The 72,089-nt window shown below is 36.9% G+C and overlaps 1 long non-coding RNA gene and 1 other non-coding gene across 2 annotated transcripts; one reads left to right on the forward strand and one right to left on the reverse strand.

Annotated features, from left to right (window-relative positions):
- Positions 1-25,260: 25,260 nt before the first annotated feature.
- LOC110916954 lies at positions 25,261-27,496 on the forward strand. Its single transcript, XR_004883850.1, has 4 exons — positions 25,261-25,608; positions 26,035-26,242; positions 26,356-26,452; positions 26,857-27,496. It is a non-coding gene; the product is annotated as an uncharacterized LOC110916954 (long non-coding RNA).
- A 1,920-nt stretch (positions 27,497-29,416) lies between these two features.
- On the reverse strand, positions 29,417-29,522 carry LOC118488707. Its single transcript, XR_004885251.1, has one exon. It is a non-coding gene; the product is annotated as a small nucleolar RNA R71 (small nucleolar RNA).
- Between the last annotated feature and the right edge of the window lie 42,567 nt (positions 29,523-72,089).

Genomic DNA, 72,089 nt, shown 5'->3' on the forward strand with positions numbered 1-72,089 from the left:
CTTTTCGGCATTATCTTTCTCACAAATCTTCTTCCAGTTCTTGCGCTCCTCGAAAAGAAGGGCAGCTTCGGCTTCCGCCTTTCTCTTCCAGCCCGCAACGGACCATTCTTCAGTTTTTCGATCAGCCTCAAATTTGGCCTGATCAGCTTCCAGTTTAGCCCTCAGCTGGGCAACACGGTTCTCGTCATCAGCAACTTTCTTCTTGGATACCTTGAAGGCAGCCCACTCCTTATGCATGCTATGCCACTCACGCACTATGCGATGCGCAGTGGATGTATAAGAAGCAATCTCCTCAAGGTAGGCATGGTAAGTTTGATCATGAAGACGACCCTCTTGGAACCTAATCTCTCCAGGCGGAAAAATTCCCTGCAACCAGTCCCGGCATACGCGCCAATCTGAGAAAGTGTCGCCTTTCTTCAGATTCCAAACAGGGACATGAATTTCGGAAGCATCCTTTTCCGAATAAGTTCTATAACAGTAATCCCCCATAGTTTCATCTGGGCGGATTGGAGAATTCTTGCCAGCATCAGAAAATGAGCCTTGGTCTTCAATAGTGACCTTCTCAATATTCTCAGGCATAGAACCAGAAGCTTTGAAAGGAGAAGTTGTAATAGGGATCTCTTCAGCAGTCTTCCCTTTCTCTAAATCATGAGCAGCAAGTTCAGGAGTTTGTGAGTTACCAACACCATCCATAATGTAGGATCGTTAGACGACCTGACGAGTCGATCAGAAGAGTGCTTAGACAGAATCAGAGGCGGAATTCATTGATTCGGTCTTCGTGTAGCTTGATTTCACTATTTAACGTCTCGTTTATTGATTTGCTGACAAATTACAAGTTCTGGAGACAAACTGGCAGGGCTTCGCCTTTACATGCACACACTACTACTAGAACCGCTCATAAGACACCCCTATATATAGGCACATGGGTTCGCTTATATGGCTTGACAGATGAGCGAACCTATATGGTTGACAGATGAGCGAACCTATATGGTGTCACATAAGCGTACCTCCTTATGTGTCACATAAGCGAACCTATCTAGTACATATATTCTTGATTTCCGTTCACTATACAATCAGCCCTAGCCTAAGACACGAACTAAGATGTAGTCGACAGACAACTGCACCAACAGACTCCCCCTTGAATGTTGACGGAATCTTCAGTGAGAGTCTTCAAACATTGAGAGCTCTTCAATCTTGATCGGTCTTCTTCAGGAACTCTTCCTGGAATCTTGTACCCGGATCTTTCTCTGGCTCTAACTTTCATCAGACTCCCCCTATCATCATGCTGGGATCGCCGTCTGGAATTTGTTATCACCATTGAAATCAACTCATGGCTTTATCAGTTAAAACTTCTTCTCAAGTTCAGATGTATCTCCTGGCTTTTCATAGCAACAGGATCAGAAACCTGCACAACTCAAACAATCTATCACAAACAAACACAATTGTGATTCAACTTAATGAATCAACTAAGCATTTAAGAATATTCAAGAATGTTTCACATTTAACAATTTATTAAACTTTCCAAAATCTGATTAACCACTTCAAACCAATTTAACCAAACCTCTGATCATCATGATTAGCCTTTGAGATTTTGAATATCAGCTCTCCAACATCGGTTGTCGAAAATCTTTTTTTAATTTTTCAAATATAAAACACAAATGCAATAACATCAATTAAAATGCAGAAATGAAATATATAAAAACATATTTTTGTGAGTTCGTGCAAGAGGATCATATCAGCTGCTGACTAGACACTAGCACCGTTAAGCTGTTAATTCATTTTAAGCTTTTAAACAGTTCGCGTTGATTGTCGATATATTGATCCACTTAAATTCTCACAAAATGTTCAACCTGTTCGGGATACAGATTTAGTGTTTTAGAACTTAAACATCTACATGTGTCCCACCTCAGTATATACTCCCGTATCCAGACCCCAGCATTCAGTCTTACAGGTGAGTATACCACAGCTGATATCTGTTAAGGGGTTATGTGCGAGGGCCGTGAGAGCTCAGGTCGATACTTCCGTATACGCAGAGAGATGACGGCTTCGACTTTAGGTGGGTCCCCTTTAGAGGATCTTTTATTACAACAGCAAAGATTATCAATTTTATTGTTTAATCAGATTGCTGAGGGCGAGCTTGTATTTCAAAGCTTTTTGCAAAAAGTATTATCCGGGGACTAGGTCAGTACTTCCATACAGCAGAAGTCCCGAAATAATACCCCAGATATCACTGAGCATAAAGACCTAGTATCTCAGAATACGGGACCCTTCAAACAGGATTTCAGGGGTTACCTATATATCCTCGAGGTGCTCCCCACGTAGACGCAAGTGAAATTTATGTTTATATCCCAAGCTTATCTACTAATTCTGTGAAAACCTACCAGCACATCTTTAGCGAGACTGCTTAATTGCATTTATACATTACAAATCTTTAGCGTAATGTGCCAGTCTAGCTGATGTACTATCATTTCCTCTTATTCGCACCAAAAACTCATTTTTAATTTTTCAATGTTTTTTACATTTTCAAATTTTCTAATTTTTTTTAAAATTTTACTCCCCCTAAAATCAAAATATGTTTCAATTTTGATTTTCTGGGAAAATTTGAAACAAACTGTACAAATTTGACAACTTGATGAGAATCGCATTAATTCTCCATCCACAAGGCGTAAACACTCAGAACTCCCCCTCACAACAAACTATTTTCCCATTGTGATCTCAAAACACTTAAGTTTGTTTTAATCAAAATGGTTTTTCCGGAAAACTTAGTTTGTTTACCAATCATTTGTAGATTCTGGGGATCAAATCATGTAGTTAACTCAAGTTCAATTTAATGACCTTGATTAACCACTTGTAGGATTGATCTGATTCAAAATATGAACCACTTGAATCAATCACAAACAAACCTTTTACCTTTTGAATAAATGACGTTACCGAATAAAATTTTAAGAAAGATGCCGATTCATGTTCCACTTTTACCAACCTGGGAACTCCGGCAAGTCAGGTTTTTCTATTTGAACAGATTCACCCAAGCCTGACGGTCCTTGGGTGATTTCGAATTCTTATTCAACAATGGTGGAAAATTTGTTTCATCCATTGTTAAGTTTGAATTCTCCTTTTTTACCTCAACCAATGGCTCCTCTGGCTTTGACGAACCAGAATCATTGCCTGCAGGTGGCTTGTCTGACTTTGACACATCAGATTCATCGCCGACCATTTTCTTTTTCTTCTTTTCCTCTTTCGTCCTCAGATTTGTATCTGATGAATTCGCCTTGCTTGACTTTTCAACCGAGGGAGTTGATTCATCAGAACTTTTATTCTTTCCAACGGATGAACCCGAGGAAAAAATCTTCTCGTGATACTCTCTCGCCTTCTTCCTCTTTTTCCTCAGTCTGTCTTTCTGCCCCTGTGAAAGTTTAACTTTCTTTTCTTGACTTGTCTGATCTTGAACTTTAGGTTTTAGAACCTTCTGTTCATGGGGCTTGACTTTGACTGGAATCTTTGCCGATTTCTGAGAATTAGCCCTCAATCTTTCATTCGATCTCCTTGGGCATTCTCTGGCAATGTGACCTTTGATTTGACAGTTAAAACATCTCCTCGTCTCAAATCTCCGACCTTGGCAGTTAACAGCAATGTGTCCTTGATAACCGCATCGGTAACACACTCTGTTATCGTACCGAATACCACCTTCACACCAAACGCTCAGATCATAGCATTGTCTGGCTTGGTGATATTCTCTCCTCAAGTTTGCTGGATTTTGCTTTTGAGCACTATGGTCCGACCTGCACCACTTATTACCAATAATTTTTGAATTTTCATTTTTTACTTTTTGTAATTTTTCATTGCGATTGGATGATCGATCTGATGAACTTTTATTATCTTTTTGTTTTTGTTCCACTTTCTTCTTCAAAGGTTTTTGCTTAGAGCATTCTCCCTTTTCAGTCGATTGTAGAACAGTTTTCTGAAATTTTTCTTTCAATTTCAAAAACAATTTTTGTTTTTCTAATTTTTCACTTACATCATCAGATTTTTCATCGCAATCTTCAACTTTGACATTGTCAAAGTTTGTGACATTGTCACTTATTGGAACTGAATTGATGGGTTTTGGACAGGGAAAATTCAAACTGTCTGATGCACTCACAAAACCTATCAATTTCTTCTCAAGTTCATCAATCTTGTTTCTTGAATTCTTAGCTTCATTTTCAAGCTGAGATATTTTTTCAAGATGAGACTTGATAGATTTTTCATTCTCATTTTTTCATGTTTTCAAGAACAGATTTTTCATTTTCCAAAACTTTTATCTGTTCTTGAAATTCCGCTTCATTTGCTTTCAGATTCTTGTTTTCCAGCTTAATCCAGAAATCCTCATCTTCTGAAGATTTCTTTTTGCTTTCAAACTCTTTTTCCAACTCTTCAATTTTCTTTCTAGCACATTCACTTTCTTTTTCAAGTTTAATAATTTTCTGAAGATGGGAATTGATCAATTTTTGCTTTTCAATGTTGTTTTGACTAAAAACATTTCTCCCATCTTCAAGAATTTTCATTTGATTTTGAAATTCTTTTTCACTTCTTGATTTTTCAATTTCAAAATCCTTAATTTTCTCTTCAAAAACTTTTTCTTTTTCTTTCAACTTCTTGTTTTCAAATGTCAAACTGTTCAAATTACTTAATAGTTTGTCATTTTCAACCTTCAGTTTCTCACACATTTCCTGAAATATAAGAATCTGTTTAATATCAGTTTGCTTCTTGTCTTCCAACTTCTTGACTTCCGATGTCAAACTTTCCGCATCTTTCAAGAGTTTGTCATTCTCAGTCTTGAAGCTGTCACATTTGGAGCACACTGATGCAGAATTTGAAACTTCGTTCTTCACAGATTCTTCATTCATTGACGTTTCATTTATTTCTGCCTTGTATGTTCCTGCACAAACAATTTTAACAAAGTCAAGAGGTTTTAAATTTTCATCAATATAACATCCTCTTTTATAATCATACTTCATGTTTTGTTTTGCACCAAAACATATACAAATTCTTTTATTAATCTCAGTAATTACATCCAAATTGATTTTATCCAGATTTCCCAGATTCAGTTTATCTAGATTCTCTTTGATTTTATTCATCAATATTTTCTTTTTTTCAAAATTTTCATAATGACGCTTTTGAAGTTTACTGGTGAAATCAAATGGATATAATTTCGAGAATTTAGGCTTTTGTTTTAATTTCTTTAGAACATCATCCCATTCGGCAGGTAAAGCAGCTTCCAACTTTGATATCTTTTCAGTATCTGTCAAATTTATTCCAAACGATTTTAACTTGTCCATCAAGTAATCAAATCTTTTTTCCATCTCTTTCAAGCTTTCATTCTATTGACAAGCAAAGTTTTCAAGTCTAAGAATCCAAATCCTCTTATCATCTTGATCATACACACTTGTACGATGCCTTCCAAATCTATTTAAACTTTCAACAAACTTATTCTCTTCTTCATCAAACATTTTGTCCATTGTTGCCTTATGAGCGGACCTTGGTGTTGAATTGACACAAAAGCGAACCACGATTGTATTTATGAGCGAACCTGTGAATTTTTTGAGCGAACCTTCTCAAAAAGTGTCCGAAGAGCGGACCTTAACTGAAATTTGGAGCGGATCTAACAATAACATGACAGAAAAGCGGACCAGATGCTATATTTTGAGCGAACCTATGACGATGCCGTAAAAGCGGACCTTATTCGGAACACGTTTTGACCCATTTTTACTTTGAATTTCAGCTTCAAACTTTCAGGAATTTGACAATATACGGTTACGCACAATCTGTGAAATTTTGAGCATATTCCGACCGTAAAATCTCGTTCTGACGAAGAAAGAAGGTGTAGAAGTAAGAATTTTGAGCGAAAATCGAGCTAAACAGTAAGAACTCTTCCTCCTGAGCTCTGATACCACTTGTAGGATCGTTAGACGACCTGACGAGTCGATTAGAAGAGTGCTTAGACAGAATCAGAGGCGGAATTCATTGATTCGGTCTTCGTGTAGCTTGATTTCACTATTTAACGTCTCGTTTATTGATTTGCTGACAAATTACAAGTTCCGGAGACAAACTGGCAGGGCTTCGCCTTTACATGCACACACTACTACTAGAACCGCTCATAAGACACCCCTATATATAGGCACATGGGTTCGCTTATATGGCTTGACAGATGAGCGAACCTATATGGTTGACAGATGAGCGAACCTATATGGTGTCACATAAGCGTACCTCCTTATGTGTCACATAAGCGAACCTATCTAGTACATATATTCTTGATTTCCGTTCACTATACAATCAGCCCTAGCCTAAGACACGAACTAAGATGTAGTCGACAGACAACTGCACCAACACATAACCTCTGGGCTAGTAACTTTTTCCGCCTCCACAGCAACATCAACAGGCTTAAGATTCTCACCCCGAGCAGCCTTATCCACCTCGCTCTTAGGAACCTCAATGTTCTCTAATCGATCAGCAACAGAGGCGCGCAGAGGGGAAGGTGGAAGTTCTTCATTAACCACAAGTAATGGTTCAGTGGGAACAGGAGAATGTGGTTTTTTCTACAAGAACAAAGAGATAAATCACAAGCTCGAGGCATGAAAAAAGGAAACAAAGGAGTAACACCTACCAGGAACAGGTTCTGAAATAAAGGCATCAAGATTACCCCTTCGAGTAATTTTCTTCCTTTGAACCTTCTTCGCAGGCTGGCCTTCAGCATCAGCATCATTTTGTTTTCTTTTTCCTGCTTTCTTCCGCACCAAGCGCTCAGGACTTGATTCCAAATCAATGGGACCATCTGGGTTTTACGGAGGAATATCAGCAATATCTTTTGGCTCTGGCTTGGGTCTTCTTATAACTGCAGGCGCAAGACCCTCCAATGAATCAGATACACCACATAATCACACCAGGAGTCAGAGGAACGGCGCATACCTTTCTTCTCCCCTCCCACATTTTTTACCTTAGAAGATTGAGCTTTCTCAGCATCTTTCTTCTTTGGCGCAACAGTAGTTGTGGGCGCACGTCTTTTCTTCTCCGGGCCTATGCCCAAGTTAGACAGTGCACCTACTAACAAAGCGCAACATTAACTTATTCAAGCGCATAGCAACAACAAACAGAAAGTACGATAATGAAAGCTTACCAGCACCAGCAGCAAGTTGCGCAAACAAATCCTCATCCCGCGGAAGAACGAAGTTCTTCACAATACGGTGATACCAGAGCTCCTCATCAGGCCTCTTGGCAATTGTAGCCATCTTCCCACCTTCTCTCTCAAATGCAACAACATACAAAGAAACAACTGCCAAAAAGGAGAAGCAGGGTAAAAAAAGAGAGGAGAAAAAAATAAAAGCACAGGGCAAACACCAAAATCTTACCTTTGTCATCCTCCATATACACCGGCTTGTCTTCCCGGTTCATCCTCCAATTCAGACTCATGCTAGCATCAAAAAGAGCTTTCTCTGGCAAAGAGATAGGCGGAATGTCTTTCAGATCCTGGTACCAATTTTCGTCGACAGGGGTTTGCATGGTCTTAGTGGGAACATCCTCTTTTCCCCTAAAAGACATCCTCATCGGAATAACCCCCAACTTGATAAAGAAGAATTTTTGCTTCCAGTCATGGAATGATTTTGGGGGATTCAGCATAATCTTCTTCGACGATGCTCTTTGTACAAAAGAATAAAACCCCTGAAAACAATGCATCTAGTGGAAAACATGGAATCGGGGAACCGTCGGTTCGATATTCATCGTCCGGCATACAAACTCAAAATGGCGAACCCTAACCATACCAATAGGGTGCATCTGAGAGATATGGAACTTGTAATACTCAAAACTTTCAAGAAAGAATTTTGTTACAGGCAGACAGAAGTTGCTTGCACAAAAGAAATCCAAAAATAGGGTCACATACCCGGCCGGAGCATCCACCGCCGTCTGACCCTCTTCAGGGTATCGGGCACCCCAGTTTTCCGGAAACCGGAGATTCCGAATCAAGCCATCAAAAGTTGCCCTAGACCACTTTAATGGTGGAAGTTCGGCAGACATTTCATCAGTAGAATCTTCGTGATGATCTCCGGTTGACATAAGAGGAAGAAATTGCAAATTCTTTCTAGGAACGGATAAAGAAGACGAAGAGGGAAAAAAGGTTTCAAGAAAGTAATGATTAACAAGAATAGGCAAATCAAAACATTTATATACTCACTGCCATAAATAGCCTAGGTGACTGCAACAACCCCCTTTTCGGGATGGCACAGTAATCCAAGCGTCAGGGGCGAGTGGAGAAGAGCACAAACGCGAGTTCACACGCGCGTGTAAAGCGCGGCCAGTAATGCACATCTGACAGTGACAACCTGTCACTCGTCAACAGTCATTACTGTACCTTTCATAAACAAAGTCAAAGATTTTTAAAAATCAAAGTAATGAGCAGGAGTATCTTCTCTCGGAAGATCCTTCACTTTCGCGCCAAAAACCCCCATGACAAAAAACACCTCTCTCTTATAGTCCATGTCACACCCCTTTCTAAGGCGGAAGCACGAGGTGTGATCCTGAAAGGTTCTCATTGCATACGAAAGGTAAAAATACTACATGCTCGTAAAATAACTCCAAATGCCATTATCATTACATAATTAAAACTTAACATAGGTTAAGTGTTTACATCACAAGACAGCATATTGTCTGAAAAGTCTACACTTTATTTTAAAGACAAACATGAAGGTTTTGATTCTTATATCCCACACAAGATGGAATATAGAAACCAAACCCCACAAAAACAGGCATCGGAGTCTTGACATGACATGACTAAAACAAAAGCGATATCTTGGAGCAGGAGTAAGACCGCGCGCACATCCACTTTAGTTACCTGAAATACATGTGAGTTTTTGGAAAATCGTCAACATAAAGTTGCTCTCTCTTTAGTAGTTCCATAATGGTCCTGAGGTGTTGCTCGTGCTCTTCTTTTGTTCGGGAATAAATCAGAATATCATCGATAAATACAATCATGAATTTATCGAGATATGGTTTGCAAACGCGGTTCATCAGATCCATAAATATTGCTGGCGCGTTCGTTAATCCGAATGGCATCACAAGGAACTCGTAATGCCCATAACGAGTCCTGAACGTAGTCTTTTGTACGCTCTCTTCTTGGATCCTTAGCTGATGATATCCAGATCGAAGGTCGATCTTGGAGTAGTAACTCGATCCTTGCAACTGATCGAATAAGTCGTAAATCCTCGGTAGTGGGTACCGATTCTTGACAGTGAGCTTATTCAGTTCTCTATAATCGATACACATCCGCAGTGTTCCATCCTTCTTCTTTACAAATAAAACCGGAGCTCCCCAAGGCGAGAAACTCGGCCTTATGAATCCTTTATCCAACAACTCCTGGAGTTGTGTAGATAATTTTTGCATCTCGGATGGAGCAAGTCGATAGGGTGCCTTGGCTACAGGAGCGGCTCCTGGAACCAAGTCAATATGGAATTCGATTTGTCGTTGCGGAGGCAGTCCTGGCAAATCTTCGGGAAAAACATCAGGGAATTCCTTCACCACAGGAATGTCTTCGAGTTTCGGCTCCTCAGCCTTCTTATCTACTACGTGCGCCAAGAATGCAACACATCCTTTCCTGAAGCACTTCTGCGCCTTCATAAATTGATGATGCACAGAGGCGTGTCTCGTTTCTCTCCATGCACGATGAGAGTTTCATCATTCGCAAGAGGGATGCGAATGATTTTCTCGTGACAAACAACTTCAGCCTTATTCTTGGACAGCCAGTGCATTCCAACCACCACATCGAAGCTACCCAATTGAACATGTAAGAGGTCGATACTAAAGCTTCGCTCACCAAGTTCTAATGTACAACCCCTAACAACTTCGCCCGATTTGACAAGTTTACCATCGGCTAGTTCTATGGAATAAGGAATATCTAATCTACTAGATTCTATTCCAAGCATACGTTTAAATTCCACAGACATGAAACTATAATCGGCACCAGTGTCAAATAGTATGGATGCAAAGTGATTGTTAATGAGAAACGTACCGGTGACCACATTAGGGTCCTCTCGTGCGTTCCTTGCTCCAATCACGAATGCTTGAGCCTGAGCATTGTTCTCCCTTGGGAAATCTTTCTTGAAATGATCCTTGCTTCCACAACCAAAGCATCCTTGGTTCTGCCCAGCTCCATTACCATTCCGGTTACCATTACCATTGCCATTTCCACTACCGTTTCCATTACCAGCACCGTATGGTTTCCATTCCCGTTCCTATTACCACTTCCATTTCCTTTTCCCCAACAGTTCTCGGTATGCTGACCCAGTTTTCCACACTTGTCACATTTTGGGATGCGACAAACTCCTTCATGATGACGCTTGCACTGATTGCATTTGGGCATAGTGCCCTGGTATCCTCTGGAAGGGGCGTCATTCATGGCTGCAAGAGCTTTCGCCTCCTGAGGCGGGTTGGGGCCGCGCTTCTTATTGTTGGAACCCTTGTTGTTACGTGTCGCTTGATTCAGGCTCGAATGCTTCCTTTTCTTGTCACCAGACGACTCAGCATGCGTCTCGGTCTTTTCAGTTGGGTTCAGCGATAACTTCTTCCTACGGACAGCAACTTCAGAAAGGCAGACAGCCAGAGTTACAGCCTGAGTGATCGTTTCGGGTTTAGCCGAAGTTACCATGCTGCGAAACTCTGGAGCCAATTCCCATATGTAGCACTCAACGCGCTTAAATTCGGGAGTCACCATATAGGGGATCACTCTAGACAGATCATGGAACCTTCGGGTATAACCAGTAATGTCCGCACCTTCCATGGTCAAGTGCCAGAACTCAGGCTCCAACCTTTGGAGTTCAGCACGAGAGCAATACTTCTCTCTCATTCTTTCCTTCAACTCGTCCCAAGTCATTCCATACGCTGCATCATCTCCCAGGGTTTGGACTTGCAAATTCCACCAAGTCAAAGCCTCATCAACAAACAACCCAGTAACAAAAGTGACTTGCTGGTCCGCGGTACACTTGCTCATGCGGATAGTGGAATCAGTCTTCTTCGTCCAACGCACGAAAGCCACTGCACCTCCAGTGCCGTCGTAGTTCAGTGGCTTGCAGTCGAGAAACTGCTTGAAGGTGCAGCCTTGAGTTGTGTTTCCTCCAGATGAATCTCCATGTCCATTACGTCTAGTATTGCTTGGTCCTCCATTGTGTTCAGTGCGGTTCGCCTCATACTGGGCGATAGCTTCGGAGATCCTTTCTTCTAGCAGTCCTCGGCAGTGGGGGAGGAGGAGGTTGATCACGAGTGTTCACAGCTCTCCTGGGTGCCATGTTCTGACAGAACACAACACAACAGGGTTAGACATTTGTTTGATATCGTCATACGAGACAATAGTAGTATATATACACATGCATATACCCACATAAATGACATCAAACAATCCGCCAAACATATAAATCAATTCATACAGTAACAAGCATGCATAAATAGATAAATACTGATGTGTCATAAGATATTCACCGTGTCTTTATACATATCAGGACAACTTGTTACATCATCGTTTGCGAAGTAAACAAAATGCATAAGGGTTACATCACCCCATAGTACAAGTTTAATATATGTGAAGGAAGAAATGTCTTTCTTCACATTGGCGGTTCTTGTCTTTTATACCCTAAAACATTACTCCAATAGAGTATTTAATAGGCTGGGGGAGGGGGTGGGGGTGTTCACGTCTGACCTTCTCTTGTGCTAAAGAAATCTCGTTTGACACATGACAAGACTTGTTGTGGTTTCTGTGCACTGAATTCCATAATTATGTATGCATCCATAATTATGTAACTCCTTGCACAGTCCGCACAGCTTGTTTCATCATCGGGTCACTTCCTTCAGATAGGCCACTGCTTTCAGACAAAGACACGTGTACCTGTGATATTCTATTCCTAGTATATGCATATATTAATTATTACACATGTTTGCAAGAAATTCTTAGTCAAAGACAAGTGCTACTCCAGTGCACCCTAAGTCTTGTAGTGTCCTTACTTGACTCTTTGAAAACAGTTTCAGGTAGTGGATGTCGCAGAAAGTTTTATGCAATGAAAACTTTTGAAAAATTGTTTTCGTGAGAGGATCCTAAAGATTGTAGTCTAGACTCAAGAAGGAATCCTGGTTCACTACAATCGCAGCTCTGATACCAATCTGTCACACCCCTTTCTAAGGCGAAAGCACGAGGTGTGATCCTGAAAGGTTCTCATTGCATACGAAAGGTAAACATACTACATGCTCGTAAAATAACTCCAAATGCCATTATCATTACATAATTAAAACACAACATAGGTTAAGTGTTTACATCACAAGACAGCATATTGTCTGAAAAGTCTACATTTTATTTTAAAGACAAACATGAAGGTTTTGATTCTTATATCCCACACAAGATGGAATATAGAAACCAAATCCCACAAAAACAGGCATCGGAGTCTTGACATGACATGACTAAAACAAAAGCGACATCTTGGAACAGGAGTAATACCGCGCGCACATCCACTTTAGTTACCTGAAATACATGTGAGTTTTTGGAAAATCGTCAACATAATGTTGGTGCGAGATCATGCAGATTTGTGAAAAACATTTGAGCATTCGTTATGGAAACATGGTATGTAATTTAATGAAACAAGTATTTCTTTAAATGTAAGGAAATCGAGATCGCTAATGGTTTGCAAGGCCATTAACATGTGACACGTCATAGGAAGCATCCAAACCACAGGCATTTTTAGTTGTAGATTCACGACTAGAGACACAAAAGCACTACTTGGTAAAAGAGTGGCCAAGAGTGTGGTTGCCTGAAACCCATTAGATCTAACCTTTTGTTCCGCGGTCTTGGTATGTAACTGATTAATGGTGCTTATGGCACCCTATTCGTGACATGATCTAAAGTATCATTCCTTAGTTTTTGTATTCAACATACCATAACACATGTATTTTCCCCAAGTTTAGAAAACAAGTAAAAGTTTAAAAGTGGGGACATGAACTCACAACTTTGCGTTTCCTGCGTCGTAAACTTCACCGGTAGCGTCGTGACCTATACATGTTCTATTAATGTTAGTCACTAGACTTGTATCACACAAGTACAAGTCACCATCTTTTGTTTATGTATATGTTCTTTTGTTGTTAAAAATAATTTATATTTTTAACTTTTCAAGTATGTTACTTATATTATTTTCTCAAAAATAAATATAAGTATTTTGTATTTTCATCAAAAATCAACACTTTGATTTTTATTACTTTCTGGAATTATATTTCTTAAAAATAATATATTTTTAAGACTCGTATGAAATATATATATTTCGTCATGCTATAAAATATACATGTGTTTATTCTTGTTATCCACCCGAGTTATATATTTTCGTTCAAAAATATATTTTAAGTTCATAACTTTTCCAAGTTAAATAATATGTTAAGAAACATATTTTCATAAATATATTTTTCTCGTATTTGTCCATGTTCTTCTTATGTATTGTCGTGTATTTTGTATGTGTATTTTTGTATTTTTACTCCTTAGGAGTATTTAATGTATTTTCAAGTCCTACTACACTACTACATATAATCTAATACTAATAAAAAGATATAGATAATGCCACATGGCATTCTCATACTAAACAAAAGCCTACTTAAAGCCATATGTCATTTTCTCCTTCAATTCACATTTATTATTATTATTATTAATTATTTAATTAATTAATACAAAACAATAAAAAATTCCTTAACAACTTAATACTAATAAATATTTTATTGTTTACTTAGATATTAATTATTTAATTTTGACTTATCTAAAATATATAGTTAGTTATTAGTAACAATTCTACTTATAATAAACAATTTCATATAATGTCAATGTGACAACACCTTCTTATTCTTTAAAAAAGGATTTCTTTACAATAAATTATTATTTTATATTATAATAATAAAAAAAGGTAAATAATAGGTTAATCTGATATTTGAAAACCGGTTTACTTCCATGCTTTGAAAACACTTTTAATGTTATTAGACCTATGTAACAAACGCGTTTAAGGATATAATATCTTCATACTAATTTTGATACTAGTCTATACTCACTGGATGTCCTAAATGGAGTTATATTTTTAGGCTTGCCATACCATTGATAATTAACAAAGGTCAATGTTCCTGTGACGTTATTAAGAAATATTCATTGAAAGAATAGTTTATGTAACGAACTCGACTACAGGTCCTATCACTAGGTGACTAGGTTATTGAGGCACTCATATTATCCTCCGGAAGTAATAATAACACTTGAACATTTATCCATAGATTTCGTTTAATACCGCCAAATTGAAATATTTCATTTATATTGAAAAGAGATAGATTCCTCTCGCCCAATGTTTTACCATGACGATAAATAAAAGTATAGGACAATTTTTATGTAAAGTTGGTTTGTTTATAAGAGAATTGGTTTTTACACATGACCAACTGTTGCATCATCTACGGTAAAGAATTCACTTATATAAATTTACGAAGAGAATATAAAATTAAATAATTTACAAATTTATATCCTTAAACCCGTGTAGTACACGGGTCTAATAATCTAGTACACATAATGTACACTTAGCAGCACAAAATTTGGTGATCAATAAATATATATATATATATATTTCCCCAAAAATATACATACTTAATATCAATTTTTAACTTGAAGAAATCATCATTTTCTTAACTTGAAATTTTACACAAAAATTAGGGAAACCTTGGTAAATATTTTTAGGGAATAAGTTTCCCCAAAACTTATATTTTTCTAAGTGTCAAAATTTTATAAAAATTTTGACATAGCTTCCCCTAAAAATGGAGGTTTCCCATGTTTTCAAAACATGTGTTTATTTTCTTTTCAATCACCAAAACAATTTTCAACAATAATCATCAACAACATACACTAATTATTCCATATGAAACATCATGGTGAACTTGTTTCTTGTTAAAAATGTGTAGTCTTTTAGATCTATACTCTACATATTATGATCTTTCATAAACAAGCCTTGTGTTAAACTTTTAACAAACTTTTCATAGATATTAGTTTCAAAATTTAGTTTAACACACACTTTATTACCTCAAGATTACAAGTTTATGTGTAAAAATTCCTATTTCAAGTTCACATTATGCTTCACATGTTCATCTTCAAGTTTAACCATGGATCCTTCAAGATTCATGCTTATACTTGGTAGATCTAAGCTCTAACATACTAGATCTAAACATAAACACAAGATACAACATCAACACATCAATACATACACTAAAATTTCATGTAATCACTTATTTTCTTCATGAATATGTTAGATCTTCTTATTTTTAACATTAGAAGTTAAGTTGTTTAGATGGTGAAACTCGTACATAACATAAACATGACTTAAATTAGTGAGATTAAGAGGCTTACTACTAGCTCTAATGGCTAGGGAAGTGGCACAAAAATGGAGATGATGATCAAGGAAGAAAGCGAGTGGTTAAAAGCTCCACAAGATGGTCCTTCAAGTTCCTACACTTCAAGCCTTCTTAGATGATCTCCATACACCTTCTATGTGACAACTGGCACCAAACCGGCAATTTTCGTACACTTTAATTATTATTTGATGACTGCAATTATGTGCTTAAATGTCAGCAATGTCTGAACACATACTAAACAAGTGAATTCATGCATGTTTTATACTACAACATATTGCTTTATGCATTAACAAGAGCGTTGCGTCAGAAATACTAGTAAACTCACCGGTAAGACATTTGTGTCAACAATTCTGCAGAAAGCAGTCAGACAATAAAATTGGAGCCTAGGTATAGGTCCAACGACAAGAATACATTAAAACCCAAGAGTACATACAAGGGTTTAATATATAGGCATTACGGAAGCAAAAATAAGCACTAAAAAGCACCCGAAACGCACTTTAAGTGCAGAATTTCATTAAATTCAGCTCAAATCAGCTTTTAAACGTATAAATATCATGCAGAATTTATGTTTTACTATCCAGAATATTTCCCTAAGTGTCGGGAATTAAAAGGGTTACAAAAGTGTACTTAAAGGGCACTAAACGGTGCAATTTAGCATTTTAACGGAACGGTATTTAACCGAACAATCGCACATTACCCGACACACAAAAATATTACTAGAAGCATAGTTTTATTATTACTAAAATAGTCATGATCCCCGAACACCTTAGCACCCACTAAAATATCTAATAACTAGCTTAACTAATTAAATACTTAGATTTGGATTATGGACTAACTAATTGGTTTTAAAAAAAAAATCAAAATACACTTTACCCCAATGTAAAGTGGACGGTCATGGGGACCTCCACTTGTGACCTCCATAGATCTTACAATATTTATTTGGATATTGCTTGGAATATGAAAGATATGCATGTACTTGTGGGAACATTAAACCTATTGGTCAATGCTCAAATGGAATTATAAGTAAGCATCTTCACCACACTTATCACCCCACGTTTCTTCCTTCCTCCTTCCCACCTTTCGGTTGAACCCCAAGCACCACACCACTATTATTTTTGTTTCAATCTCATCCATTTCCAAGTATACACAAGGTGTAAGATACAAGATAAGAAGGTTTGGTGGTCTCGGATCTTGAAGGACCCTCTTAGTTCGCTATTAACCATCATTTTCTTCACTTGAACTCTCTTAACTTTGAGCTAGTTGTAAGTCTCTTAGATCTACTCATTTTACATCCTATGAAGGTGGTTAATAGTTATATTAAGATGATATCTCATGAACACTAAAGGATCATAAACAAAGCTTTGAACATAGAGCTAACCTAATGATGAAATGTTGTTGAAATGTGATGAAGTAATATTAATATGAAGTTGTTTTGATTCTTGTTGATTACATGATGATTTACTTGTTAATATTGATGTTTGATGTTGTTGTGATCACTAAACATGATAACGTTATCAATCGAACCCGAGTTAGAAAGCTAAAAAGCTGAAACAATGGGCTGTTTGGTGATTACAGCCAACTTCAGTTGGCTGTAACAGAACCGTAACTTAACGAAAAATGTATTTTCTGAAGCCTAGATTTATGTATTATGACATAGGGTTCTAATGGCACTGGAATCATAATTTTTGGACTTCGTTTACTATTTTTAAAGACCCGATTTGTAACAACAGCTAAAGCTGAGTTTTTACAGCAGTAAATGGGTGTTATATTTTTAATCATAACTTGAAACCTGAGTAGAACTAGGTCCTGAAATTGGTATTGTAGATGGACACTGATGTCGTAGTAATTATCCCACTAGAATTTCGTCAATCCGACTTACAATGAATTTTTAATGAATTATTCTGTGGACTGCAGTTAGAAAGTAATGAATCTGATTGCAGTCTGGAAAATGATTTTTTATAAAATATTGGCAATGAACTGGACCCCGACAGTTTTACACAATAATATTTGGATCGTTTAAGATATTCTGTAAAAATTTGGAAATTTTTGGAATAAGTCAACTATTTTATTAAAATGCCCGAAAACAGCCGAGTTTTGGATATTTAAGTTGAAATGACATAAGTTGTAATTTGCGTGTCTAAATGTCGAGTATGTTATCTGAGGAAAAATATATATATTTGTTGATTGCTAAACTTTGTGCTAAGTGTATGAGGTATGTATAATACGTGATAGTGTATTAGGACTTGCAAATACACATACAACATATTTAGACAAAATACATAATTCGGGTGCAAAGTGCAAAATACAAGAGACTTATATTTATTTTTGAGAAAATAATATAAGTAAGACACTTAGTTAAAAATACAAATTATTTTTAACACAAGAAAACATATACAAAAGATAGTGACTTGTACTTGTGTGATACAAGTCTAGTGACTAATGTTAAGAAAACACATATAGGTCACGACGTTAACTAAGCAAATCCGGTGAAGTTTACGACGCAAAGGAACGCAAAGTTGTGAGTTCATGCTCCCCCTTTTCTCTTAACTGTTTTCAGTTTTATAACTTCGGGGGTGAAATACATATTACAAATACTACTATGATTACAAATGGTATGAAAACAAGAAGCACACTTGGTGAGAACGAGTACCAAGTGTGATGAGATATAAGAATACAAGAAACGCACTTGGTGAGAACGAGTACCAAGTATGATGCGTTATGAGAAATGATACGAGAAATCGTGTCACGAATAGGGTACATAAGCACCATTAATCAACAATATACCTAGACCGCAGAACAAAAGGTTAGATCTAACGGGTGTCGGGCAGCCACACTCTCGGTGAGGACGAGTATCGAGTAGTGTTTTTGTGTCTCAGAATATGCCAACTAGAAAATGCCTAAGGTTTGGTGACTTCCTATGTCGTGTCACATGCTAATGGCCTTGCAACCCATTAACATCCTGATACATACAGGAATACTTTATTTACATAAGATTCATACCATAATAAAACTTGATTTATACTTGAGTACGTGGTGTACACAAGTAAACCTGAATTATACATGAGTACGTGGTGTACACATGAATACTTGAGATATACATGAAAACTTGATTTATACATGACACAAACTATGTTTTCTTATAGAGTATACAAACGTGAAATACAAAAACTGCATGAATTCATACCAACATTATGTTGACGTTTTTCCAAAACTCACATGTATTTCAGGTAACTAAAGGTGGATGTGCGCGCGGTCCTACTCATGCTTATGGATGTCGTCTATGTTATGTTTAAATAAAGTTGTAAACTTTTAAGACAATGTTTTATGCTATCGTCACGAAACGTTAAACTTGTGTTTTCAAATTATGAAATGTTTGGTATTGAAGTTATTTTTATGAGCATGTAGTATGTTTACCTTTCGTATGCAATGAGAACCTTTCATGATCACACCTCGTGCTTCCGCCGCAGAAAGGGGTGTGACAGATTGGTATCAGAGCTGCGATTGTAGTGTACCGGGATTCCTTTTCGAGTCTAGTCCACAATCACTAGGATCCTTGCACGAAAACAAATTTTCAAAAAAGTTTTCATTGCATAAAACTTCCCGCGACATCCACTACCTGGAACTGTTTACATGAGTCAAGAAGGGGCACTACGAGACTTAGGGTGCACAGGGGTAGCACTTGTCTTTAACTGAGAAATTACTTGCAATTATGTGTGATAATTAACATATACTAGAAGTAGAATACCACCAGTATACACGACTTTACCTGAAAACAATGGCCTATCTGAAGGAAGTGATACGAGGACAAAACGAACTATGCGGACTGTGCAAGGAGTTACGTAATTATGGATGCATACATAATTATGGAACTCAATGCACAGAAACCACAGCAAGTCTTGTCGTGTATACATTCCCTCGGCGAAAGAAAAAGGTCAAACGTACACTCTTTGGAGTAATGACTTAGGGTATAAAGACAAGAACCGACAATGTAAAGTAAGGTGTTTACCTAATTATACATGCTTGTTGATGTATGAATTGATTTATGCATTGCGCGGATTGTTTGATGTCACTTATGTGGTATATGCCTGCGTATATATATACTATTGTCTCGTATGACGATATCAAACAAATGTCTAACCCTATTGTGTTTTGTTCTTTCAGAACATGGCACCAAGAAGAGTTGTGAATGCTCGAGATCAACCTCCCCCTCCCCCACTGCCAAGAACTGCTGAAGAGCTGAACGCTCTACTGGAAGAAAGGATCTCTGCTGCTATCGCCCAATACGAGGCGAACCGTACTCAAGACAGTGGAGGACCAAGCAATGCTAGGCGCAACGGGAATGGAGATTCATCTGGAGGAAACGCAGCTCAAGGTAACCTTAAAACAATTTGCTAAGCATGGAGAAATTAATGAACGGTCTTTGTTTCATTATTTCTTCGATTGCTCACAAATGAATTGGTTGGATCAATTACAGGCTGCACCTTCAAGCAGTTCCTCGACTGCAAACCCCTGAACTACAATGGCACTGGAGGAGCAGTAGCGTTTGTACGCTGGACGGAAAAAACTGAAGCCACTATCCGCATGAGCAAGTGTACCACGGATCAGCAAGTCACCTTTGCTACTGGGCTGTTTGTCGATGAAGCTCTGACATGGTGGAATTTGCAAGTTCAAACGCTTGGTGATGATGCCGCGTATGGCATGACTTGGGATGAACTGAAGGAGAAAATGAGAGAAAAGTACTGCTCTCGTGCCGAACTCCAAAGGTTGGAGACAGAGTTCTGGCACTTGACTATGGTAGGTGCTGACATCACTGGGTATACTCAAAGGTTCCATGATTTGTCCAGGGTGATTCCCTATATGGTGACTCCGGAATTTAAGCGCGTTGAACGCTACATTTGTGGACTGGCCCCAGAATTTCGTGGCATGGTAACTTCGGCAAAACCTCAAACAATCACCGAGGCTGTAACTCTGGCTGTCAGCCTTACTGAGGATTGTGTTCGTATGAAGAAGCTATCACTGAATCCCACTGAAAAGACCGAGACGCATGCTGAGTCATCCGGTGACAAGAAGAGAAAACATTCGAATCTGAATCAAGCAACCCGCAGCAACAACAAGGGCTCATACCACAAGAAGCGTGACACCAACCCCCCTAAGGAGGCAAATACTGCAGCCAAAGGATACCAAGGCACCATGCCTAAATGCCAAAAATGTAAATATCATCATGATGGAGCTTGTCTCATTCCAAGGTGCGACAAATGTGGTAGCTTGGGTCATCAAACGGAAGAGTGTTGGGGTAAGGGAAAGAATCGAAATGGAAACGGTGCTAGTAACAAGAACGGTAACGGGAAGGGGCGGAACCAAGGATGTTTCAGTTGTGGAGGCAATGATCATTTCATGAAAGACTGCCCAAAGAGAGACAACGCTCAGGCTCGAGCATTTGTGATTGGAGCAAGGGACGCACGCGAGGACCCTAACGTGGTCACCGGTACATTTCTCGTTAACAATCACTTTGCATCCATATTATTTGACACTGGTGCCGATTATAGTTTCGTGTCTGTGGAATTTATGTAACAACTCTCATTAAAGTCAATAATTAGGATGATAATTAATTAATAAGGAAACCATAATTAAGACACCTAGGCATGTCAAGCAGGTAGGTAGGCATGTCAAGCAGGTAGGTAGGCATGTCAATCAAGCAAGTAGGTAGGCATGTCAAGCAGGTAGGTAGGCATGTCAATCAAGCAAGTAGGTAGGCATGTCAAGCAGGTAGGTAGGCATGTCAAGCAGGTAGGTAGGCATGTCAATCAAGCAAGTAGGTAGGCATGTCAAGCAGGTAGGTAAGCATGTCCCAAAAATTAGTATAAATAGAGGACACTGGGACTTGATTTTGGGCACTGAAACGACGATAAAACTCCAAATACACACGGAGATATCGCCTGTATACTATTAAAACACACACAGATCTCGAATCGCTGCCGCAATCAGGGTAATAACTCGATCGCTATTACGATTCAACGTCCGATCGATTATAACTATCCAACGATTGTCCGAGTGCTGCTCAAATTGAGCTTGTACTTTGATTATTCATCGTGATTTCGACTTGAATACTTGAGTGCTGTTCGAATTCGAACTATGCTCTGTTATTCGTTGTGAATCCGATTGAATTATTAAGTATCGCACTTGTTAATCGATGTGAGGGTTTGATCTCGTGAATTGACGTAACTGCTGAATTAGTTACTAACCCGTTTGTGTGTGTGTATTATTATTTAAATTAGGTTAATCACAGGCAAATCAGTAGGCTTATATCTTGCTCGTTAAATCTGCAATGCGAGTCATTCCCCTTTTACAACTCTTTTCTCACAGTTTGTGAGTCATTCTCTTTTCTCACAGTTTGTGAGTCATTCCCCTTTTACAACTCTTTTCTCACAGTTTGTGAGTCATTCTCTTTTTCTCAAACTGTTTTACAATACCTCAAAATATTTTCAAAAGTTATAATTACAGGGACTAAGTCGTGGATATCTTGATTTATTGGTTAGTGGGGTATTGTGCACATTACTATTTCTCCCAGTTAGGTTCATTGACCTACTAGGGAGGAACGTCACTATTAGAGTTCATTGACCTAATAGTGGTATGACCATCGTCACCATTGTGACTTGTCACCATTGTGGCAGAAAGCCAGATAAAGATAAGATGTGAACCATTGTAATCGCTCTTATGCTGTAATTTATAACTAAGAGTCATTTCATAAAACCTGAATGAACTCACTCAGTATTTCCCGCTGACAAAACCTTTTTAAAACGCGTTTCAGGTAATTATAGTAGATTGGAGTAAGAATTGGATCCGGCACTGAAGGACTTCAAGAAGTGGCTTATTTTATTAATTAAATCAACTTAAGAAATATTGTTTTTATTAAAAGCTACCTTTGTAAAACATGGAATTTATTCCATCTATTTAAATAAAATCCGGTGTTTCTAAACTCTGATATTTTTCCTAACTCACGGTCCTGATAAATTTCCGCTGCAATGTTTTTCAAAATAATCACCGGTACCACTGGACTGCTCACGGCACCCGATTCCGTCCAGGGTGGGTCGGGGGTCGTGACAGAAATAAGGTGGTGTCAGAGCCACTTCTCAAGCCACTGATTTAAGCCAATTAAGTATTTAGAAAATACTTAATTTCCATTAATTGCTATTTTGTGATTATTTGTTTATTTATCTGACTGATTTAAACCAAAGTTTTATAAATACTTCATTCTGTCAAAATCTTAACTTACCTTTAACTAGCATTAGACAAATCTTTACAATCGAAAAGGGCAAGTGGAAATCCCCTCATCTATTTCAGTAAATCTCGAGGACGAGATTTTTCTTAAGGTGGGGAGAATGTAACAACTCTCATTAAAGTCAATAATTAGGATGATAATTAATCAATAAGGAAACCATAATTAAGACACCTAGGCATGTCAAGCAGGTAGGTAGGCATGTCAAGCAGGTAGGTAGGCATGCACTACAAGAAAAGTGACCATTAGAGACTAAATTATTAGGGACTGATATATCAGTCTTAGATATGTAATATCTAGGACTGATTTATCAGTTAGCGATAGTATTTGGGACTGATTTTTATGTAACATATATTGGCGGCTGATCTTTAGTCGCTAATATCTTGACACCCTATCTGAGACTAAATTTCAGTCGCAAATGCGTCCGCACAATAAAGGGTTCCGGAGGGAAACTCATCCGCAACTGAATTTTGGTCCAAAATACCTTCCATCTATAATGAAAAATGGCGTAAATGTAAGGGCGACTGATATTCAGTCTCTAATACAGAGGTAACTCATTAGAGACTGAAAATCAGTTCCTGAACCAGATTGGATTAAGAACTAATATTTAGTCTTTAATGCCTTTTGTATATGAAATGATTAAGGTCTAATTTTTAGTCTTTAATATGTTCCCTTAATATGATAATATCTAAACTGTAATTTAATATGAACTTATTAAGGACTAGTATTTATTCTTGAATGCCTTTTGTATATGAAATGATTAAGTAATTTTCTTTTAATATGATAATATCTAAACAATAATGTCATAAAGTAAATAAAAAAACTAATAAGTAATCTGTTTTTGTAATATATAGCAACGTAAGTTTAGGAAATTTAATAACATATTATATTAGTTTAAATTAAAAATGGTGGTTTAAGATTTAATGAATTATATTGAGGTACAAGCAATATCTCTTTGATTTGGATTCTATAAAAGCGAATACTGCTTATTACTTGTCCTAAACTAAATACCACTTACTATGAGTACCACTTGCTATATCAGGCATCAGGGTAAGGTTATTGTACAAATGTCGTTTAAATACTAATGTGAAAAGTGAAGGGGAGAATTTTATTTTTATTTTGAATTTTTCCCCATCTTATTAAGCACGTATTTTAATCTAAAAAAACGTGTATCTACATTAGTAGAGTAATTATGTAATTACTCTAATATAATTGCACATAAGTACCATGCTAGAGTAAATACACGAAAACCTTTTTTTTTTTTACATTTTGCTACTAAACATCAATGCTTAAATAGATGGGAAAAAACATAAATAAAATAATATAAGTTTTCTTCTTTTCATGTTTAGTATGATAAGACCTATTGTATTTGATCTTTATCTTACTATCTAAAGCCTACAATTCTGTACACAACAAACAAACGAATGAAAGAAACAATATGGACGACAATGTGGCTGGAGAGGCATGCATATCAACTATTGGCGTAGTGAACTGCGTTCGGCCGATGAGAGAGACGACGAGACTAAAAGCATCAACGACAACTCATCTTCCCGTCCGGATTCCAAAGCACCAAAACAAACGAGGAGAACTGTTAGAGGAGTTTGACTCTTTGCGTCCGGTTTGGTTTAGTGGGGACCACACACTCATATTCAATAAAATATAATTTGTTTTTTTTTTTTTTGTGTATAAGTGGGGTGTGATATGGAGTTTGGAATGACTTATTGTTAGAAGTAAAAGTAGGCGTAGAATGGTTAAGGTTTGGTATGATGTGGTGTAATGATGTGGCAGGATTGGATTTTGGACTTTGAACTTTGACCATCCAGTCACCCACTACAAATAAAAAGCCATTTGGAGGCACACAACTTAGTGACATTTAGCTTTCATGCCACCAATTTTGTTTTTTGATAGCACTTCACATGTGTTATATTAGCTTAAGGGTGTAAACGAGCCAAGCCACTCATCAACTACTTGAGATCGGTTCAAAAATGCTTGTAATGAGCCGAGCCTAAATTAACTTGAGCCTGAGTCCGAGCCTAACGATAAGCTTGCTTCGTAAATGAGCCCGAGCTCAAGCTTCACTTATCGAGCCTATTATTTATATATTTTTAATTAACCTTATATTATATATATAATTAATAATAATTATAATTAATATAAATTAATTTTAATTAATAAATAATAAACGAGTTGAGCCTGAGCTGAGCTCAAGCTTGAAAACTACCCATGAGCTAAGCTCAAGGTCTAAAAATAAAGCTCGAACCGAGTTGAGTTTGAGCTTTCATAAATTAAACGAGTTTGAGCTTTGGCTCGGCTCAGCTCGTTTGAATTTCAAAGCTTAAGCTTGGCTCGACTCGGCTTATTTAGACCCATGTATTAGCTTGAAATACGCTTCAAGAAGCGTTTAACTCATATGCCAAACCTTTTTTTAAAAGTAAACTTCACTAATGATACCAACCCGAAAACCGGGCGACAAAAAGACAACAACACATAAATACAAATTTACACCGTTGTTTCTAGGTTACAAGTTTATGTTTGGAGTTATTTTTTAACTCATATGCCAAGCTTTACAACTTCAAAATTTCCCACGTTCTCAGTGAAAATTTCTTGAAAATATTCATTTCCCTCTCACTTTTGGTTTCCCTCCCCTTCTAAAATTTCTCCCCGACTCCTTTTCCCTCTTCTAAAATTATAATTTGTCTTTCATTGTTGCGTTGTTTTTTTTCTCTAGAACCCTAGGTTGCAGGTCAAATATCATTTGCGATTCAATTTGATTTACTTTTCAATAGATTATTAATCCCATTAGCCAATTCAAATTGATCGGAACCCTAGACTGCATGTCTAATCTCTGTTTATTCTGGCTTTTGCAGATCATTAAGCTCGTCTCGTCTTTTGTGACTCGTCTTCTTCGCTGTCAGGTATATTGCCTACACTTACAGGAATCATAACTTTAGTTTGCTTATTGTGGTTTCTCAATTTCACGTTTGCGATATCATGGTGTATTGCAACATCATAATTCAGTTTACGATATTTTGGCTTCAAACAATTGTAGTTTCTCAGTTTCATGTTTGCATTTTCAATCTTTTAATTTTTTAATTCAGTTAGTGATAATTTTTTCTACAATTTATTCTTTGAGCCAGTCACATCTGCTAATTTTTTAATTGATCATTTGTTTTGTTATATGATGGGCCAACTGTATATTTTCTTTATCGTATTAATTTGATTTCAATCAGTCGATTAAGGCTTTCTTGCATTGATTCATATTGCTTGTGCCTCTCATGACTACTTTCATTTATAAAGAAGCAAAACTTAAGATATCCTCACTAGTTTGTTGACCATAACAGCCAATATAAGCCCAAACCATGAAATCATGGACAGATCTTGGACGTATTTTGCGTGCAACATGGAACTTGAAGTAGATGCTGAAGAAAATGACCATAACTCAATTATTACTCATTAATCAATATTCCTATCTAGTGATGGCTAGTGGTGCTGGCGGCAAGGTCTCTTTCAAGGTTATCGCACCTCTGATCCCAAGCTGCCAATCAAAGTGTCCGTATTCAATCTTCACCTTCAATTTCTAGGGCTTTTTTATTGATATATCTGTTAAAAGTACTTTATTTTGCTGATTGTGTTTCTGATTGAAAGTTGTTGGTGATTTATAGACTTAGCCCTCCAGAAGGAGCTCCTTTAGTGTTGCTCTTAAATTTGCTGCTGAATAATTCAAAGTTCCTCAACAAACTAGTGCTGCCACCACCAACGGTAGCTTGTTTTCTCGTTTTGATTCATTTCGTTGATGTTTTTATTTGATTTTTTGTATGCATTTTACAGATGTTTCAGAGCATCACCATATGCTATTCTAGTTTTACTCACTTCTTTATCTGCAACACGACAATTGCAATGCACCTTAAAAAGATTTATTCAAACATCACTACATTTATATGTCATTTGCCAAACAAAGTGTTGAGCGTATATGTGATAATAATATATTCCTGGTAAACATACCTAACTTACAAAAAGTTCTAGTTTGGAACCAACTGTTAGTTTTTATAACCATTGACGGGTGGTCCGTAGGACAACCCTTAAAAGGCTTAACATAATGCACATTCTACATTTTATCCGTTTATTTGCGTGAATTAGGTAATCACAAGATGATGTTGATGCAGGTGTTAAAGTGTGCAAGATGCGGGTTTTAAGGAGCTTGAACGGATGCTAGAAGCTGGCATGATCAAGATGCGTGGGAACCAAGGGAAATGAAGGAAACAAGAGCAAAAGGCCACTCAGGGCCGTAAACTACGGCCTCTGCCGTAGGCTACGGCACCTTGACATTGGCCAAAAGTGTGCACCGTAAGACAGGAAACAAGCGCCGTAAAGAACATTGGTCGCCGTAAGCTACGGCGATGAGCCGTAGCGTACGGCACTATGCTGAGTCCCGGAATGATATTGACCGCCGTAAGCTACGGCACCTGGCGTAGCTTACGGCGCCGACTGATCCAAACTCGTAACTCCTGCATTGATTGGCCATTTTATGGACATTTTATGGTTACTCATCATGGGTTTCGGTTACAAGCTGGTAGGGGACGAATTTGGGCATAAATTAGAGACTTGGGAGCTAGAGAGAACATCTTGGAACTAACTTTCACTAAATCTTTGATCACCTATCAAACAATCTTTAGCTTTTCATTTAGTTTTTGTTGGTGAAACTTGTGAAGACTATTTCCTTTTCAATTGCTTGCATTATGTGTGTTAAAGCCATGAGTGGCTAGATACTTGAATGGTTATCTTATGTTGAAGGTTTGTGGTAAACTTTTGTGTTTTTATCTATATTTCTAGAATAACAATTCCTCTTCGTTTGAATTGATTGTTATGGTGTATAATTGCTTGTTAGTAACGTGTTGATTCTTACGTTGAACTAATTAGAAACCATACGTTCTTGGTGCCGTTGGCAATCGAGATATCATGGGTATAGTTAGGTTTGGGTAAGGGTTGATTGATCATCGGGTGATAACCTCACGTTCTCGGAATCTGAGTACTTCGTCCCCCTTCATCACTGCAATTGGTTATACATGAACTGTGTCTATATAGTTCTTTCTAGTGAATGTTAACACAAAAGTTGAAGCAAACCGGATACTAAAGATAGCCGTTTATTTCCAAATTGTTTACAACCTCAAATCTTCATTTTGCAAATTAGTTAATTAATCTTAGTTTTTAAAACCAAACAAATCAAAACAACTCGTGAATTTTATTTTTCGTGCAATTTGTTTAAATTAGTTAACTTAGAGAAGCATCGCAAATAGCACATTTTCCACAAACTCCCTGTGTTCGATACCCACTTGCCACTATTTACATAGTTGTTATTGGGATTAAATTTGCATGACCACGACATCACGTCAAATTTTGGCGCCGTTGCCGGGGAGTAGTGCGCAACGTGTGTTATTTTTGTTCTTGCTTTAAGTTTGTTATTTTTCTGGTTTACGCGAGGTGTGTTAGTGTGCAGGTATTTACAGGTGCATGCGTACTAGGAGCTCTCACAAGCTATCACCATTGGCGTTTGATCCGGAAATCGAGCGAACTTTGCGAGCAAACAGAATTTTGCTAAGGGAAAATACAATCAATAGTTCACCAACAACACCAATTACACCGATTACACCACTTCGATACATTATGGATCCACCACCACCACCACCCACTACGGGTGAATTCACCTCATCATTCATACCAACATCCACTCAACCCTCACCAAATACTACTATTCCACCAAATACTACCGAACCCACCATACTTCAACAGGTTACACCAACCAACACCACACAGCCCATTACTACCCAAGAAGAACCAACCGTCACCTTTAACCCTTCCACTACTATACCACCATTATCCCATTTTTTCCCGGGTGCGGGTCCGTCATATTCGAGCCATACTATGGCACCAATTTCGTCTATTGTCCATGCTACACCGTATCGACCACCAAATCAATCGGGTTTCCAATACTCGACCATTCCATTTGGGCAATCATCGGGAATTCAAGGAGATGGGTATGATGAAGGTTATGAGGAATTTGAAGGTTTTGATGAAGATGGGTACGGTTATGGGGGTGATGGAGAGCAAGGGGAGTACGATTATACGCAAGGCCAAGTACAAGTGATTCCAAATGTTGGTGGGGTTCAACAACAACAACTCATACCTCAACATATTAGGCCAAGGCCACAAGGGCCGCAATTGCAACGTCCGGTTCCTTTGCAACAAGTTCGACCACAACAGGTGCAACCGCAAATTCAAAGGCCAATTCAACAACCAATGGTACCACAAGGGCCCATGCAAAGACCAATGGGTCAAGTTCGTCCACGAGGTCGATTTGGTGTGCCAAGGAGGCATCTTAGGGAAAATGCAAGGGGAATTGAAGCACATTTTAGACCGGTGATTACTCACAACCCTTCACCGGTGGTTATTCCTCATAAAAACCAAGGGAGAACTTTTGAAGTAAGAACCAATTCGTTACAAAGTTTGCCGAAATACAAGGGGTTAGCAACGGAGGAGCCTTATTTCCATTTGGAGGCGTATGAGTCAATTTGCAATACTCTTGGGAGTCAAGGATTTTCGGCCGATGATATCAAGTTGGTATTATTTCAATTTTCTTTGGAGGACAAGGCAAAGAAGTGGTTCTACACTTTGCCTTCGGCATCTATTTATACTTAGATGAATTTTATACCGCCCAAAAGACCAATGATGCGAGAAAAGGGTTGAGGAGCTTTCAACAACAACAAGGCGAAATGTTCCATGAAGCTTTCGAGCGTTTGAACATGATGATTAAAAATTGTCCACACCATGGGATTGAGCTTTGGGAGTTAATGAACGCTTTTCATGAAGGGTTGTGTGCCGAAGATGCACGAGATTTGATGTCCATTACAAATGGGACATTTGGCACAAACTATGAGCATGAGGATTGGGAATTTTTGGAACAAATGGCGATCACCTCAAAGAGAAAGGCTCAAGCTTCAAGGAGAGCACGACCGGCCGTTACCCGAACACAAGTGCATGCGGTTGATGATGGTAACATACAAACTTCTAATAAAATTTATGATGTTTATGCATTGTGTAATGAAATAGGTCATGCGGCGGAAAATTGCCAAGGAATGGTGGAAGGGCAATTTGAAGAAGTTCATGCCGTTCAAGGTCAAGGAGGGGGTGGTAGAAATTACAATATGAATTCTAACACTTATCACCCCGGGTTGAGAAACCATCCGAATTTTCGTTATGGGAACCCTTCGAATCAATCAAACCCGAACTTTCAAGGTAGCCAAGGGAATTATGGTTCGCGCCAACCTTACAATAATCAAGGTGGATATAGAGGTGGGAACAACCAAGGATACCAAAGGCAATACCAAGCGGGTCAAGAACAAGGGGGGTCTTCGGGTGGAAATGAAATGATGGAAATGTTGAAGAGTATGCAAGCGGAGATGCAAAAGAGGAACCAAATGGATGACGCTCGCATACAAAAGGATGAGGCGCGAGACAAAGCAATCCAAACTTTGACCACTCAAATGGGTCAACTTGCAACCGAAGTGTCCGAATTGAAGAAGGGTAAAGGTCAATTACCAAGCGACACTAAGGTAAATCCATCCCATGGTACGTCAAGAGGTAACAATGTTAATATTCATCATGTGAGTGTTTTGAGAAGTGGGAAAGAGTATAAAACCAATCCTTCACCGGATTTGGTTGATGGGGTGGTTGAGGATATAACGGGTCAAGAAAGTGAGGAAGAAAATGAACCACCCATTGTTTCTTCTAAAAAACCCAATTTTGAAAAACCCGAAATTATTAAAGAAAAAGAAAAAGTAAATGAGGGTGAGGGGTCTAGTGAAGTACCGTTTCCCTCGGCTTTATTAGACCCGGGTAGAAAAAATTTTATTTCAAAACGGGGTCCTCAAAAAGAGGAAATGTGGGAGGTCTTCAAACAGGTTAAAATTAATCTTCCTTTACTTGAAGCTATTAAACAGGTGCCCGCTTATGCCAAGTTTCTAAAAGAATTGTGTACTCAAAAGAGGCAACAAAAAGTGCCTAAATTGGTAGACTTGACGGAGCGGGTAAGTGCGGTATTAAAAGGGGACCTTCCTCCTAAGTTACAAGATCCGGGAACGCCCCTAATAAACATTCAAGTTGGAAATTTTCAAACCACAAGGGCATTATTGGATCTTGGAGCCGGAGTAAGTATCCTACCGGGGGGGTTATATGACCAATACGATTTTGGTCCATTGAAGCGGGTTGAGACAACGGTTGTATTAGCCGATTTGTCTCATAAACTTCCCCGGGGTATCGTACGGGATGTTATAGTTAAAGTTGATGAATTTTATTATCCCGTTGATTTTCTTGTGCTAGATTACTCATCCGCGGACCCAATTCAACAACAAAATGTTATTTTGGGTCGGCCATTTTTGAACACCGCACATGCTATTATTGATTGTCGTTATGGCACAGTTGACATGACATTCGGTAATAGAAAAATGAGGTTGAATGTTTTTACTAACGGTACTAATGTGTATGGTGATGAGTGTTTCTTAGCAGATTTCATAGATGGTTATGACCCGAAGGAGTTCGAAGAAGAAATTTTGGGTTCTTGTGTTTGTGATATGTCTTTGCAGGTTCACACATGTGAGTTAGAGGTAAAAGAGAAAGAGCAAGAAGCTCTTGCGGTGAAGGAAGGAAGTCCACCATGGACTTACCAAACGGATACATTACCGGTGGAAATCGATTCGGGCACCAAGCCTTCTTTGGAAAGTCCACCAAGTGTGGAGTTGAAGGAGCTACCAAAGCACTTAAAGTATGCATTTTTGGGGGAGAATGACACTTTACCGGTGATCATTGCTTCCAACTTGGAGGTAGCTCAAGAGGAAGAATTGATGCGGGTGTTGAAGGCACATAAGGCGGCGATTGGGTGGACGATAGCCGATTTAAAAGGCATTGGTCCATCCATTGTGATGCACAAGATTATTACAAGTGAGGATGCAAAGCCGACCCGTGAAACACAAAGAAGGTTAAATCCGAATTCGAGAGAGGTGGTGAAGAAAGAAGTTATCAAGTGGTTGGATGCGGGGATCATTTATCCCATTTCGGATAGTGCATGGGTAAGTCCGACACAGGTAGTGCCTAAAAAATCCGGCATCCAAGTAGTGAAAGATGAACAAGGTGAGCAAATCGCCACCCGCCCGGTAACCGGGTGGCGAGTGTGTATTGATTATCGGAAATTAAACGCGGCTACCTCAAAAGACCATTTCCCGTTACCCTTCATTGACCAAATAATTGAGAAACTTTCCGGTCAAAAATATTATTGTTTTTTGGATGGGTATTCGGGATATAACCAAATTGCTATTCACCCGGACGACCAACACAAAACCACGTTTACATGTCCATATGGTACATTTGCTTTTCGGCGAATGCCATTTGGACTATGTAATGCCCCCGCCACGTTCCAAAGATGTATGATGAGTATATTTTCGGACATGGTTGGGGAATCTCTTGAAGTGTTTATGGATGATTTTTCCATTTTTGGTCCAAATTTTGACTCGTGTCTTAATGAATTAGAAAAAGTTTTAAAAAGGTGTGTTGAGACAAACTTGGTACTAAGTTGGGAAAAGAGCCATTTTATGGTTCAAGAGGGTATTGTTTTGGGGCATGTCATTTCGGACCGGGGAATGGAAGTAGATAAAGCAAAAATTCGGGTAATTTCATCTTTACCCCCACCAAAGAATGTTAAAGGGGTGAGATCTTTTTTGGGACATGCGGGATTTTATCGAAGGTTTATTAAAGGTTTTAGTGTAATTACGAAACCTTTATGTAACTTGTTATTAAAAGATGTTCCCTTTGATTTTACTGACGAATGTTTGCAAGCGTTTCATGTTTTGAAGGAACAGTTGGTGAAGGCTCCTATTTTGCAACCACCGGATTGGTCAAAGCCGTTCGAGATTATGTGTGATGCTAGTGACACGACCATTGGAGCGGTTTTGGGTCAAAGGGTCGATAAGAAGCCGGTGGTGATATACTATGCAAGCAAAACTTTGTCCGAGGCGCAACTCAACTACACCACAACCGAAAAAGAATTATTAGCGGTGGTGTATGCCTTGGACAAGTTTAGATCTTACATTTGGGGGAGCAAGGTGATAGTGTATTCGGATCATAGCGCGGTCCGATATTTGATGGAAAAGAAGGATGCGAAGCCCCGGTTGATTCGTTGGGTGCTTTTGCTACAAGAATTCGATCTTGAGATTCGGGACAAAAAGGGATGTGAGAATGTTGTTGCGGATCATTTGTCCCGAATCCCGTTGGAAGGTGTTGATGACCCAAGTGAAATCAATGAACGGTTTCCCGACGAACACTTGTTGGCCGTCTCTACTTATGTTGCACCTTGGTATGCCCATTACGTTAATTATTTGGCTAAGGGTGCAATTCCAAGTCATTGGACTAGGAAAAGACGACAACAATTTCTTAGTCAAGTGAAGCAATACATATGGGATGAACCCGACTTGTTTAAAATCGGGGCCGATCAAGTGATACGAAGATGTGTTCCCGAAACGGAAGTTCTAGAGATTTTGATTCATGCTCATTCATCGGCGTGTGGTGGGCATTTTAGTGGGAACAAGACGGGTTATCGGGTGTTAGCTAGTGGGTTTTATTGGCCCACGATTTTCAAGGATTCTTGTGAGTATGCCCGGAATTGCATCAATTGTCAAAGAATGGGAAGTATTTCGAAACGTGATGAAATGCCGTTACACCCGATTTTGGTAGTAGAAGTATTTGATGTTTGGGGAATAGACTTCATGGGTCCTTTCCCAAACTCAAATGGGTTTTTATACATATTGGTTGCGGTTGATTACGTGTCGAAATGGATTGAAGCTATTGCCACAAGGACCAATGATCATTCCGTTGTATGTAAGTTTGTGCAATCTAATATTTTTGCTCGTTTTGGTGTGCCTAGGGTGATAATAAGTGATGGCGGTTCGCATTTCAAAAATTTCAATTTCGGAAAGTTGCTTAAGAGATACAATGTGAACCACCGCGTTGCTACACCCTACCACCCGCAAACGAGTGGTCAAGTGGAAGTATCTAACCGGCAAATTAAAGAAATTTTAATGAAGACGGTGAGAACGGATCGGAAGGATTGGTCAAGCAAGCTTGATGATGCGTTGTGGGCCTACCGAACGGCTTACAAAACTCCACTTGATACCACTCCTTATCGGATGGTTTATGGGAAAGGATGTCATTTGCCTATGGAGTTGGCACACCGGGCGTATTGGGCAATTAAAACGGTAAACGCAAACTATGATGAAGCGGGTCGGGCGAGAAAGCTTCAATTGAATGAAATTGAGGAAACAAGGGATCAAGCCTATGAGTGTGCGTCCGCATACAAAGACAAACTGAAAAAGGTTCATGATGCGAAGATAAAGAAAAAGAACTTTGAAGTGGGTCAAAAGGTGTGGTTGTACAATTCAAGGTTGAAATTGTTTGCGGGGAAACTAAAAAGCAAGTGGATGGGTCCTTACGTTGTCCGAAGAGTGGGAAGGTTCGGTGATGTTGATATTCAAGACGAACGAACAAACAAGCAACAAACGGTGAACGGGCATCGGCTCAAACCGTACTTGGAAGGTAATGATATCAACAATCTCGAGCTAGATAAAGTGGGCTACATTTTACGCCCAGTGGATGATGAGGAAACGTGAAAGAGGCCCAGGTTTGGTATTTGTAAATATTTAGTGTAGTTTATTGCGTTTAGAATAAGTCTCGTTTAAACCGGTGTTTGAAACAAGTGTGGGGAAGTTCTTATGAATTTCTCGAACATAGTGTTGAGGACAACACGGGTTTTTAACGGGGGGGTAGGGTAATATTTTTATGTTTTATTAAAATTATATTAAAATTATAAAAACACAAAAAAAAATGAAAAAATGAAAAAATGATGAATGAAAGGTTTTCAAGGCCCCCTTAAGACCAGTGCTCGCCGTAAGCTACGGTGGGGGGCCGTAGCTTACGGCACCATCAATAACAAAAGAAGCTTACGCCAAGTGCCCCCTGTCCTACGGTGCAACATTTTTACCCAGATGTCACCGTAAGCTACGGCAAGGAGCCGTAGCTTACGGCGCCGAGCAGCCTTGTGGGTCTTGTTTGTCGTCGTTCATGTATATATAAAAAAAAATTATAAAACCCGAAAATTTATTAATAATAATAATAAAACAATTATCTAAAAACCCCAACCATACACTTCTCCCATTAATCCCCAACCACATCTTCTTTCCTTCTTCTACTTCTCTCTATCAAGAACCCTAAAACTCCATTAATCCCCAACCTTCACATCTTCATATCTTGCTCAAATCTAGTCCGATTTTAGTGATTCTTGAGTCCATTTTGGGTGAAATTTCACAAGGAATCCAGATTTACACTTGTATCTTGAAGATTTCTTTGTTTTGGGGACGGATTTGAGCATAGGGGTACCGAAATTTTGGGGCTTTTTGGGGGTTTTTGTGTGAACTTCAAGCTTTAGTGATTCTCATCGTCTTCAACACCAAGGTATGCAATTTCTGTTCATTTTTTGAATTACATTGAGGTTTGTAAGTTTCCATTATGTTTTTGCTTACACACTTGCTTGTATGAGATAGATGATAGAACTTTGTGAACCATTGAGTGCTATAGGTATAAATATGTTGATGTCCAATGAAAATTTTTTTTGGAAAAATTCTGATTTTAGGGGACATCATGCCAAAATTTTGTTTGAAAGAATAAAATCTTGGGATTTTTGCACATCTATACCTATAACATGAAGCAAGTGTGGGGAAGATGGGATAAAAATAACTAACTTGAATTGTTTGCTTGGTTTTGAATGTATGTAGGCATGGCGTCTAGGAAAGGAAAGGGAGTTGCAAGTTCTTCCCAAGGGGATGCGGCACAACAAAAAAGGAGGAGATTGGCTCGGATTGGTGACCCGGACTCGGAGGAGGATGCACCGCCAAGGGGGCCAAAGCCGGATTGGACAACCGGCTCATTGTTAGACCAACCCGCGGAATGGAGAGCGGATCTATTTCACGAACAAATGAACAAGCTTAAACAAAGGGGAGAAGCATTTATTTGTGAAAAAGAAATCCGGGAGGCTGATTTTGCCCCATTCGGGATCATAGCAAAGTTTAACGCGTTGGGTTGGGGGGCGGTCACAAAATGTTATGATGGCGAGAAGAAGAAAATGTATGACACGCAGATTCAAGAGTGGGTGGCATCACTTGAATGTCCCCCATTCAAGGCTCCAAATAAGATGCGGCTAGTTGGAAAGTGTAATGGTGTGAAGGTAGAGATGTCATATGACTCTTTGCGCAGGGTAGCAAAGTTTGATGATGGGCCGGCCAATGAGTACATCTACCCAAGTCTTAAGGATCTTTACCATGAGCCCGCTAAACATCCACAATGGCAAAATATGCTTGATTACCTTTTCCTTCCGGGCACAACACATGGGAAGCTATATAGAAGAAATTTAAGAATGGAAGCGAAGTTGTTATTGACGTTGTGCATGTACAATGTCATGCCAAGGCGAGGTGACAAGATGGAGGTACGGTTTCAAGAAGTGCCAATCTTGTATATGATGATGCGTGGGTCACCCAAGGTTCCTTTCCGATTTTTGGTACTAAACAACATTTGGTTGAGCAAGAATAGTGGGGAAAGGAAGATTATACCTCATTGCCGGTTGATTACGGCATTGCTCAAGAAGTATGGGGCAATCAAAGGAGATGAAAAAGGGTCCTACAAGAGGTTTAGACCATTCGACCTTAAGAATCTTGGGTCGGATTGGACTTACACAGAATCGGAAAGGTTTCATAAGTTGAAGACGGATGGTAGAAGGTGGAGAGCCTTAAAAGTGGATGCGAGACCGTTAAGACCGGGAGAGGAAGAGGAACCCGAATCAATGGATGATGAAGTGAGTGGGGATGATGATTATCGTGAAGACACTTTCACGGTAGATGTTCAAGTAGGAGGTGTCGGTCAAGCGGGGGTTCAAGGAGCTGGCGTACAATCTGGGTATGTGGGTAGTGCATTTGACTATGCACAACAAGCGTATGACCCGTATTGGGCCCATTCGGGGGATATGGGTCAAATCATTTAACAAAGGCGACCACCCACATTCGGTAATTGGAGTGAACAAAACCAAGTGCTATTTGATCAACAAACATTTATGGGTGCTAGTGCGGAAAGGGCTATTAAAAGAAGTTACGATAGAAATGAGCAATGGAACCGTGCTCATAGATATGCCCGTGAAGAAGACACAAACAACCGTTACTTGGATGATCGTCAAAGACGCATGCATGACCAAGGGCATGCGGGGCAACCAGTTGTAGGGGATCCACCCATTGTGGACTACACCACATTGCCACCATATGATGGTAGTATGTCATACCCCACCCCGCCATTGCACCATTCTCAGTGGGTGGACCCGCATGCCATGAGTTATCAACAAGCAAATCCAAGCAGTGATCAAGGAAGCAGTAGTAGCGGTGGAGCATTTGGTTTTGGTGAGTGGACGGATATGATGACATCCATCTTTGGGCCTCCACAGCCGAAGTATTACTAGCCAGGTCGTATTTCGCTCCTTTGTACATTTTTGTATATATGTCTATGTGTTATGTTTATGTTGCGGTTGGGAGGTTGGGTGGTGTCTGTGTTAATATGTTGTTGGATTGTGAGAGTTGGTGGTGTCTTTTTTATAATAAAAAAAAAAAAAAAATTGGGTTTGAGAATATAAGCAATTGGGGATGTTTTTGTTGAAAGCGATCTTTCCCTCAGAACCATACATTGGGACAATGTATCCCAAGTGTGGGGATGGGGGAAATTTTTGAGAATTGAGAAATTCAAAAATTTTTGCAAATCCAAGCGAAAGTGTAAAAATTTGAAAACTTGATATTGTTCCATTTGACACACCGATACCCATTTCTAATCTTTTCTTGGTGAGAATTGAGCCACGCATGATTGTTTTTGATATTTCATTGTTTGAGTGGCGGTGTGTGTTGTGTGTTAATAGAACTTGCGTGTGAATACTTGTTAAATCTTAGAGTTAACATGCTTTTGAAGATGATAGGGGACTTCTAGGATGCCTCGTCTAGGTGAGTGCGAGTATGGGATTTGGGGGGTTGGACCTCATTAATTATATATATGAGCATGGTTGCGAGAGGGGCGGGGGTTTGGACATTTAGTTGCCCATTTTGTGCCTAAAAACCGATTGTTTGTTACCCCTTAGCTAGTTTCCCAAAAGTTTACCCGACTTGACCCGATCTTATAATGTTAGTAGTTGTTTTATTAGTATGTAGACATGTTATAGTATCGTGTGAAAAAAAAAACAATGAAAAAGAAGAAAAAAAGAAGTGATGTTGAGTTGTCTTGTATATAGAAGTTATGTCATGTTTTTTTTTTGTTTGTTTCATTGTGAAATAAAAGACCGGGTTAAGTCCTTCGCTACTACATATATATTCCTTTTCCTACCCTTGCACCTAGCCCCGTTACAACCCGTAAGTTCCTTTGATTCAAAAGCATGTTAGATATTGGTTAGGAGGCAACTTGATTTTCATACAAGCTTATTGTCGCACACACACACATATACGCATTGAGTGGTTTAGCATAACTTGCTAATTTTTCTTGTCACCGAGAGTTTTGTGAGGGGTGTGTCTTGTGGTTTGATAAAAAGCTAGTAAAAGGACGGCACTTTGGTTTGGTTTGCACGATTGGTCGCTTATGGTTAAAAAAATAGTTTTTGAAGTGGTTGCTTGGGACAAGCAACGGGTAAGTATGGGGATGTGACGGGTGGTCCGTAGGACAACCCTTAAAAGGCTTAACATAATGCACATTCTACATTTTATCCGTTTATTTGCGTGAATTAGGTAATCACAAGATGATGTTGATGCAGGTGTTAAAGTGTGCAAGATGCGGGTTTTAAGGAGCTTGAACGGATGCTAGAAGCTGGCATGATCAAGATGCGTGGGAACCAAGGGAAATGAAGGAAACAAGAGCAAAAGGCCACTCAGGGCCGTAAACTACGGCCTCTGCCGTAGGCTACGGCACCTTGACATTGGCCAAAAGTGTGCACCGTAAGACAGGAAACAAGCGCCGTAAAGAACATTGGTCGCCGTAAGCTACGGCGATGAGCCGTAGCGTACGGCACTATGCTGAGTCCCGGAATGATATTGACCGCCGTAAGCTACGGCACCTGGCGTAGCTTACGGCGCCGACTGATCCAAACTCGTAACTCCTGCATTGATTGGCCATTTTATGGACATTTTATGGTTACTCATCATGGGTTTCGGTTACAAGCTGGTAGGGGACGAATTTGGGCATAAATTGGAGACTTGGGAGCTAGAGAGAACATCTTGGAACTAACTTTCACTAAATCTTTGATCACCTATCAAACAATCTTTAGCTTTTCATTTAGTTTTTGTTGGTGAAACTTGTGAAGACTATTTCCTTTTCAATTGCTTGCATTATGTGTGTTAAAGCCATGAGTGGCTAGATACTTGAATGGTTATCTTATGTTGAAGGTTTGTGGTAAACTTTTGTGTTTTTATCTATATTTCTAGAATAACAATTCCTCTTCGTTTGAATTGATTGTTATGGTGTATAATTGCTTGTTAGTAACGTGTTGATTCTTACGTTGAACTAATTAGAAACCATACGTTCTTGGTGCCGTTGGCAATCGAGATATCATGGGTATAGTTAGGTTTGGGTAAGGGTTGATTGATCATCGGGTGATAACCTCACGTTCTCGGAATCTGAGTACTTCGTCCCCCTTCATCACTGCAATTGGTTATACATGAACTATGTCTATGTAGTTCTTTCTAGTGAATGTTAACACAAAAGTTGAAGCAAACCGGATACTAAAGATAGCCGTTTATTTCCAAATTGTTTACAACCTCAAATCTTCATTTTGCAAATTAGTTAATTAATCTTAGTTTTTAAAACCAAACAAATCAAAACAACTCGTGAATTTTATTTTTCGTGCAATTTGTTTAAATTAGTTAACTTAGAGAAGCATCGCAAATAGCACATTTTCCACAAACTCCCTGTGTTCGATACCCACTTGCCACTATTTACATAGTTGTTATTGGGATTAAATTTGCGTGACCACGACATCACGTCAACCATCTTCATACTTTATTACTTTAGATCTAGGGATTTTCTTTGAATTGTTTGTGTTTGTGAAATTTTGTGTTAAAATGCTTTATGTTTTCAACTCGGATTTCTTATATCTAAGGATTTTCTTTGTTTACTGTATAAGAAGTAAATATATCACATGGTGTTTTGTCTCCATATGATTTAGGGCTTATAATGCCTCTATGAGGGAACAAAAAGCTTTTGCTGGTTGTTTCATCAAACATGTTAGATCGATTTCACATGTTAATGGTGGGTTGTCTACAGTAGTTGATTCTGGGCACTTTGCAAAGTCATATGCTTCTTGGAGAAAGTGAAAGCTAGAACTACAACCATTATTTGTTTCATAACTCATGTAGTGCAATGTGATTACATGCTGCCCAAAGTTAATTATTATCGGGAATATTATTTATATGGTTAATACAAATTGAAACTGGTCTACATAATGAATGCATTTAGTGGTGATGCTCATGTGGTAGTCATTTGTAGCCATTTAATCACTGTATAAATTTACAAATTTTGATTGTTGGAGGAATAGTAATATATAACTTTTTTTTTCCTAACTCAGGTTTTCATTGCTCATGCATGTGAGGTTGTGTCAACTGTATATGGAGTAACTAAGCGCGTATTCTATTTTTGGAATTACATCTCCCACGTCTTAATACTCTATTATGTGAGGTACCCGAGATATTTAATTTTTTTATTTAAATACTTTCTCGAACTTTGTGCAATATTCTTCGTTATTGTGGTTTTTAGGTTATTGCACTCGAAGGGGAACGTAAAGCTAACGACGGTAGATCGAGACAAACAAGGAATATGAAAGAATGTCAATGTTCACGAACACAAAGCTTATGGATTTTGAGGGCATAATACCCGAACATGCAAGTGAAATGATGACCTGATCGAGGATGTTAGTAAAAACATATTATTTAATATTATATAAAGTTCATATTTAGTTAATTCGTATAATTTATTCATACGTTCGATTGGTTATTGTTTTAAAGTTTAAATCAAAGCGTTATTGTATAGTTTGTTGAATATGTTGAGAATGAAATGACATCGTATCAAAGATTGTTTTCAATTCTAAAAAAAAATGTATTAGAGACTGTAAATACATATTCAAGACTGGATAAAGATGGTATTGAAAACTATTTCCAGTCCCTAAATAAACATATTGGAGATTGAAAATAAATGTTATCATAAACTAATTATTTGGCCCTAAAAGTACGTATTCAAGACTAAAATAACATGCTATCTAAGATTAATTTTCGGTCCTAAAAGAAACATATTAACAACTGAATACATGTGGTATTGAGAACTAATTCTTAGTCCTTAAAGCTTGGAATCATGAATTTAACAAATCGTACTAGGGACAATATAGACATGTTTAGAGTATTGATATTCAGTCCTAAAGTTATACACTAGGGATTGAAAATATCATAGTATCTAAGACTGATTTGTAGTTACTGAAGAAATGTATTAAGGACTGAAATGATGTGACTCTGGGAGACAAATTGAGGACTAAATTTTTATGTATCGGAGATTGATTGTTAGTCTCTGTTGGTTTCATGCAACGGGAACTGAATTTTAGTCATTAAAACCACTATCTAGGACTAGGTATCTGCTACTGGCTGGGGACTGGCAAATCAGTCCCTAATAACCATTAGGAACTGATTTGAATGTATTAGAGACTGATTTTTCTGTCTTAAATACTCATCTTTTTTGTAGTGATGTCAATCAAGCAAGTAGGTAGGCATGTCAAGCAGGTAGGTAGGCATGTCAAGCAGGTAGGTAGGCATGTCAATCAAGCAAGTAGGTAGGCATGTCAAGCAGGTAGGTAGGCATGTTAAGCAGGTAGGTAGGCATGTCAATCAAGCAAGTAGGTAGGCATGTCAAGCAGGTAGGTAGGCATGTCAAGCAGGTAGGTAGGCATGTCAATCAAGCAAGTAGGTAGGCATGTCAAGCAGGTAGGTAAGCATGTCCCAAAAATTAGTATAAATAGAGGACAATGGGACTTGATTTTGGGCACTGAAACGACGATAAAACTCCAAATACACACGGAGATATCGCCTGTATACTATTAAAACACACACAGATCTCGAATCGCTGCCGCAATCAGGGTAATAACTCGATCGCTATTACGATTCAACGTCCGATCGATTATAACTATCCAACGATTGTCCGAGTGCTGCTCAAATTGAGCTTGTACTTTGATTATTCATCGTGATTTCGACTTGAATACTTGAGTGCTGTTCGAATTCGAACTATGCTCTGTTATTCGTTGTGAATCCGATTGAATTATTAAGTATCGCACTTGTTAATCGATGTGAGGGTTTGATCTCGTGAATTGACGTAACTGCTGAATTAGTTACTAACCCGTTTGTGTGTGTGTATTATTATTTAAATTAGGTTAATCACAGGCAAATCAGTAGGCTTATATCTTGCTCGTTAAATCTGCAATGCGAGTCATTCCCCTTTTACAACTCTTTTCTCACAGTTTGTGAGTCATTCTCTTTTCTCACAGTTTGTGAGTCATTCCCCTTTTACAACTCTTTTCTCACAGTTTGTGAGTCATTCTCTTTTTCTCAAACTGTTTTACAATACCTCAAAATATTTTCAAAAGTTATAATTACAGGGACTAAGTCGTGGATATCTTGATTTATTGGTTAGTGGGGTATTGTGCACATTACTATTTCTCCCAGTTAGGTTCATTGACCTACTAGGGAGGAACGTCACTATTAGAGTTCATTGACCTAATAGTGGTATGACCATCGTCACCATTGTGACTTGTCACCATTGTGGCAGAAAGCCAGATAAAGATAAGATGTGAACCATTGTAATCGCTCTTATGCTGTAATTTATAACTAAGAGTCATTTCATAAAACCTGAATGAACTCACTCAGTATTTCCCGCTGACAAAACCTTTTTAAAACGCGTTTCAGGTAATTACAGTAGATTGGAGTAAGAATTGGATCCGGCACTGAAGGACTTCAAGAAGTGGCTTATTTTATTAATTAAATCAACTTAAGAAATATTGTTTTTATTAAAAGCTACCTTTGTAAAACATGGAATTTATTCCATCTATTTAAATAAAATCCGGTGTTTCTAAACTCTGATATTTTTCCTAACTCACGGTCCTGATAAAATTTTCGCTGCAATGTTTTTCAAAATAATCACCCGATTTCCGCTGCAATGTTTTTCAAAATAATCACTTTGTTTCGAGAATTTGGCGATCCTTTTAGGAAGCCTTTGGATCTCAGCTAGATTTAAGCACAGCATTCCATCCACAAACGGACAGCCAGAGCGAACGAACTATACAAACGTTAGAAGATATGCTTCGCGCATGTGTTATGGACCTAGGCGGCAGCTAGGATACTCACCTACCTTTGGTTTAGTTTTCCTACAATAACAGTTATCATACAAGCATCAAAGCCGCACCGTTCGAAGCTCTGTATGGCCGCAAGTGCCGATCGCCTTTATGTTGGGCAGACGCTGGAGACAAAAGAATGGTTAGTCCTGAATTGGTACAAGAGACAACCGACAAGATTACGCAAATCCGAGAACGCATTAAGGCGGCTCGAGATCGACAAAAGAGCTACGCTGATCGAAGACGTAAACCATTAGAATTCGAGGTGGGAGACAAAGTTTTGTTGAAAGTCTCACCTTGGAAGGGCGTAGTAAGATTTGGAAAGAGTGGGAAGCTGAATCCACGATACATCGGACCATTCAAGATTCTGGAAAGAATTGGTACCGTAGCATACAAGTTGGAATTACCGGAAGAGCTCAATGGAGTACATGATACGTTCCATGTATCTAACCTCAAGAAGAGTACACACAAGAGAACGTGATCATCCCGGCGGATAAAGTGCATATTGACGACACACTCCGATTTACAGAACAACCCGTAGAGGTTACCGACTGGAAAGTCAACAAGACATGAAGGAGCAGTGTCAAACTTGTCAAAGTACGTTGGAACTCTAAGCACGGACCAGAGTACACATGGGAACGTGAAGACCAGTTCAAAGAAAAGTATCCCCACCTGTTCAAGAAGACTCCTGCCAGAGCTAGTACGGCCTGAATTTCGGGACGAAATTCTTTTAACGGGGGGAGACTGTGACAACTGGCACCAAACCGGTAATTTCCGTACACTTTAATTATTATTTAATGACTGCAATTATGTGCTTCAATGTCAGCAATGTCTGAACACATACTAAACAAGTGAATTCATGCATGTTTTATACTACAACATATTGCTTTATGCATTAACAGGAGTGTTGCGTCAGAAATACTAGTAAACACACCGGTAAGACACTTTGTGTCAACAATTCTGCAGAAAGCAGTCAGACAATAAAATTGGAGCCTAGGTATAGGTCCAACGACAAGAATACATTAAAACCCAAGAGTACATACAAGGGTTTAATATATAGACATTACGGAAGCAAAAATAAGCACTAAAAGCACCCGAAACGCACTTTAAGTGCAGAATTTCATTAAATTCATCTCAAATCAGCTTTTAAACGTATAAATATCATGCAGAATTTATGTTTTATTATCCAGAATATTTCCCTAAGTGTCGGGAATTAAAAGGGTTACAAAAGTGTACATAAAGGGCACTAAACGGTGCAATTTAGCGCTTTAACGGAACGGTATTTAACCGAACAACAGGACATTACCCGGCACACAAAAATATTACTAGAAGCATAGTTTTATTATTACTGAAATAGTCATGATCCCCGAACACCTTAGCACCCACTAAAATATCTAGTAACTAGCTTAACTAATTAAATACTTAGATTTGGATTATGGACTAACTAATTGGTTTAAAAAAAATCAAAATACACTTTACCCCCATGTAAAGTGGATGGTCATGGGGACCTCCACTTGTGACCTCCATAGATCTTACAATATTTATTTGGATATTGCTTGGAATATGAAAGATATGCATGTACTTGTGGGAACATTAAACCTATTGGTCAATGCTCAAATGGAATTATAAGTAAGCATCTTCACCACACTTATCACCCCACATTTCTTCCTTCCTCCTTCCCACCTTTCGGCTGAACCCCAAGCACCACACCACTATTATTTTTGTTTCAATCTCATCCATTTCAAAGTATACACAAGGTGTAAGATACAAGATAAGAAGGTTTGGTGGTCTCGGATCTTGAAGGACCTTCTTAGTTCGCTATTAACCATCACTTTTCTTCACTTGAACTCTCCTAGCTTTGAGCTAGTGGTAAGTCTCTTAGATCTACTCATTTTACATCCTATGAAGGTGGTTAATAGTTATATTAAGATGATATCTCATGAACACTAAAGGATCATAAACAAAGCTTTGAACATAGAGCTAACCTAATGATGAAATGTTGTTGAAATGTGATGAAGTAATATTAATATGAAGTTGTTTTGACTCTTGTTGATTACATGATGATTTACTTGTTAATATTGATGTTTGATGTTGTTGTGATCACTAAACATGGTAACGGAATCAATCAAACCCGAGTTAGAAAGCTAAAAAGCTGAAACAATAGGCTGTTTGGTGATTACAGCCAACTTCAGTTGGCTGTAACAGAACCGTAACTTAACGAAAAATGTATTTTCTGAAGCCTAGATTTATGTATTATGAAATACGGTTCTAATGGCACTGGAATCATAATTTTTGGACTTCGTTTACTATTTTTAAAGACCCGATTTGTAACAGTAGCTAAAGCTGAGTTTTTACAGCAGTAAATGGGTGTTATATTTTTAATCATAACTTGAAACCTGAGTAGAACTAGGTCCTGAAATTGGTACTGTAGATGGACACTGATGTCGTAGTAATTGTCCCCTGGAATTTTGTCAATCCGACTTACAATGAATTTTTAATGAATTATTCCGTGGACTGCAGTCAGAAAGTAATGAATCTGATTGTAGTCTGGAAAATGATTTTTTATAAAATATTGGCAATGAACTGGACCCCGATATTTTTACACAATAATATTTGGGTCGTTTAAGATATTCTGTAAAAATTTGGAAATTTTTGAAATAAGTCAACTATTTTATTAAAATGCCTGAAAACAGCCGAGTATTGGATATTTAAGTTGAAATGACATAAGTTGTAATTTGCGTGTCTAAATTTCGAGTATGTTATCTGAGGAAAAATATATATATTTGTTGATTACTAAACTTTGTGCTAAGTGTATGTGGTATGTATAATACGTGATAGTGTATTAGGACTTGCAAATACACATACAACATATTTAGACAAAATACATAATTCGGGTGCAAAGTGCAAAATACAAGAGACTTATATTTATTTTTGAGAAAATAATATAAGTAAGACACTTAGTTAAAAATACAAATTATTTTTAACACAAGAAAACATATACAAAAGATAGTGACTTGTACTTGTGCGATACAAGTCTAGTGACTAATGTTAAGAAAACACGTATAGGTCACGACGTTAACTAAGCAAATCCGGTGAAGTTTACGACGCAAAGGAACGCAAAGTTGTGAGTTCATGCTCCCCCTTTTCTCTTAACTGTTTTCAGTTTTATAACTTCGGGGGTGAAATACATATTACAAATATTACTATGATTACAAATGGTATGAAAACAAGAAGCACACTTGGTGAGAACGAGTACCAAGTGTGATGAGATATAAGAATACAAGAAACGCACTTGGTGAGAACGAGTACCAAGTATGATGCGTTATGAGAAATGATACGAGAAATCGTGTCACGAATAGGGTACATAAGCACCATTAATCAACAATATACCTAGACCGCAGAACAAAAGGTTAGATCTAACGGGTGTCGGGCAGCCACACTCTCGGTGAGGACGAGTACCGAGTAGTGCTTTTGTGTCTCAGAATATGCCAACTAGAAAATGCCTAAGGTTTGGTGACTTCCTATGTCGTGTCACATGTTAATGGCCATGCAACCCATTAACATCCTGATACATACAGGAATACTTTATTTACATAAGATTCATACCATAATAAAACTTGATTTATACTTGAGTACGTGGTGTACACAAGTAAACCTGAATTATACATGAGTACGTGGTGTACACATGAATACTTGAGATATACATGAAAACTTGATTTATACATGACACAAACTATGTTTTCTTATAGAGTATACAAACGTGAAATACAAAAACTGCATGAATTCACACCAACATTATGTTGACGTTTTTCCAAAACTCACATGTATTTCAGGTAACTAAAAGTGGATGTGCGCGCGGTCCTACTCATGATTATGGATGTCGTCTATGTTATGTTTAAATAAAGTTGTAAACTTTTAAGACAATGTTTTATGCTATCGTCGCGATGTAAACGCTAAACTTGTGTTTTCAAATTATGAAATGTTTGGTATTGAAGTTATTTTTATGAGCATGTAGTATGTTTACCTTTCGTATGCAATGAGAACCTTTCATGATCACACCTCGTGCTTCCGCCGCAGAAAGGGGTGTGACATTCTAGTGGCCTTGGAATGGTTGTTTGAAGCTTGAAAAAGGTGAGTGTGGGTGTGTGTCTATGAGCCGAGAGTTAGAGAGTGGGGGAGGAAGAAGATGAAGTGGTTTGTGAGTGTGATTAGTTTATGCTTTATAAAGATCTTCCATTTCTTTTAATGGTATAATTCTTAGAATATTCCTTACACAAAATCTAACATAATCTAATAAAATCAAGTGAAATCAAATAAAATCAAATAAAATCCCCATGTGGGACCCATAGGGCCGGATTTGGTGGGGGGGGGGGTAAAATGTAAAATTTTGGAAGTTGAAGGTTTAAAGTGCAAATGATAAGGCTTAAGTAAGTTTAAGTGTGTTTAGGTGTTTTTATGATTTTTAAGGTGTTCTAGCATCAATACTAGTTTAATATCATAAAAACATTACATCTAGTCAAATTTTGATGTCCTGGTTATTGTCCGGTTGTTCGGTTCGTTACGGTTCGTTAAAGTGCTGAATTGCGCAGTTTCACTAGGCATAAATCACTTTTTATGGCAGTTTTAATTCCCAACACTTTGTAAGTTATTTTGGACAATAAAACATAAATTCTACATGATATTAATGTGCCTAAAAGCTAAATTATTGCTGAATTATGCTGAATTCTGCATTTAAAGTGAGTTTCGGGTGATTTTTAGTGCATAGTTTAGCTTCCGGAAAGTTTATATGTTAACCCTTGTATCCATACTTGGGTTTTAATGTATTTTAGACGTTGGACCTACTCCTAGGCCCTAATTCTATTATCTGACTGCTTTCTGCAGAGCTACTGACACAATGTGTCTTACCGGTGAGTTTACTAGTCTTTCTGACGCAACGCTAAAAGTAATGCATAAAGAAATATTTGAAGTATAAAATGTGCATGAATTCACAAGTATATCATGAAATCAGACAATGTTGACATTTAAGCACATAATTGCAGATATTAAATAATAGTTAAACTGTACGGAAATTACCGGTTTTGTGCCAGTTGTCACAGTCCAGTGCTCCACTTATTAGCATAAGAGCAACACTAGACTGGAGGGACTTGAAGGGGTAAGGTCCCAAAAACCTCGTGTTAAGTACTTGGGACCGTACCACAACCTCAACTTTTAGCCCTCTTTAGACCTTGCGCGGTCGCGCACTGGTCCTACAAAGAAAGCTTAGAAGAAAAACAGCAGACAACATCTGCGCGCCAAAAGGAAATTAATGAATCCTTGCGCCTTTCACCATAACAAAGGGATAAAAATCCCAGCAAACACTCTCGCTTAAATAATACCCAGACTTGGATATTATTTACTGCACTGACACCACATGATAAGGAGTCATACCAGATTATGGCAATAATCTTCTAGAAGACTCAATCGTGCACCACCAGACGGTTATAACCGTCTGGGCCATGTGTCATCATCCCGGGCTCCCTTGAAGTCACGATGATGGCATGGAATTGGAGAGAAATCTCCACTTGTCCACTTTCCACGTGGTAACACCCTAGCTGTTGATCTAAATAGCGATCCGTGTGCTCTCACGTCGGATTAAGAGAATTGACGGAAGGAAAATAACCGCTTACGGAGTTAGCACATTCCGTCAATATTTCAATAACAGGTTTTCCCGCCCAAACTCCCGGCTATAAGTAGAAGAGTAATTCAGGTAAAAACTTCAACTTACTTTCACTTCACTTAAAGTTCTTCTTCTTCATACCAATACTTATTCTCACGCCGGAGGGTGGTCACGGAGAGAACCCCCATTCTCCCTGTGGCGAGTCTGACGGTGTCTATTTTGCAGCTATAGGTGGGTAAAGGTGTAGGGTTGCTGAGTTGGTCCCATAGTCTCGACACGCTGTTGCCACGTGGCAGCACCGGGCTGCGCCTGGTGGCTAGGCGCTCGCGCCCCGCGACAAACACCCAAGGGTGTGTCGCGCCCCGCCAGAGACCATAAATTTTTGTTTTTAATTAATTTTTATAAAAATAAAGGTATTCGGGACCGGTTTTTGTATACACGGTGTATTTTAGGATGTATATGGGCACTCTAAACATATTAGGGGTGTCGAAAATAATTTTGGAGGGTTGTTATATATTAGCACCTGAAACATATGTGAAAATAAAGTCAACAATGAATGTTGGTGAGTAACATAGGTTTTGCGGTCAAGACTCATGACTTTGAATATTGAAATATGTCTAACCAACTTCAAGAGTTTTTTTTTTTTAAATTAATTTTTGTAGCCATGAATCTTTGACAAAAAGTGTTTCTTTTTTAAAACCGTACGAGGAATCATTCGATTTACAAGAAAATAATGCATGGTTAACTTAGAAACCATTTGTGACTTTGTATAAAACAACCAAATGTCTTGTATTGTATAAACCAACCAAATGTCTTGTCATGTATAATCAAATGTCTTTGTATAATCTAAATATTTTGTGTAAACAATTTGCCTTATTTGTATAAAACATGTGTGGTTTGTCGGCAAATACATTGAAGCCTTGTTGCCTGTCGGACACACCTTTAAATTTAAAGGTTTATCAAATGTGTTACACAGTTTCTGTCATTCCCAGAGGAAATTTCCAAATAGACCTAGGAAGCAGGAATGGAGTTGTCAATCCTATGGTACCTTAACATACCATCAGTCGTCTTGGCCAAAGTTAATGAATGTATCATTGTCATGTTCAACACACCATCAAGTTCCGTACAATGTAAAGCATGTTGTGTATATAAATCATATGTAATAAGTTTTTAAACTTGGAAAATATTTAGCACGTATGAATCACCCCAAAACAATTTGTGAACTGAAAAGTGGGGACTATTTACTCACTTGGATTGTGGATGACTTGCTTAATCATGTTTAGCAAAGCTCAAGTGGTTGAAGTGTTTCCTAATAATTCAGATAATTGTTAATTAGTGTATATCATGACTTAAACAGAAGAACGGATAGAATGAGGTTTATTAACCAAAAAAGTGAAGGATCTCGTATAATATAGTTCATAATACCTTACATTATAATTAGAAGGTGTCTAAAGGTGTTTTGACCCGTTACGACCTGTTAAAGTGGTTTACGCGATTTTAACGGGTCGTATGCGTAATTACAGGTCCGGATGGTCGAATGAGTCCCACGACGACTCCGATATGTCAAAACATGTTCAATAATGTTGTATGATCAGTTTATATGTCAAAACTTTTGCTCATGTAGGTTTAAATCTATTTTACGCAAAAAGGGTATTTTTGACATTTTAAGAGTGTATAAAGTTGACTCGTCATTTGAGTAACCAAACGGAATGACCATAAGGTATAACCTCAGAGGGTTATTCTCTATATTACTATGGTCATATAAATGGGCTTGGTCGGATCCTAAGATTGGCCAAACGGGTCAGAATCGAAAGTCAAAGAAAAAGTCTAACCGCTTAATTTTTGATATAGAATTGAGGTCTAAACTGAGTATGATGAGTTGAGCATCTTACATTATGTTATATTAACCCATACAAACTGATATGATGTCAAAACTTTGGGTTTTGATAGTTCAATTAGGGTAAAATGCACTTTTACTAGTTTTGACTTTTTAAACATAACATGATTGCCTCATCATTTCGTCTATTTAATGTGATTATCAGAAGGTATGATCATAGGGGAATCATACCAACATTATTACGATCACGTGGGAAAGTTCAGATTGAAATTTGACTTGACCATAGTGATCAAAACTGAAAGTCAAATGAAAAGTCAAACTATTTGACTTTCAGTTGAAAACTAACTAAATAATTGAAATTGAGCAAAGGAGGAAGACTTACTAAACTTAAGGATTCCTAAGAAGGATTGAAGGCTGCTCCCAAACTCCAGGAGAGCTCCCAAGAACATATTTTAGAGTGAAAATGAAAGTGTGCGTTCAAAGAACACCTTGATTACCTATTTATACTAATCAAAATGCTCCCAAATCATGACAAGTGTTGCCAATGATCATTAGAAGTTGATTAGCGTCTCCTAAGGTGTCATAAAGAGGAGCAATGGTGGCAATTCCGGAGCTAGGTGGCAGAAATTGAGCATAGGTGGCCAAACTTGGTGATCAAGGCAGTTTTCTGCATCTGGGCACCCCTTACGGACCGTAACCAAAGCCTCACGGTCCGTGAGGCACTCTGGCACAAAAATTTTTACCTTTTGATAGTTTTAGCCCCTGGACTTATATTATCACTTGTTTTCCATTTTTAACCCTTCTAACACATTGTTTAGGTTATGTAAAGGGTATAAAGGCATATGTAACTTGGATTTTTTTCGGAAATGTCGTGAATATCGTTTTGCTCGATTGTACGATTATGTATTTCGTAAATAAAATATAAAATTTTATTAAACACATAAACGATCGAAAAGGTACAACGGTTGAAATTTTTCAAATGTTACATTTAGTACCTTGGAGAAAGTGTGAATGATCCATTGAGCTTGACTAATCAATATAGTCAAATATGTCATGATCATGATGCTTCCTAAGCCCTCTTTGCTTGGAAGTGAGAGGTTGTTAGGGAAGGCTAAGCTAGGATCCTACATCCTACCTTTGATCATCCATCTTAAGAATAAGGCATCGTTAGATTAGTTTACTAAATATATGTAATAGATGAGAGTCAAGAGATACTTTGTTGCATACATACTTGCACTTGAGGTAGAGCTTCAAGATCATGAAGTGAGTAATCGTCATTGGTAAAAGTGTTTTATATGATTGCAATCTCTATGTTTTCTCATACTCTTGGATTAGTTAATCTTATTAATATCGTATTTTTGTCTTACTTAATGTGTTTATCTTTTACTAATTCTTTGTTTATTATCTTTTGTGACAGGATTGCATGACCTCTTTGAAACTAAATTAACATAACCACTTAATTTAACCTAACTTAACTTGACTAAACTGTGCGTATGACTTCTAGTACCTTTAATTAGATTCAGTCTTCTTGATAACCTTGGGATGTGAAGTTTATTAGTACACTCATGGTGTGTAACCACCCATATACTAATAAGGGAAATCCGAGCTTACCAGATTCGGGTGACAAGCTTCTGGTATCAAACCAGATATTGGGTAATAAAAGGCTTCTGATATTACATCAAGATCCTTTAGGAAGGCTTCTAGTAATGCACCAAGATCCGTTTGGGGGGTAAAAGTTAAGATAATAAATTAGTGGGGGAATAAGGCAATTTGGTGGAACAGAAGATAAACGGTGAAGTGGGACTTATTTTCTTATTCTGTAACTTAATTAATTGGATGTCTAAATCATTTCTATTAACTAAAGATCCCTAAACGTGATCCCTTTTGTAAGCTTGAAATGAAAGCACTAATTAATTAAGTTATAAAAAGATAATACAACCAAGATAGCCTTAAACCAGTCTTGTTGTGACATATCGTTTACTAGTCGAAAGACTAGGGAAGGTTCATTGTGGACATATTTCCAGACTGGTTTATCGATATGTTGTGACAAGATAGAGGGATGTTGGCAACCACACCATGGAAGCCACTTCTAATTTCTATAAAAGATAAAATCGAAGAATTAACAATTTTCTTTATTTTATAAAATTAACTAAATTAAGTACGAAAGACTTATCCAAGAGTCCTATATTACCATTTTAGTCTACTAATCAAACTATATGTAAGGATCATCCTAATAATAATAATAATAAACGATTGAGTAGGGAAAGCGTATCCTTGGATGATACTTGGTTCTTATCCAAAGCTATACTATAAGCGATGAGTTCTCTGCATGTTTTGTGTATTTAGTTTAAATAAAAATCATTTTTTTATAAATTTAAAACTAGATAAACGTATTCCCAATTTTTTAGGATAACACACTTAAATGTGCTCAATATTATCAAATTAATACATCTAATTCCCACGACATCACTTACTAATTCAAGGTTGTAGCATTCCCTCCTATACTAAACTCAACTTAACTATTATATATAACTATTTGAATTCCCCCGTGCTACGCGGCGGGAATTCAGTTGGTATCAGTCGCATTATTACAGTATTGATACTCGCTACAGCAACTGAAAAAGGAAAAAGCTAAAGTCGTGACATGCCCTAAAAGGTGCCCTAAAAGATATCAACACATGTTTTACATTGATTGGAAATAATGAAAATGAATATCGGTAGCGATATTGTTCAGTCGAAATTGTTTCAGTTTGTAACAACAACAATACAACACCGGCACCCACTATTGTGTATGATACAAAAAACAGTGTATTTTGAAAACAACTTTGGTTTCAGTATTGTTCGGTCGGAATTTGAACAAAATCTATACTTGATACCATAAAAATGGATTTTGGAACCGCCAACGAAGTTGTTCAGAGGGTATTGTTTTGTTTCGTCATGGTAAAGAACAACAAAATCAATTATATTTGACCTGCTTGATTTTGATTGGATATAGATAACAGAAAGCATGTCACAACATTATATGGAATTAAAATAACGAAAAGAGTAAATGATATCAATCTATAAAAAATGCCTAAACCTTAGGGAACTTTGATAAAATTTACGTTTGCTCTTTGAATACTTATATATTATCACTCACAACTCGATTCTAAAAAAACTTTATATCTAGATGTTGATAAAAAGAATCACTTCGCAAAGGTATGCTCGATTTTTTTTTTGAAAATCATATAATAAAAGTTATAAAAAAGACAAATTATGCTCAAAATTAATTATAACAAATAAATAACAACAATAAATTTATAGTTAAAACAAAACAAATAAATCTATTTTCTTGTTACTATTCATTAAGACTTGCAATTCATATATATAATATAAATATAAATATAAATATAAATAAATATAATATAATATAATATAATATAATATAATATAATATAATATAATATAATATAATATAATATAATATAATATAATATAATATAATATAATATAATATAATATAATATAATATAATATAATATAATATAATATAATATAATATAATATAATATAATATAATATAATATAATATTAACGAGTTTTGGTACATAAGTTTAAATTATAATAGTCCAAATTGAATATTCTCTAACGGAACACATTAAAAGACGGGTAAATTACACTTTTCGTCCTTTATGTTTGTATCAGATTGCAATGGATACCCTTTAACTTTAATAATTACAGTTACAGTCTTTTATTTGGAAAACTCATTACACATTTCATCCTTTAGCACTAACCCAGTTTAAATTTCAAGTTAAGTTTGGTCATGTGCACATCATGTGAGGGCATTTATGTCAAAAAAAATTAAATAAATACCATAAACACCTGCTCTCTAGAACCCTTATGATTTGTGTGGATTCAATCTTTCTTTAGTTTCTTGCTAATCTATCATCAAATCAATATGGTTGATCCTGTAAACATTAAATTCACAACCCCCCCCCCTCTAAACAACATAAATATATGGGTTTCCCCCAATTTGAAACACCCACAAATCAAGAATTAAAAAAAAAAACCTTATGGATTTGAACATCTCAGTTCAACTTCAACCACTCTACACTCATTTATAAAACCAAGCACCCAAGATTGAAACCATAGCCTCTAAACTAAAAACCATATCCTCTGAACTAAATTAATATTCAAGAAAAAAGTGTGTTTATTTGGCTCAGATATGCAAACATGAACCGCAAGAATATTCAAGAACAAAGTGTGTTTATTTGGCTCAGATCTACAAACATGAACCGCAAGAAGTGGATGGGACACTTATATGGCTGCACCACAATTAGTGTTGCCCCGCCAAGATATATGTCGGTTTGGTCGAAACAGGCCGACTGCGATTTCGAAGTACCAAGCGGATCTCTCGATTCCGGGGAAAGACGAGGATAATCTCACCCCCGGTTTCCACCCCGCTTGGGTTTGAACAAAGATGAAACAGGAATTGTTACCAGATGAGAAATCACGAGTAGATTGGAGCAGCTGCTCAACAACATCATGATCAAATAAAATGCATTGAGTTGGCAAGAAAAAGCGAAGGATTGTGTGGGAGTAGGCCTGGCAATGGATCAGATATTGATCCATATCCAATCCAATCTGATCCATTTAAATCACTTATTGGATCATAAAAAATAGGGGTGTGCAAAAAACCGAATTAACCTAACCATAACCGAATTAACCGACAAAACCGAACCGAAAAAACCGAACCAAATAAAAAACCGGTGGGTCGGTTAATGGTTTTTATGAAAACCGAAAGTAGTGGGTCGGTTATGGTTATCATTTTTTCCATACCCACCGTAACCGAACCGAACCGACATGTAATAATCTTTGTAGGATTTAGAACTTTTCACCATATTTTTAATAGTTGATGTTTTTGACTGAATATTTTTTGTACTTATGGGTTTTTCATATCATTTTGTGGTTTTGGTTGAATGATTATTCGAATTTATGGAATGTATCATATCACTTATTTGAATATTCGATAGTAATTGGTATTAATATTATAGATTATATGTATTTTTTAATACTATGTAATATACTAATATATATAAATATATAATAATAATTTATTCCATGTTAAAAAAAATTAAGCTATTTTTAGCTAGGCTAAATACACGGTTAACCACCCATAACAGACCCGCTATAACCATCAAAACCGAATAACCTTAACCACCATAACCGATCGGTTATGGTTATGGTTATCCAATAACCGACATCGCGGTTATGATTATGGTTTTTGGTCAAAACTGACCCAAACCGACCCATGCACACCCCTAATAAAAAATATCCAACAATCCATTAGTTGATCCAATGGATCGATCCATTTATCCAATTAATTATATGGATCGATCCTTTACCTGGAATATTTGACTGTGCACGTGCCTCAAACCCTAAATTTGAAATCAACCCGATAGTCCAAAGTTTCATTCGAGGTAGCTCCTGGTTTCGATCTCTCCCGCACTGTTCTCGTTCTTCCTCTGCGTGAATTGAACCAAACTTTCATTCGAGGTAGCTCTTGATTCACTGATTTTATATGTGTTCGGTTAACTGCATTGATTAGTTATGTTTTGAACGTAGATATCATGATTTATGACGTTGTTTGTTAGATTTAGGGTTTTGTTGAGTTTGATTAAAATGAAATTGAATGAAACCTTCATTCGAGGTAGCTGTTGATTCACTGGTTTTATATGCGTTAGGTTAAGTGTATTGATTAACTGTGTTTTAAACGTAGATATCGTGATTTCTGCTATTGTTTGTTAGATTTAGGGTTTTATTGAGTTTGATTAAGATGAAATTGGCTTAGGATTGATTAGTAAATGGAAGCAATTAAATATGGATCAACTTAAATTGGAAAAAATATTCCTCTGTATCATTCACTTAGATCTCGAATTAGAATTAACAATTAAACAAAAGCACGAGAGGAATGGTACCATTACGCAATGGTGAGGTGAATGAGAGCTTGGCTGAAGCTTTCAGTTTCTAGCGATGCTTAGATTTGTTGCAGACGGCACTTAACAAACGACACATGCGAGGCTCGAGCTCGGGCTTGATAAACAAACGAGCTTTATTTTTAGCTCAAGCTCCGCTCGGGCTCGATAAGGCTCAGCTCGTTTCGAGCTTTTTCTCGAGTCGATCTCGAGTAGCTTGCGAGCCGCTCGGCTGGTTTGCACCCTAGTCAACGATAAATAGAGTGTAGACGTTGACTTGAGAAGAAGATTAAAAGTCGGGTTTATCTATGTTGTTAAAAATCTAAGGCGCACTCAAGTTGCCAAAAGCCTAGGCGCTTAAAAAACGAGGGCTTTTTTAAGCTAGGCACTCAATAAGCCTTTGGTTCGGGTCCGAAGGGGTTCGGATCGTACTGGGTCGGTTTAAAAAGTTTTTTTTTTATTTTAAGGAAAAGATTGTAACAACAGTATATCAATCTTCTCTTTATGCTAACATCTTTGCACCAATAATCAGATTTCCACTATAAATGCAGCATAAATGATATTATCACCATGGCTTAGTAGGTTGTTTTTTACAAAACTGATCAAGTTTATGGAACACTTAGTGTTAAAAAAAATAAACAAAAAACAATGCTTTCTTAAAAAAAAAATCAAAATATATGAATTATATGAAGAACCATATCAAAATCGAATCATTGAATGCCAAGAACAATTTATTGGAGAACAGTCAAGAAATTAAAGAACGAATTTAAAAAAAAAAAAACGATGATTGTAGAAGAAATTAAAGAACAAATTTAAAAATCCAGGAAGTTATTTTTGCCAGGTCTAGGCCATCTAGTATCTGATCTAGGAACAGAGCTGTAGTTTGATTATTAGTTGAAATTGGAAGTTGTTCGGTTAGATTATCGTTTGTGCTGTGCGACACTTGCTTTTGTTATGGAAACGTTGAAACAGGTTGTTTTGGAATTAGCTGCTGCTATGATTACTTACATTTGCTTTCAATTATCAATTCGATTTGCATCTTGTATCTTATCTAGGAACAGAGATTTAAATTTAATATGAATTAGATTATTTGCAATCAGAAGCAGTTCTGTTTGATTATCTTTTGTTAATTTCTGAGAAGTTTTTGGTGTTAGCTTTGTTAAAAAGTGTGGGAAGTTATGTCAGTATTGTTATCAGTAAGAGTAACTCAACTAACCTATGTGTTACTGATTAGTATCTTGGTTTACAAATGTTTTTTTTATGTTGTTGGCATTAGAGGTGTACAAAAAACCGGTTTTAGACTGAAACCGGTTTTTTTTAACCAAACCGCCGGTTTGTAGACTGGTTAGTATTCTTTATCTATGGAACTGGTTTAAAACCGAAACCGGTTAAAAACCGGTTTTTTTGGCCCAAACCGGTGTTTAACCAAACCGAGTCGACGCACACTTGCTGCTTTCATCAGTTAATCATAGTTTTCGATTCTCCCCCTTTAGTCTAGTTTGAATTGAAATAGAATGATTGGTTTTCTAGAATTTTTTTATTTTTTTAGATTTTTTTTAGATTTTTTAGAATTCTTTTGATTTTTTTATTTTTACGAATTTTTTTTATTTTTGTAGTTTTTTTTTTTTTTTTGAATTTTTACATTTTTTATTTTTTATGAATTTTTTTTATTTTTAGAGGTTTTTATTATATTTTTTTATATGGATCGATCTGGATAGTGATCCATCCATTTAAAATTACTTGGATATGGATCGGATCACGATCCATTATGTTAGATCATGGAACGGATCATGATCCATTTAAGTTGGATCATTAATGGATCAGATCATGATCCAATCCATATCCATCCATTGACATGCCTATGTGGGAGCAGGACATTCCTCAAACCAAAACCTCAACAAATTCATTGATTGGGTGGTGGTGGGTGGTGGTGTTGTTAGTGATGGTGATGGGTTTGTGTTGGTGGCTGGTGAAAAAGAACAATAGATAGGGTTTTATACTTTTATTGTGTTTTTATTTTTGTTATTTTTTAAGTTGTTTTTTAATTTATCAATATTAATATACTTTTAAATAAAATAAAAGGGTAAAATGATTGAAATACCCTCATGTGCCTTGCACATGACCACACTTAACTTATAATTTTAGCTGTGTTAGTACTGAAGGACGAAATGTGTAATGAATTTTCCAAATAAAGGACTATGACTGTAAAAATAAAGTTAAAGGGTATCCATTGCAATCTGATACAAACATAAAGGACGAAAAATGTAATTTACCCTTAAAAGACATTTGATGTGTATATTCTCTAGATCCAAAGTTATTTTACCATAATTTGTTGTATTTTGCATATATATCATTGTACCTTAATAGACTAATTATAAAGTATAATCTTAGCATACACTACTTTAATATTGTTTTAATACTCTAAAGGGTTGAAGTGAAAACATGATTAAATGACGTAACTATACCAAAGACGAGAAAAAAAAAAGGAATACCACATTTCTGTCTTTCAGATAAGTTTAACCAAGCTAAGGTTCGAGCCAGGTGAAAATACAAAACCAAAACATTGAACTTTCACTCAATTAGTCATCATGTAACCAAATGGGAGTCGAGCCTAACTGAAAACGCCTTCTTATCTTGAAAACGACCTTATTATTTGTTTGATTCGGCTCATGTAGCAATGTTTTACAATGCTAACGTTATAGTTTTGTATAATTCTATATAATATCTTTATATCAGGTTATCTTTTTTTTTGAAAATTAACTTTTATTCACAAAAAGCAGCCCTCAGCAGGGGAAAACCACACAACCAAAACAAAACCAGACTATAAGTCCGTCATGTACAAGCATGGACGGTGATAAGGGTGTGCGGGGAGGGTCACCACACAGGGCCTGTGATTTCGAGGGACATGTGTTTTTTCTTAAATCCGATACATATACATGTTAATTTTTATTTTAAAATAGCATACCCATACAAAACTCCAAGATAGGCTCGTTTACAAAACAATTTTTATGGTTTAGAAGTTAACCCAACATCCATTTGATTTAGTGAGCCCAATACACATTTGATTTTAAATAATAATAATAATAATAATAATAATAATAATAATAATAATAATAATAATAATAATAATAATAATAAAACATTACGAAATGGCACATTTTTTTCGAGCTCGAACAGGGTATATGAATTCTTATAGACGTCCCTGTGTACAAGGGATATTTACACCATTCCATATTAAAGCGTTATGTTTTGACCTATATTTTAACCAAATAAAACCGAAAGACATAATGATATAATCGTATTATTGGTGACATTATATCAAGTTATCTATTATAATGTTTTACATTGTTTATAAAAACATAAAACCTAACAGATTTTGACCCATACGGAAATTGTGTATTCGACCCTTGCGATTTCTATATATAGATCAAAAGTTAAATAAATTGTAAGATGTTTAGTTAAATTATATGTTTAAAAAATAAAAACAGAAAAATAAATACATGGAAAAGGTAGTGGATATAAAAAATGGAATGAAAGTGAAATAATGAGTCAGGGCAAACGAGGAAGCTTTGAAAGGGTGGAATCTTTATCTCTACATGCTCTCCAAAGGACAATGTAGCTCTTTTATATTAAAAATGTATATTTGTTGTTGCAGAAAATGAAAGACAATGTAGCTCTTTTATATTAAAAATTTATATTTTTTGTTTTGTTATATAATGATATGAAGATATTTGGTTATGGGTTTAAGGGTTTAAAACATTTTTTCAATAAAGAAAAGAGTTAAAAAGAAGCTAAATTTCTTTATTAATGTCATTTGTTTCGAATAAGAATAACTAGTCGATTTCCCTCGCGCTTCGCGGCGGGATCTCGATCGGTATTGATTCGGTTTATTTCCGTACCGACACAATACATACATTCGGTATAACAATCAACATCTGCTCTACATTGACCGAAAACCATAAAACAAACACGGTGCCAATACCGATGTTGTTCGGTCCGACTCAATATGGTACAATACAGTACAGTATTGATACAGTATCAGTTTATTGAACCTAAAAATATAAATATAAATACCGGTACCAAGTATCGATGTTGTTTGTTCGGTTTTACGTTCGGTACAACAGCGACACGGTGTCTACTTTCAATAAGATTTACCGAAAACGATAAATATGAATAGTGGCACTTATGTTGTTCAGTCGATTTTCTCTTCGGTATGGTAGCAACACGGAATCCATTTTTAAAAAGATTTATATCAGAATGTTGGAAAAAATACATAGATGCGTATAATTTAGATTATTTTTAAACAATTAACGTACGCAAATTGTTAAAAAAAATTATATTAAATGAACAATACTTAAAACAAATACTTTAAAAAGCTATTTTTTATTTATGGTCCCTCTACTTTATATATAAAATAAAAATATCTTTTAGTTAAATTAAAAGATTATAACAAACTAAAATAAACATATTTAGTTTAAATAAATAATATTTTAAGAATTGAACGTTTGAAATTTAAATAAAAAATAAAGAATTAAAACACTACTAAAAACACTATAATAATTATTTAATTATGTTATTACTGTTCATCAAAACTTTCCATACTTTAAAAAGCTATTTTTTATTCATGGTCCCTATACTTTATATATAAAATAAAAATATCTTTTAGTTTAAATAAATAATATTTTAAGAATTGAACGTTTGAAATTTAAATAAAAAATAAAGAATTAAAACACTACTAAAAACACTATAATAATTATTTAATTATGTTATTACTGTTCATCAAGACTTTCCTTTAATATGTATAATAATAATAATAATAATAATAATAATAATAATAATAATAATAATAATAATAATAATAATAATAATTAGTGAGTGAAACGGTGGAGTTTTGAACTAAAATCATATTAATTGGAAATTGTGATATTTGTTTTGAATTACCCAAAACAAACATGTTAAATATAATAAAAATACCTAGGTGGGTTGTGAGTTGTGACGTGTTATTTCTCTCCTTATTTTGGAAAGGAACATAACTGGTGGAGTATTTGTCCTCAAGAGAATTTATCAATATGCACAATTATTTCTCACTCAAATAATCTAACTAGTATAATACAACTAATGACTTAAATACATACCACGAAGACATGTGCCAACAAACGTTGTCAACAGTCGAAACTGCCTTCCAACCACTATCGTCGTGCCACCACCTCCATCACTGTGACTTTTCAACTACGGACACCATCGTTACATACAAATGCATGTAGCAAAACATCGAAACTCAAAACTCAGACAAAACAAGAGGTAAACTATATTATCCCATTAGACTAGAAGGTATGGGGGCCGGCTTGGCCCGGCTTGGCCCGGCGCCGGACCCCCACACCGCCCCCCTCTTCCGGCTTTCATCAAACCCGGCCACCCACCGTCGGGTGTGCCGTGCCTCCCTTATCCTTTTCCTCTCACATATACCTATACATACATACATATATATACATAAAGGGCTTCATCCCCCACCCCCCTCGGTCCATCCCCTCCAAGCCACTCCTACGTGGCGCCTATGTGGCGGCTCATCCCCTCCAAGCCCATCCAAACCATACCTTCTAGTCTTATAGGACTAGCCTAGATGGTAGAGATGCAAGTCTCTTAGGTGGGAGGTCTTGGGTTCAATCACAGGTACAGAATAGACCATGATTAATTTGATGTAGTTTAGCCGTTTAGGAGTGAGTAGGGTTGGTAACATTTGCCGTTATTTAAAAATTAAATTAAAAATAATATTAAAAGTTAACTAACATTTTGATTGCAATAAGAAGCTATCCCGATACTTTGAGACAAACCGTATGAAGATGAGGTTAATAAAAGGAAGGTGCTGAAAGAGAGCTATTAAAATGCATTATTTTTTGTATTTTGAATTTCTATAAATGTTTAGCTTAAAATCAACAAGCATTTCTAATTATTATATAATTTAAAAGATATACGAATAAATTAGTTATTTTAGTAATAAACGAACACTTATATATTATTTGTTTTAGTAAGGGTCGGCTTAGACTGACCAACCATGTTTACCCATTTTTCTGTGTTGACTCACTACGTCCCAAGCTGAACCACCCACCACCCATGCATTTTACCAAACATATAAATATAAGTATATAACAAACTAATTAATAAAAAGGTATTCTTAGTTCTTACTAACATATTGCAATGCTTACTAATACGTAAGAAGTTACTTTAGATTCAAAGATTAGCTAATATTAAATCTTCTGATGGATAATAAATACATGATTATATTTCCTTAGTTGTTTAATAAAATTAATCGTACTTGCTTTGTTTTTTAATTAAGAGAAGGGGCCGATAACTACTTCAAAAGGCACGAGACTATAATGATATAATACTAAGTTATATTTTGTGCCCCTGTGCTATTTCAGAATTATGAAGTTGGTCCTCTAACTAAATACAACATAACAAGGAAATACATAAATTTAAAAAGTGCGTTTCTAACTTCATCCTAAAAGATTTCTCGAAACATCCCAATCATCAATTTCCTGCAATATATATTAGAGTAACGGTCAACACATAAAACATTGGTGAGCATACAAGTTTGTCTACTAGCATATGTATAGAAATTTGACTCAATCCAAACATGACATAAAATGTATACTAAGGGATAAGATACATAAACTAGCATGCAACTAATAGATGTCAAATCAATTGTGCCCACATGGCGTAATCTTATCACTGAAGTGATCAAGACCGTTTGATTGAATAACTTGACAAAGACCCTTCCTAAGGGCGATGTACTACTTCTATAGCGCTATACATGTTAAGGTTGGCTCATGAAGTTAATGGCAAATATTGTGCAAGAATGGCTTCTAGCATGTAAGTATCCTAAAGTATAACACATTAGCATGTATAAATAGATTGGTTGATTGAATCATGTGATTGATTGTATGTTGGACCCAGTATGGCCTATACAACTTCTTTTCACGTAATATGACAAGTGATTTTAGTAGATGTGAAAAAGATGTGTGGAAATGGAAATCAGACTTTCAGAAATAAGATCTACAGAATTATCAAGTTTATATCACTTTGAAACAAAATAGTTTACAAGGTGATTGTAAGATTATTATCTGATACAAATGAATCTTGAATTCTGTGGGTGAGAAGGGCAATGGAGTTTGGGTGTTGTATATGAATGCTAAGCTTCAAACTCAATTGTCTTCTGCTGGTTGAGCCTTCTATTTATAGAAGGTTGGGTACATGAATAAAAAATAGTTTATTCATGCAATAAGTCCTGCAAAAAGTAGCAATTTGACATATTCATTGAATCCAACGTTCAAGTTGCCTTTGTAATCATGATATCCAATAATATCAACTTGCTTCGGTCATGGTGGCAGGATAGAGCTTGGTTTTAGACAAGTGGGGTATTTATCAGAATTTCTTATAAACCACTTCATCAGAAATTCTGGTGAACAAATCATCAGAAAATCTGATGATCTGAATTGTCAGAAACTACAGATCCATCAGAAATGACCTTCTCTGATAATCCAAATCAGCTCTTGATCAACTTGTGATTCTTTGAAGTAGATGATGTGCTTTTCAGTTGTCCTATCTGATCTTCTTCTTCTTGTTTTGATCTTCAGGACTGTTATCTCTTCATAGATCCAGTTGATTGTGATTTTCTTCAATACTTACAAATAAAGTTTCCTAACAGTGTCCCCCTAAGTATTGTAAGAAAATGAACTATCTATGAACAGAAAATTTCCAAACAATAGAAATATAGCATTTGCAAATTTAAAACAGTTACTGATGTTCTTGAAAAACAAATTACATAAAAGATAAAAATTCAAACAAACAAGTTTTTCAATTCAGCTTCACTCTCTTGTGCACATCTCCTTTCTTTAACTGCTTCTTGTAGGAGATATACTTGTTGCAGCTGACATACATGTCTTTGAACCATTCTCTTGCTTGGATCCATTCCTCAATCATTTGCTCAATCTCTTTCCTGTGACCCTCCAAGTTTTCTCCTATCTTCTGAAGGTATTCTTGTCTTTTGTTCATACCTTTCAAGATAAACCTTAGAGTTTGATTTGAGTACTTGCAGATATCAACACTTCTGAATAGAGCTTTGTTATTTTCAATATCTCTGAAGATGGCACCATAGTTGTGACTATTAGTTTTGCTTGTTAATTCAATGATGTCTCCAGATCTTGCATTTTCCACTATCTCTGCAGGGACTTTTGTTTTGGGTGGAATGACAAACACCTTTTTGTTGTGTACATGCTCATAATTGATGCATAGATCAAAGTCTGAAAAAGTCATCCTTTCAAATAGCAGTATTCCAGCCTTTGATATGCCATTTAATGCGCTTCTGACTTCTTGGTTATTTTCCTTTTCTTTTTCATAGCAATCCTTCATAAACATAATGTCTATAGGATGCAACTGGTCAGCTATCTCTTCGTCAGTCACCTTTTGTTCTTCCCCTTTTTCTCTCAGAAGTGTGTACCTGTTTTGCACACGAGTTCCTCCAACATCATCGGTTGCAACTTTCACTTCATCCACTTTTAAAATTCTTTTTACTGGATTCTCATTTTTGGAGTGAATGCTACGTGAACCTCTTTTGATCCTTTCATCTCTTAAAGCCGCTCTGACAGGAGTCACTGGTTTTGGTGGTACATCTTCTTTTGTCAAATAATACTTCACCGGATTATGCTCATGGAATATCATTACATCCCTGGCAATCTCTCTAACCAAGACAGACTTAGTTTCAAAGATTTTCCTTTTACAATGTTTGGTTTTCTAGAATCTCCTTCTTGTTCCCATTCATTCATTGATTGCAGATTCATGAACTTACTCATTGCAGAGTCATCAGACATTGTTGGTTTTGGGATAGTTTCAGAAGTTAAAAGTTTCAAATCTTTAACAACTTGAGGTTTTGAAGTTGCTAACCTTTTCAGCATTTCATCTCTTGGGACATTTGGAGGTGGACCCATCAGTATGGTTCCAGCTTTGTTGCTTGGTGTAGCTAATGATTGGTGTTGGGTTGACTTTGGAGCTTCTTGGTGTGAGCTTTCAGCAGGAATTTAGTTCATGAGTTCTTTGGGATCCACTTTGGCCAATTTTGCAATATTTAATTGCATCTTCTCCATCAGTTGTTGCACTTCTCTTACCTATTTTGAGTTGCTAGCCATGTTTTTCTGAACTTTGTTGAATTCAGTTTGAGCTTTCATCTGAATTGCAGCCCATTCTTTTGATAGCTTCTCAAGGGCATCTGTGATACTGTTATTACTTGCCCTTAGTATGGTAACTTCCTCCAAAACTCTGTTTGAACTGCTTGACTGCCTTGATTCCACAACATTTGCAACTTGTGCCTTGATGTTTTCTATTTCTGTGAGAATCATCTGGATTTCTGATGCAGAGATGTTGGATTCTGGTGCTTTTTCTTTCATCTTTTGGAGAGACTTTAGTGCTTCAGTGTTTTCTTCAATTTGTTTCTTTATTACTTCCACTGATTCTGACAAATTCTTCATATCAGCCCTTTGACCTTGTATTTCTGACAGCAGCATATCAACTTTTTCTTCTACTGGATTTCTTTTGCAGACTTTGTAAACACTTTCCAGCACAGTTTCCAGATTTTCTTGATTCATAGGTGTTTCAGGGATATTTGGAACAACAGATGTTCCTGCTAACATTCCAGCTGTAAACACATTTGCTGCTGTTTTGGAAATGATAGGGTCACTTTTGGCTTTACCAGATTTCGGTGCAACCTTAAGTTTACCAGTATCATCTCCACCAGTGGTGAGTAACATATTCTCATCCTGGATTTCCTTATGTCCTTGAACCACATTATATGATTCTCCATAAGTTTTTGAGGTAAACAAATTACCTTCTGCCAGATTTCCTTGATCAGTTTCCTGATCTCTATCTGTTAGGATCTCAGCCTCTTCCTCATTTTCTGATTCAGAGTTGAGATTAAAAGAACTAGTAACCTCTTCATCAACATCAATCTTTTTATGTTCTAAATTGTAAGAAACTTGAACTGAACTTTCTGATTTTGTTTCTTTTGAGCGAATATCAACTAACACAGTTTTTGAAAGAGATGTACCAGCAATATGAGATTCATCATGATGTATCACTTCAGTTGCTTCAATTTCAGTGCCATCAAAGTGAGTTTCTTCATAATGTTCTTCTTCAGCATCTTCATGAGTTCCTCCAGCAATGTGTGATTCTGCATAGTGTTCATGTACTGTCTCTTGATGAATATCAAATTCATGATGAATTCTTTCTTCATGAATTTGTTGACTCTCAGCATGATCTGTCTTGTTTTCTGGTGAGTTAGTTATCATCAGAATTCCTTCTCCTCCTGCAGCCACTGTTTCTGATGTCCAGGACTTCTGAACTTCTTCTTCTTCTGGTGATGAAGAGCAGTTAAAAACTTCTTTGTTGGCTCTTTCTGTTGAAGAATCTGATTTGTTTAGAAGAGCTTCATGCTGTATTCTATACTGTGAATCTGGTGCAATGAGGCATAGCATGCTTTCTGGTAACTCAGGGATATCTTTTTCAGATTCCCATGCATGATTGGAACTCCAGGCCTTCATGGTATTTGAACTCCACATATCTTCCAAAATTGGAATTTCTATGTCTCTTACAGCAAATGTTTCAGAGATGAAAATAGAGATTAACCTTGGATATGGCAGATGTGAGATTATTCTTCCATTTCTGGTGATGATTGACCTTTTGATCAGGTTGAAAATTTCTGACCCATAATCAATTTTGAACCCAGTTATGAGTCCATACATGATTGTTAGAATAGCTTAACTGATTTGATCAGTTCCTCCTATCTTTGAGGTAAGACATCTGTTTAGCACTTCCATCATCACTTGCCAGATGGCTGGCATTTCATTTCTTCTAATTGCTCCAATTTTTTTGATATTCTTGTTCTTGTAACCAAGCCCAATGATAAAGCTTATTAATTCTTCTCTGCTTGGTGCTTCAATGTAATTATCAAGAATAGGTAGTTCAAGCCATTCTCTTACCCTTGCAGGGGTTAATGTTACAAAAACACTTCCCCGTACATGAGCAGAGACCTGATTTTCTTCAACTTCATTAAAAGTGTGAATAAATTGTTGTAGTAGCTTTTCTGGTAATTCTCTCTCTTTTGTTAGTTCTCCTGAGATTGGAAAACTCATGAGATATTCTACCAGAAGTTGACATCTCACATCATACTCCAAATGCTCTGTATTCATCAGCAGATTGTTTTCTTTCATTGGTAGAAATTATGTATCTTCAATAAAAGGTACTTCATGTTGAATAATTGGGATGTTGAGGTTTACTTCGGCCATTGTTGAATTTTGTGAATTAGGGTTTGAAATTTAGGGATTTTTGGACTTTGAGTGAGGAACAGGAGATGTTTTGATTTGAAGTTTTTGTGAAGAAGGTATGTGGTTTTCGAATTTCTGCTAAGTGAGGTTTATATAGTGAGGTTTTTAGCAGAGAATTGTAGGTTTATGGAGTTGAGGGGATATGGAACGTGTCATGTAATGACGGTTAAAGGATCATTAATTTTCTTTAGTACCGTTAGATCGTGTGATGTGAGTTTTGGTTCAGAATATAACCGTTGGATCGTGGGTATCAAGACATTAATGATGATTAATCATGTAATCGTGGTTGTGCCCTTTCAACTTGTTCTTTCAATTTGTAGTTTCTTCAATCATTCCTTTCACTGAAGTGTTAAACTGAATTTTGATTGGAGAAAGCTATCGATTATATGACACCTTTTCATCTTTGTGGACCCTATTTAGTAAGAGGTCCAATCAGTTTTCTTCATCTGCATCCTCCTTTTTCTTGTAAGTCAAAGTCCCATTCTGATGATGTCATCAGAATTTCAACATAAATTCTGTTAAAAATATGTATTACCTTTTGTTCTGACTTCTGTTGACTCTTTGGATGTGGTCATCAGAAGTCAACAATTCTCAACAGAATTTGTTGGTTGTGTTTTCCCCCTAAACTTGTGACCTTTTTCAACAGATTTTTGAAGTTACACTTTTGATTGATATAGAGGTATACTGGCACCTTTTATTTGTGATGAGAGGGAATGAGATAAGATCAGAAGACTTACATGTGTTTCTCTGATGGCATCCAAGTCTCTTTGGCTATTTATGATGTTTTCTATATCTTTATATTATGTTGAAGTTTTAACAGAAAACCAGTTTGGATTACCAGATTTTATCTTCTGTCATCAGAAACTCAGAATTTTGTGTCAAATATTTTTGTTTTCTGATGATCATTTTTCTCAATTTTCTTTACCCATTACCCAGTCCATATGCCAGTTAATAAAAAAACCATATAAACATATTACCATGCAAACAAACTGCACAAGCAAGATTCAGACAAGGAAAGTCCTAATCTATATCTATCCCTTCTCCATGCTCTATCTCAAGGAGTACCCAAAGTTCAGTCATCAATCCAGAATTTTGATTAGTAGGTCTGAGCAGACTGATATTCATGTTTTCTTGGAGACTCATCTCAGCCCTGAGATAACCTGCAGGAACACCTCCAACGCCTAGTTGGCTTGTGATTATCTTCATTAGAAATCGAGGATACATCAAAAATGGCCTGCCAGACCACATATTACTTGCAAAATCTTTCATTAAATAATAAGAGAAGTTGTAAGGAATGTTCAATATGAGGGCTCGGACAGTCTCCAACAACCTATGGGATGCTTCATGATGATTAATGGCCTTCTTTGAGAAGCATGCACCCATTTGTGTGATCAGAAATTGTCATGGCTTGATGAAGCCATTTTTGTTGACTGCTCGGGGTTCATTTACGGGATTGTACCCCATTTGCGTCAAGGTTTCTTCAATCTCAGTCTTTGAGAACACCAGAACATTATAATCATCATTGAGTTGTAGAGCCGTTCTGATTGTATCTTTAGTTACTCGAACTCTTTGATTGAGCACAACACTTTCAATAAATATATGTCCCCTATCCTCACAGTCTGACAAAGTTGCATTTTGCCAGAACGTTTGAAGAATTTCCGGGAAGACTATTATATTGGCTGTGAGGACATACTTCAAGTTACTTGCCATGAGCATATTCACCACTGTTTGGCATCCTTCCCTGAGAGGACCCTCAAAGTTGGTTCTAAGTTTGAGGTTGTGGTATGGATGTTGAGGAAGTGGGAAGCGATCAGCTCTTATGGTAAGCATTTTTTTTTGTGACTGAGTGAAGATGTGAGTGTGTGTAGAAGAAGATGAAGAAGTTTTCTGGTGGTTTCTTATGTGATGGTGACAGACTTTGCTTAATGTGGTGAACATATATAGTAAACTTAAAGTTTGCCATAAATGGTATCTACCTACTAATAGATTTTGTACACTACAATCTTCGTTATTAAATTTCTATCAGGTTGCATAAAGAATAACTCAGATAAAACTCTCTGCATTAAATGATTTAGGCGGCTATTTTCAGATTATCTATCATGATTACCTACCATTGTCACTTCAGTGTATTTAATGAAAGAGAGAAAAAGCTTTACACCCACTAACGAGTTCCCAGAAAAACTTCTGTCATATGACGTTTTCAACACAAGAGAAGGAAAGAAAAAAATAATACAGCAAAAAAACAGAAAACTAAAGCACACATAATACAAATTATGATTTGCCGATATGAGATATAGATAAAGGTGATGAAATGCATGAACTTGTTCTAATAATCATTCAACGATTCTGATTTTTCAAAATGTTTCTGATGAGGTACCAAAACTTCTGATGATGTATCAGATTTTCGGATGATACATCAGATTTTCTGATAATTTATCAGATTTTCTGGTACTTTATCAGATATACAATCCCTTTCTTTTGATTATCTTTGAGACAAGTTGTTAAGCATTTTTCTGGTAATAAGGTTATTTGAAAGACCTTTATCACAGAATTGACCAAGATTTAGCAGATTTTACCTTAAGCCTTCAACATAGGCTACTTTCTCAATGGTCAAGCATCTATACCTTATACATCTGTATCCCATGATCCTTCCTTTCACTCCATTTCAAAAATTTACCAATTTACCCAGCTTTGGAACAAAGTTTCTGAGTAAGCTCCTATCTTCAGTCATGTGCTTGGAGCTTCCTGAATCGCAGTACCAGATCTCTTGCACATGATGGCCCTGAAATGGAATGGTTAGAGGGTTTTTGGTACCCAGGCATGCTTGGGTACTCTTTCTGATGAAATTCTAATCCGATTATTTCTTCTTAATGGTCTTTCATCAGAATTTCTGTTATATGCCGAGCCATAAACAGAATTTTTATTTTTCTTTTGGAGATGGTGTTGAACAAGCTTCAGTATGTCAACACACATACAAGATTCATCAGAATTTTCTGATATACTTTCTTGTGATGGAATGATGGGATAATTTTGAAAAAATGAGTGAACTGCTTCTGGAGTTTTCACAGACTCTTGTTTGCATTCACTCCTTTTTGGTTCAAAGTTGGGTTTATCAAAAGAGTATTCAGAACAGGTTGACTTGCAAGTTTCAGATCAGTTTCTGATGTAAATTTATCAGAAATCTGTTAAGTTGCTTTTACAAAGACAGTGGGTTTGTTGTTACTTGTTCTTACATATCCTAAACCCTCTCCTTTGTTCTTTGGTGTGGACTCAATGAAATTTATAAATTCTTTGGCTTGTTGAAAGCCTCTTACATTAATTTCTTTATCATTGATTTTCTTGTAAAGATCTTTTCTTTCATTTTCATAGAACTCAATTTTAGCTCTTTGATCTAAACTTACTTCTATGAGTAATTGGTTTTCAAGAATAATTTTGTTAATGGTCTTTTGCAACTCATCAGATTTTTCACTATCTGATTGATGTTTAACTTGCAGATTTAGAAAATCTGACATGAGCTCATTTAGCTTCTGTTCAAGATCAAGATTGTCTAAATTTACCTGTTGTCCTGAAGTTTCTGGTATGTCATCAGAAAGTGCCATGAGACAGAAGTTGGCCATTTCTTCTTCTTCTTCTTCATCAGAAGAGTCATCAGATAGCCATGTATCTATCCGAGCAATTAAGCTGACTTGCTGCTGCTGCTTCTTAGCTTCTTCAAGCTTCTTCTCATAGTAAGCAACATCTTTCAGCTTCTTGGTCTTGCATTCTGATGCATAATGACCTCTTTGCTTGCACTTGTAGCACACAACCTCAGCCTTCCCTTTATCTTTAGATCTAAGTTCTTCTTTAGATCTTCCATCCATCCTCCCTCTGTCACTTCTCTGGTATCTCTGGCCTCCTCCCCTCAACCTCTGCTCAAATGTTTTGGCGAGCAGTGCTATTGCTTCAGCAAAAGCTGAAAAATCTGATGAAGTATCAGAAATTTCAAAACTTTGGCTGTTTGAAGGTTGTGGATCGGTGGAAGGTGTTGGTCTTTGTGAGTTTGAGATAAGAGCT

This window comes from Helianthus annuus, chromosome 16 (assembly GCF_002127325.2).
Source record: "Helianthus annuus cultivar XRQ/B chromosome 16, HanXRQr2.0-SUNRISE, whole genome shotgun sequence".
In the NCBI taxonomy this organism is placed as follows: Eukaryota; Viridiplantae; Streptophyta; class Magnoliopsida; order Asterales; family Asteraceae; genus Helianthus; species Helianthus annuus.